The 72,089-nt window shown below is 42.5% G+C and overlaps 1 long non-coding RNA gene across 1 annotated transcript; it reads right to left on the bottom strand.

Annotated features, from left to right (window-relative positions):
* Positions 1-22,487: 22,487 nt before the first annotated feature.
* On the bottom strand, positions 22,488-54,740 carry LOC132575886 (uncharacterized). The gene is made up of 3 exons (XR_009555708.1): positions 54,659-54,740; positions 54,500-54,585; positions 22,488-22,745 (listed from the first exon to the last, which is right to left on the bottom strand). It is a non-coding gene; the product is annotated as an uncharacterized LOC132575886 (long non-coding RNA).
* Positions 54,741-72,089: the final 17,349 nt, after the last annotated feature.

Below are 72,089 nucleotides of genomic sequence, written 5' to 3'. Positions count from 1 at the left end.
AAAATAGTTGAGCTAAGGGCTAGGATTTCTACCTTTCTTCTTAAGAAGAAAGTTACGTTGTTGGAGTTGCAGCAGCTGGTTGGGCACCTCAACTTTGCTTGCAAGGTGGTTGCTCCTGGTAGGGCTTTTCTTAGAAGGCTGTGCAATGCTATGGCAGGATTACACTTGCCTCAGCATAGAACTAGGGTCACACACAGCATGAGGGATGATTTGGAGGTTTGGCAGGAATTTTTGGAGTCTTTTAATGGAGTCTCTTTTTGGAGGGACGATTTGAGGCTTGAAGCTGAGCTCCAGTTCATGTCTGATGCTGCGAGATCGTTAGGTTTTGGAGTCTACTTTCAGGGACATTGGTGCGCAGATAGTAGGCCTGACTCCTGGGCACTGATGGGTGTGAACCGAGATCTTACATTTCTTGAGTTCTTTCCCATTTTAGTCGTGGTTTGGCTGTGGGGGAAGGATATGGCCAATCACATGGTGCATTTTTGGTGTGATAATATGGCGGTTGTCCATGTCATTAATTCCCTTACATCCAAATCCGGGCGGGTTATGCAGTTGGTTAAGGCCTTCACTCTGCGCTGTTTGCGGCTTAACATTTTGTTTTTAGCCAGGCATGTTCCGGGTGTGAGTAATGGGGTGGCTGATGCTCTCTCTCGTAAACAGATGGAGAGGTTTCTTCAGCTGGCCCCAGAGGCCAACAGAGAGCTGGTTGCAATGCCCCAGGAGCTATGGCTGATTGGAGAGCCGAGGCGTGCAGCGCGATACGTCTAGCCATTGCGCCTAGCACTCAGAAGTCTTATGAACGGGCTGTGTGGCATTTTGAGGACTTTCGGGCAGAGGTAGGGTATTGCAGGGTTTGGCCCCTCCCAGTGGAGCATTTGCTCTATTACTGTGTGTCGCTGCGAGGTAAGGGGTTAGCGGTGCATTCTATTAGGGGGCGCCTATCGGCGCTGGCTTTCGCCAGCAAGGCGCTAAGTTATAGAGAGGATACAGCAGATTTTCGTATTTGAAAGATGCTGCAGGGTTGGTCTAGGGAGGCTGGGCCTAGGTTTGATACGCGGAATCCAGTGTCACCGTTGATTCTGCGTGGTTTGAAGAGGGTATGGGATGGGGTGTGTTCCTCATTATTCGAGGCATGTTTGTTTCATGCTGTATCCTTAGTGGCTTTCTTTGGGGCGCTTAGGGTGAGCAAGTTGGTGGCCCAATCCAGGAATGATGTTTCTGGTAGGGCGTTGTGGTTGAGGGATTTGTGGATGTCTGGGGGTAAGGCATTTATTACTGTCTGTCATTCTAAGATGGATCAGTTGCAGCGGGGTACAGTGTTGGAGCTGGGCAGTTGCTCTGAGCTTGATTTGTGTCCCGTGTCAGCTTTGGCTGCTTATGTGGCAGTCCGGGGTAGTCAGGATAGGTTTTTGTTTATTCATTCTGAGGGTGCCCCTTTGACGAAGCACCAGTTTTGGGCTGTGACGTCTCGGGCTTTGGGTGAGTTGGGGCTGTCAGGGGTGCGGTTTGGGACCCACTCCTTTAGAATTGGGGCAGCCTCAACTGCTGCTGCAATGGGGTATCCTTCCACCTCTATTCAGAGGTTGGGGCATTGGCGTTCATTGGCCTATAAGGCCTATGTGCGGTCTTTGCTTAGGCCATGAATGAGTTGGGTTTCGGGGAATGTTTTGTTCAGTTGGTGTTTAACTGTTTTTTCTTTTTAGATGCTGTTGTTCCTGGCCAGAAGAGCCGGAGCCGAGTTCTCATCTGTGGCCATAGCTATGTATTTTGGGCCGCTCTGCAAGCACGGAGAACTGTGGTGGGCTCTCAGCTGGGACTCAGCCAGCATGCTGTTATTGAGTGGCAGGGGCGCCGTGGCCTTCAGTGGTCGGGCCTGCTGCCTTTACTGTTTCATGATAGAGTGGGTCCTCCTCCTCAGGTCTTAATAGTTCACCTGGGAGGTAATGATCTGGGGTTACTGAAGGGCAAGGCCTTAATTTGGCAGGCCCATGATGATTTTTTGCACATTTGGGAGCGATGGCCGGGGACCATCATAGTGTGGTCAGCCATGCTGCCCCGCCTGGTATGGCGTTGTGCTTTGGACCCCGCAGCGGTAGAAAGGGCCAGGTACAAGGCTAATAAGGAGCTTAAAAAGCTGCTCGAGAAAGGGTTGGGCCACTATCTGTCCCATCCGGATATTCTGGTGAGATGTCTTGACCTCTACAGAGGGGATGGGGTCCATCTCTCGGGAAAGGGTAATATGCTTTTCCTGAGAGATTTGCAGCAAGGGTTGCAGGTGGCTTTGGGCCACCCAGTGGGCGCTAAGCCCTAAGTAGAGACTTGGCCTTAGTAGTGGCAGGTTTTGGGGGTTTAGGGCACTATGTGGCCAGGGGAGGACTGTGAAGCATCCCCCTTTTGGGGAATTTGGGGTCTGGCATGATCAACCCTGGGGTTTGAAGACCCGGGTGGAGATCGCAGACTGCTGGGAAACTTGGCTAGAGGATGCTTTCTGGTGAGATGTGCATCTGGGTTTGGGCCCTCTGGTGCAGGCCTCCCTGCTGGGCCTGCCCGGAGGGAGCTGAGGTGCTCAGCTCTGGCCGGGGGGCTGGGTCTCTTGCCCGTTATGGCAGGGGAGCAGTCGCAGTGACCCCTAGCCCTGGCCACTCTGCTGGTGGGGTACCCTTGCTGTTTATGAGGTTAATTAATAAAGTGGCCCAATTTTATTCCAATCACTTGATGTCTGTCTTGTTATTTCGTCCTTAGCGGGCAAAATGACATAGTCCCAATAGATTAGATTGTGGGTATGTGAAATGCTGCTGGCACTTAAGGACTGTGCTGTATAAATGACAAATTGTAGTATTTTCATGTTTACACTTGTTTACATGCAAATAACATTGCTTTCCTATCCATTCTGCTTGCCCCTTGTTTGTCAACAGAAGTGCATAAAATATTTAAAGCAAATAAAATGTGTGACAAAAATCAGCTTTCATGTTGAGAGTAGTTTGTGTTCCAGAAAGAGCTTGCTTGCGTACAAAACAAGAACATGAATGAAGATTAAACTGTTTTCATACAGAATGAACACAAAAAAATTGTGTGAAACGTCATTATTAATAGACTGCCAGTATGGTATAGTGGTTAGTTTGCTTGAGTAGAATATGGGAGAAACAGGATCAAATTCCCGTTCTGCTATGGGAGCTTGGGTCAACCATTCTTTCTTAGTCTAACCTCTCTCACAAAATTGTTGTCTTGCAGATAAAATGGGGAAATGTTAGCAGCCAGACCCCTCCTCATGTTCAGAGCATCCTAGGTCAAACACTACTAGGGCCTGGGCAGGCCAGGACACTGGTCAAACATGGATACCAATCACATAGCTCCACAGGGAAGTGAGAGAGATACACTTTGATTAAATGAGGAGGTGGGCAGAACAGATATCTTTCCCCCACTCTAAAGGAATGCATAACTTAAGCAAATGGATTGCTCAGGATTTATGTAAAACATCTCCTAGAATACTTCATTTGCAACTTAATTACTCTCAAACTCTCTTTTACATACTTCTTCATCTTCTCTATCTCCTGTGTCCAGCTTATCCTTTATATCAGTGTTATATATCCAGTCAAGTCTTCCTGAGTCATCAATAGGGCCATTCGCAGCCACCAAGCCATGACCTAAACCTTTGTTTTTCCCTGGTAAAGCAATCATCATGATGGTTCTCGTAATGTTCTCATTGGAAGGGATACACATGCTTTCCCACCACCTCAGGGCCCAATTTTCCTATAAAAAACAGACCCCTCCCCAAAAAAAACATGCTCTCTCTGTGTTGTGTGTTCTTCCACCCACAATTATGAACTTCTTTTTCTCTCCTTTTCAGAACTAAATGCTGGCTGTTTCTCTCTAGATCTTCTGCTTCCATTGAACTCTCCAGGACTGGTAAATATCATTTGATTCCTAAAACACTATTTCTCCACTTCTCCTTGTCTCTCCAGTTAGTTCTTGAATAGTGTATGTTTTGCTTAATGAACCTTTCATTCCCTCATTTTCTGTGTTAATAATAAATAATCTTTAATTTGAACAAATCACCTGTTCTCGCAGGGACATTTCTTGTAGACAGGACTTTTTTGTAGAAAAGCCCAGCGGGAACTCATTTGTCTATTAAGCCAGCTGGAACTGCATTTCTGTGTATTCCTGCTCAAAAAAAGTCCTGCTTGTAGATATTTGTGTTCAGATCCAAGAAATCAAGGGTAAATCTAAAGCACAATTAGGCTTGCTGAAAGATCAACATGGAAATACATTATTAACTGGATAAAATAAATAAAAGATGGGAACAATACACTGAAGAACTATACAGAAGAGATGGAAAGATGATAGATAACTTCAAAGAAGAATATTTTGAAGAACCTATGATTTTAGAAAGTAAAGTGAAATCTGCACTGAGAACAATTAGGGAAAACAAATCACTAGAAGTAGATGGGATATTGTTAGAAAGAATTCAAGCCACAGAAATGGAATTCATCGAAATCTTAACAAAAATATGCCAACAAATAACAGCATACAAACAATGGTCCACAGACTGGAAATGGTCAATTTACATTCCAATTCAGAAAAAGATCAGAAGACACAAAATGTAAAGCTGATTTGTCATTATGGAAACTTATTTAAACAAGATGCTGCTTTTTCTATTTGTTCAATGACACACAAAAACTCAATAAAAATGGCAAACCAGTTGCATTTAGCCCTGAGTAAGTTAGCTAAAATATAACATAGAACGGACAGTAAGTATGGATGTTGCAAAGCAGAAAATGCATTCACTTCTCATGCAAGTAAAGTAATGCTCAAAATTGTACAACAAGGATTGTTACTATGTATGAACAAGAAATGCTAGATGTTCAAGATGGATTCAGAAAAGGACTAGAGATTATATCACAAATTTATGTTGGTGACTGGAACATATGAGAGAATTGCAGAAGTAAGTCAGTTTATGTTTCATAGTTTACAGCAAAGCTTTTGACTTTGCTGAACATGAAAATATACTGTATGGTTGGTTTCAAAAGAAGTGAGTGTGGACCATTAAAAAGACAAATAAGTGGGTTCTAGATCAAATCCAGCCTGAACTCTTCCTAGAAACCAAAATGATCAAATGTAGGCTATTGTACTTCAGTCACATTATAAGAAGACAAGAGTCACTGGACAAGACAGTAATGTAAGGAAAAATTGGAGGGAGCAGGAAAAGAGGAAGATTCAACATGAGATAGAGTGATTTAACTTGAACAATAGGACATTTTGAGGCTCATAGATCCTCAAATTCATAGAGTCACCATAAATTGGAAGTTAATTGATGTCACTTAACACACACATACCAATTTTACTCTGTTTTTTGTTGAATCGGCTGTATCTCCTGCATTTGGGCAACAAAAAAAAGAGCTCAGCTGAGAGGGCAAACCTGCCTTACCCCTATTTCATTTTTTTCAGATAATATATGATGCATGCCCACTTTGCAGGTAAAGTCTAAATTCATTCTATGAACTGTTGACCAAAATGCATTCAACATTTAGATATGCTGACTTATTTCTACTCTATCAAATGCTTTTTCAACATTTAGAATGCTTCCTAGGTTCACTGTAATATGTCTCCCAGAAGCAAAACCAGATTATATATTAGATATATATTACTTTTTTCCAATGTGGTAGCAAGAATAGAATAAATTTTCTGTAGTCATAATGTAGCAGGCTAATGGGTCTATATTAGCTAATTGAAAGTTTGTCATCAAATTTTACAAATACAATTAATTTACTTTCTTCCCATGTTTGTGGTAAATTTGTATTGACTTTTTATTTCATCTATTTATTTATTTATTTTGCAGATTTATAGGCCACCTTTCCCATAATGGGCTCAGGGCGGCTTCCAACATAGTAAAACAATCAAACAGTTTAAAACAATTAAAGCAGTTAAAACAGTTCAAACAATTTAAAATTAAAGCGATTAAGCCACCGCGCACATTAAGGCATCATGGCGGTCTTTGTAACAGGGTTGGACTTTAAGATTTCAATAATATTCTGTAGGGAGACTACCTAATCCAAGAGTTTTGTTTTATTTTTCTTCAAGTTTTTAATAGTTGCAGTTTCTTCTGATAACTAAATTTGATAATCTTATTTTTTATGTCTTCTGCAGACAACTGGGGAGGTTTTATAAAAGCTAAAATTGCATTTGTTCTACAGAAGGCTTTTGAGATCTATATAAGTTCTTACAGAAAAGTTCAAATTCATGTCAAATGTCTTGATAAACATATTTTAAAATAGAAATTATATTTTCTTTTGCACATCTACTGTTTATTTTAGCGAATTGCTTAACCTGATTTACTTCCATATTCAAAATATTTTTTGTGGTGGACAAAATAAGGGGTTTTTTTGTGTCTTATCTTCTTCAAATTCTAATTTTTTTCCTTTTAATTCTTTTTTAATAGAATCAGGATAATATGAACTTACATTTGCAACACCAGAGTGTATGAAGTACCATTATTTCCTGTTTCTGACAATGACCTGTCATTTATCATAAATTCCCATTTCCAACCTTAGTGAACTGTTGTATTCTTATGTTTGCTGATCTGACAGGAAAGCTGCCTTATATGGTGTCAGATCACTGGCCGATATAAACCAGTACTATCTACTTCAGCTGTCAGCAGTTCTGTCTGCTTTTTGACTGTGGATGATACAAACTAAATTTGTAAGCTTCTCCCTGAATCACCATGCTCTGTTCTATCACTCCACAGGAAACAAAAGGCAGCTACTGCTTATATTTATTACCTGGTCTTTTAAAGGAAGGAAATATTATTTCCCCTAAACATTTTGTTTAAAATCAGTGCTTTAAAAGAATAGTTGTTAGATTCAAAGCAGCCATATTCAGTGCTTAGTGAAAAACTTAGTGTCTGCTTATAAAGTTCCAAAATAGCAAGGGTGTTCGATAGTCTTGGCTTTCTCCATGTGAGAGCGTCAAAATTGTGGTTTGCTGGCTTTCTTTGGACAAGCTTAATTTAGAATGGTACAGGAAAGAAGAAATTAGTTGTACATGACTTCAGACTACTTCACAGTGCTTAATCTTCCCCAGTGCATGATTTTCCCTCTAGTTTGAACATTACATGCCTGTCATAGCAAAAGCCTCTGATATTTCTTCTTCCACACCATAAACATTGCTGCTGCTTCTGAAACTATAAATGGTTCCTTTTAGATGTCATGTTTTTCCAAAGATTTCACTCAATTAGGAATAGAACTGAAATTAATTTATTCTCCAGAATTTTCCTCCCAAATGCCTTATGTCAGATATTGCCCAGTTGATATCTGAGATCTCTCTGGATATTAAGTATCTATATTTAACACTCTACATTTGATTTCAGTATGGTATATGACAATTGGCATTTCATTGTATATGGTAAAGGGCAAGCAATAGTATTTGGTGGTATGATGTGATGTATCACAGTGATTTTCAAACTTTCTACCTTCAGAAAGCACTTTCTGTGTAATTCAGTTATTGTCGTGAAGCATCTGTGCATCTGTCAAAGAAACCCCATCAATTGCAAGCATATTCTATAAACTCATTCACATAGGTACCAATTGGATTTCACAATGGACCACCATGAACTCTGTCCTAGAACATGCATCCATGGATGTATTATGCCAGAGAAGCAAATGTGTTCATCTGTTGCAGCAAAAACAAGCAGGTGTCTTGTGACGCTTCATAGATGAGCAAATTGTTATTCTAACATTCCAAGTCAAGGTTCCTTTGAGAGTTCAGCAGCACACTCATTCTCTAGTACCCAAATCTAAATTTTTACATAAGTGGCTTACATCTGCCTGGCAATCGGCCCTAGAAGAGCATCATTAGAAGTTTGGAAGAAATGGCAACCTATTGGTTAGGAAAAGTTTCTAGATGGGCACCCCTCGAAACTGTTAACGAGGAAGTGCAGGAAATTAAATAGTGGGAAATGCTAAATCTTAAGGGTTATCACAGAGTGGGAATATGTTTAGAAGTGGAATTCTTAAACCCTTACAGGAAGTAACGGAAGAGATAGGTAAACAATATTGGTTAAAAAAAGCAGGGCTATATAAGGCACTTAAAAAGATTAGCGAAAATGAAGAACTCTGGTTAGATGCAGCAATGGAAGTAATATACAAAAAAATGGCAAAGCAGAAAAAGGGACTGGTAGGGAAAATATATAGAAAGATGATAACAAATAAGGATAAAATAACAGAATACTTACAAAAGAGATGGAGCCATGAAGGTCAGATAACAGAGAGGATGGCAGATAAAATTATGAAAGGAATAGAGGATATCAAAGTAACCAAATTTAAAGAACTTGAATATAAATTCCTTACAAAATGGTATAAGACACCAGCACAGCTAGCTAACATGATTCCAGGACTGAGCCCGTTATGCTGGCACTGTAAACATTCTAAAGGTTGGTATGCACACATGTGGTGGGAATGTTCAGAAGTAAAGACCTTTTGGAAGAAAATTATCAAAATTATTAGAAAAGTATGCAATATAACACTAACTATAGATTTTAATGTAATGTTGCTAAGTACTGTAGGAGGCCCGATAATGGATAGGAGTATTCAAAGGCTATTTAGCTAAGGCTATGATATTGGCAGGAAAGGCGGTTATAGCTCTGGGCTGGAAAGATAAAAGTAAATGGACAGTAGAAATCTGGCACAACTATCTGTTTGAATTTATACAGTCAGACATGGTGGCATCAATCAACAAAGAGGCAACATGGGATGGGAAATCTAATGAAATGAAGACCAGATGGTAGACCTACCTAGATTGGATATTGAAAGAAGGAAGAAAAGACATTCAGTGGAAGATTAAGACTTTGTGCCCATGGCTGGGGTGAAAAGGCTATGAGTAAAGGGAGGGAGGGAGGGAAGAAGGAAGGGAGAGATTGAAATGTATATAGCTACGAATATTTGATGTAACAGACTAAGAAGAAGAAGAAGATATTGGATTTATATCCCGTCCTCCACTCCGAAGAGTCTCAGAGCGGCTCACAGTCTCCTCTACCTTCCTCCCCCACAAAAGACACCCTGTGAGGTGGGTGGGGCTGGAGAGGGCTCTCACAGCAGCTGCCCTTCAAGGACAACCTCTGCCAGAGCTATGGCTGACCCAAGGCCATTCCAGCAGCTGCAAGTGGAGGAGTGGAGAATCAAACCCAGTTCTCCCAGATAAGAGTGCCCACTCTTAACCACTACACCAAACTAAACAGAACAATAAAATAATAAATAGTATTTAAAACAAACAAACAAAAAATCTGCCTGGCAATCTTGCCACTATGCTGCATGCATTTATGGTATTTGTCATTGGAACAACCAAAGAGTTAAAGAAGAAAGATATTTTGCTCAATGGACTGACTTCTCCAGCTGCCATGAAGAATTTTTTGCTGTAACAATAATAATAATAACTTTAATTTATATCCCGCCCTCCCCGCCGAAGCAGGCTCAGGGTGGCTTGCATAGCATAAAATACAAATATTACAATGATATAATAATAAAATACCCCAATTACATCATAATTCTGTTTCTTAATTAAATATACTATTTCATTTCAAACCAACAGTTAAAACTAACAATTTAAAGCACAGATTAATTTGGTGCTACGATCTTGATATAACAGAGTTTTTATATGACGACAGTAACATTCCACATTAAAAAGCCAGCTGGAAGAGGATGGTCTTGCAGGCCCGGCGGAACTGGTTAAGGCTTCGCAAGGCTCGTACCTCTTCTGGTAACTGATTCCACCAGTGGGGAGCTGTAACCGAGAAGGTCTTCTCCCTTGTAACTTTCAACTTGGCCTCCTTCGGCCCAGGGATTGTCAGCAGATTTTGCAAGTCAGATCTCAGTACTCTCTGGGGAACGCATGGGGAAAGACGGTCCCTAAGGTAGGCAGGTCCTTGGCCATATAGGGCTTTAAAGGTAATAACCAGCACCTTGTAATGGATCCGGTACACAATTGGCAGCCAGTGCAGTTCCCGTAGCCTAGGCTGTATATGCTCCCACTTAGGGAGTCCCAACAATAATCTGGCTGCTGCATTCTGCACTAGCTGCCGTTTCCGGGTTTGGCACAGGGGCAGCCCTATGTAGAGGGCATTACAGTAGTCTAACCTCGAGGTGACTTGCATGGATCACTGTTGCCAGGTCATCACACTCCAGGAAGAAAGCCAGTTGCCTCGCCCACCTAAGATGAAAAAAGGTGGATTTAGCAGTGGCTGCTATCTGGGCCTCCATTGATAAAGAAGGCTCCAGTAGTACCCCCATCAAAAACCAGTAGGGGAATTTCCCTTCCTAGGCCACCACAGCTCGGGCAAAGAACCTCTGTCTTCACTGGATTCAACTTCGGCCAACTCAGCCTGAGCCAACCTGCCACGGCTTGTAATGCCAGGTCCAAATTTTCTGGGACATCATCAGGCCGGCCATCCATTGATAGATAGAATTGGGTGTCATCAGCATACTGGTGGTAATCCAGCCCATACCTCCAGGCAATCTGGGCAAGGGGGCACATGTAGATGTTAAACAACATAGGGGAGAGAACCGCCCCCTGAGGCACCCCACAATTAAATGGGACAGTTCTCCCCCAATCGCCACACTTTGTCCCCGACCCTCAAGGAAAGAGGAAAGCCATTGCTAGGCCAGCCCCTGAATCCCTGCATCAGCAAGGCTGTGGGTCAGTAGCTGGTGGTCAACCATATCGAACGCAGCCAATAGGTCTAACAGCAACAGCACCACCAAGCAACAGCACCGCCAAACTACCTCAATCCAGATGCCGCTGGAGATCATCCATCAAGGCAACCAGCACTGTCTCCGTCCCATGTCCCAGGCAGAAGCCAGTTTGGTGAGGATCTAGGACTGAAGCGTCATCCAGAAAACTCTGCAATTGTAGCGTCACTGCCCTCTCGATAAGTTTGCCCAAAAATGGCAAGTTTGAGACCAGCCAGTCAGGAGGGGGCGAACCACAGCCTCTTTAAGAGGCGTTGGAAAAAGATCCTCTGAGAGGGATCTATTTGTGATGTCCTGTATAGGACACCTAAGCTCCCTCTGGCAAGCTTTAATTTGCCAGGAGGGGCATGGGTCCAGATCACAAGTTGTTGGCGTACAGTAGAGAGAATTCTGTCAACTTCCTCCAAGCTAAGTGTGTCAAAGCGATCCAGGATTGAACCAGAAGACAGGCATGGGGCCTCGAGTTCACATACTGTATCCAATGTGGCGGGGAGGTCGTGGCAGAGCGACTTGACCTTGTCTGCAAAAAATTTCGCAAAAGCCTCACAACCTATCTCTAATTCCTTAGCATTTGGCTTGCCTTGCGGCAATGTTGTGAGATTCTGAATCATCCTAAACAATTGTGCTGGTAGCGAAATTGCAGATGCAATCTTAGCCACAAAGTAAGTCTTCTTTGTGGCTTTGACTGCCATCTCATAGGACCTCATAAACTCTCTATAAGATGTTCTAGTTGCTTCATCCCGAGTACGCCGCCATTGCCTCTCTAACCATCTGAATCCTCGTTTCAGCTGTCGCAGCTCCGGGGTATACCACAGAGCCAGCTTAACGCGGGGGTGCAGAGGACGTCGAGGTGCGATCTCTTCAATGACTCTGGAGAGCTGGCCATGCCAAGAATCAACCAGATCATCGAGAGAATTGCCAGGGGGGCAGGGATCCCGAAGAGCCATTTGGAACTGCTCAGGGTCCATCGGACTCCACGGGTGAGCTAAAATAAGCTCGCTGCCCAAACGGGTTTGGAGTGGAGCATCCACACGAGCCTTAAGGGCAAAGTGGTCCGACCATGGTACTGCCTCCGCAGTTATATTGTCCACCATAACCCCAGCCACAAAGATCAAGTCTAACATGTGCCCTGCCTGGTGAGTGGGTGATGTAACAAATTGGGAGAGTCCCAGTGTCACCATGGATGACACTAGGTCCATTGCCTGACTAGAGGCTGCATCATCAGCATGGACATTGAAGTCACCCAGCATCACAAGCCTCGGGTACTCCAATGCCCAGCCTGTCTCGATGAGGGATGGTAAGGTGCTGGCTGGTGCATTAGGCGGACAGTACACCAGCCAAATAGCCAACCCCTCTCCAACATCCCACACCAGACCGACACATTCAATATGGGGAAGTCTGATTTTATAACCATCTAAAAATAAGCTCTGATATCTGAATTTTCCAGCTGTGGAAGTGGCCTCAGTACAGGTTTGCCATTTTCTTGCCAATTGCTGAAAGATCATTTCTGCCCTTGGCTTGTGTTTTCCACTGCCACTGCTACGGCTGGCAGGAGAAAAATAAGGGGGAAAATGCCATTGGGTAATGGTATAGCATCACTTTGGGGGAAAACCTGGAAGTGATGTTAGTCTACTCCAGGAATCACTGGAAAGTGATATCATGCTGTTGCCCTATGGACCCCTCGTGGACCCACCATCCCTGCCTCCCACTGACCTGGGTACGTATCCTCCAGCTGTAGAATATGTTACATTTTCTGTGACTGATTGAATTGTAGGATTGGTAGGTTGTCAGTGTTTCTGTATGAATAGGACCAGTTGTTGAATAGGACCAATAACAACAGGGAACAGCAATAGTAGATTCTGGCAGGTTGTTCTTCTGCAGCAGAAATTAACAACACAAATGCATCAATGGTCAGTGAGGTCTGGTAGTAACAGGAAAACAAGAAGTTCTTGCTTAATTTATCTTATGAGAAGATCTCACTGTGTGGATTCTATTATTAAGATCCAGTTAAGGGACTATCCTACTCATGATAGAGGGTACCACTGCCTAATTTCCCTACTTCAATTAGGAAAATACGTTAGAGAAATTAGCAAATTACCCATTCAGGAATATTAGCAAAGAAATTGAAGAGTCATAGAGGAAACAGCTTTCTGTTTGAGTGCTTTATTGTAAAAGTCATAGAGTTTTGTTTTCTTAAAAATCATTAGCACTCTTTATACACCTGCAGAGAAGACAAGTTTAGCTCTTTTGTTTACCACCAGAATGATGATAACCTATATCATTTTCTTGTTTTGAGGGTTGCTTTCTGTACTATAATTACAGCCCTATCAAAGAGTGTCCTTTCTTTGAACACAGAGAGAAGAGCACAATGTTGTCTTATTATTTGGAAGCAACTGTGAAACAGATTTTGTTGTGGAACTCACTACAATGTGCAGGACTGATCAGGTGAGATGCTTTCATTGGGGAGATACTCCTTCCTAATCATAGTATCTAGCAAACTCTAGACCTTGCAAATTCCCCACACTGCAGGTAGGACCAGATTGGGTATACTGGGGCTGGAGAGCAGCAATAGGTAGAGCTGAAGAGAAGATTCCCTGTTCATTACACAACACCTGTGTATTCCTCATGGCTCACTTTGTGCCTGGACAAGGAAACCACTATGATAAGGGCTGCTAAACTATATAAAATAATATACATTTGATAGGTTTAATCACTAAGTTACATGTTCTAACAATCACCAAGCTACCACTTGTGCAAAAACTCAACCAAACAACAAAGGTGAATTTATAACTCTAATACAGTCCTGCTCATACCAAGCCTGGAAAATGAACAAAGTCCATTTTAAAGTAATCTGATATAGTTTCACCTTGTAGCACATGATGAGCAAGCAGACAAATAATGAGCACCTCAATTCCAACTCATTTTGTAAAGAATCTTCCTTAGAAGACGATCAACTCCAGAAAGATTATCAATACAGTTTCTCCCATGGAGTTGTCTAGAACTAGCCATAAATATAAATGTAACATAAACAGAATAAACACAAAGCTGCTGGGATTTAAATTTACAAAAAAAAAATCCTCTACAAAATGCTAGAGTTATAAATTCACTTCTGTTGTTTTATTGAGTTTTTGCACAAGCGGTAGCTTGGTGTTTATTAGAATGTCTAACATAGCAATTAAACCTATTAAATGTATATTATTTTATATATAGTTTAGTGGCCATTCATCATGGTGGATTCCTTGTCTGCATTCACTTTGTGTCCAGGCAGGGGTTTGTTTGCATAAATCAAATATGTAAATTTTTAAACCAATATTTTTGCTAATTAAATTGTGACTTTTGCAATTTTGTGACTTCTCTCATAAGAATATTCTTTTCACTTTCATGTGCCCCAATGTGACCAGTTGAATGTTTCCATACATACGATACCAACAGGGAACAAAAATACATAAAGAAACTCATTGACAGGATTAACTGATCATAAAAAATATAGTGTGTGCATTTTTCTCTAAGCACAGATGCTGAGAAAGAAAATAAAGAAAAATAAGGTTCTGGGGATGCTATTGTCAAGGTTTAATTGAAGGTCAGCCTTATTCATGACTTGGCTTTCAAGGCCTGGACACCCAACCATCTCTGTGTGTATTGATTGCAGGAAAAGCTGGTGGCAAAGCAGTCAAATGTTTCATCTGGCACGGTCTGAATGGCTTGTGGTACCACAGTGGAAATGCTGTGCCAAAAGATGAATCCTGCAGGAGGTAGTGGATGCACATGATTGCCTTATCTCCAACTGAAGCAGCTATGATCAACATAACCAGCTCTTGGCCATGAATCCTGCAATGTAACAGGAAGGGCAGACTGGTCTGAAGCATTTGGGATTAAGGGCTGGCAAGTGCAATCCTAAAAACAAGTGCAATCTTTCCAAGTGAATTGACTTCAGTGGGTTTAGGAGGTTATAACTTCATTTAGGATTTCATTGTGGCCTTTCTAAACAGAGTTTGCAACTTCAAATCAAGTGTAAGCATAGCATCTTTCATTTTACTAATGACATAGTAGATGTTGTAAAGATGCCAGATATTGTGTCTGTTCACTTTTGACAAAGAAATGACCACCAAGTTCAAATGTTTATGGAAAGTTTATATATTGGCAAGTTTTACTAGAATAGTAAAATATTAAAAACGTAAAGAATGGTCTGCTCTCAGTCTTGATGAGCTGATATATGTTGCTATGCTGAATGGTTTCCCTGGTTATATCAGAGGATGAAGCTGATCAAAATACACATTCCTTTGTAAAAATGGCATTCATTGAAAGAAATGGGCAGTTCCGTCACACAAAAGTTTTGTGTCTGTATAGCAGTTATTGCTATTGATGATTTCTTAGATTTTTGGGAAGCACTTAACTGGTAGGAAAAACCCCATGAAATTATTATTATGAGACAGGGGTATGTATTAAATTCATTTGAATATTCTTAAGCATTGTAGAACACATATATACAAAGTGCTGGAAATAGCTTGTACAACATTGTGTATCATTAATTAAATTACTAAGCATTCTTACATTTAAAATAAAATTCTTGGGAAAATGAATCTTAATTCCAAGCGAAGTAATGCAAGAGAATGCAGAACAATTTTAGCTGTAAGCAGTAAGTGTTACTGCAAAGGATCATAATCGTTTTAGAAAGGAAAAAAAAAACATACAGTCATTGATGAGCTCTGTTTCCAAACTACAGCAAATGGTAAATATTCCAGTCATCTATGCTAATTAAAATTTAAATTGAAACTGGATTCTAATGAAGAGAAGCTTAGTGTCAGTCTTTTGGGAGCATCCTCAAAGAGCAGGGGGGAGGAATGCGTCATGGTCAAAGACTTCAATTGTGCATATCATTATTGTATGAAGTTATTGTTTTATTCAACATTATGCAGCCCGTTCTCTTTTTTATGTTAAAGGAAATGAGTGGGTAGATAATGCTGTATTCTTTTGCAAACAAATAAAGAGCAATAGTTATATGGATTCAGACAACCTGTTTTGTCAAGTGTGGAGGTGGTCATATTTTGCAGGGGTTTAAACAGTTTAGCATGAACTGTTTCTATGGGGTCCAAAACCTCACTCTGGGTATCCTATCTGGGTTCATGTATGTGTTTGTCTGTCACTAGGCAGCTGGAGTCACCTCCATCTCTTTTTCTTTCCCTGTAATAGTGGTGGTCCCTTGACAGGCTGAGTCTTCTTTGCATGCCTTATTGGATCTCTTTATGCTTCTCAGGCTGCTTCACTGCACCATGCAGACAAATTCCAGAGGAGTAATTATTCTGCTAAATGCTATGTTAGTCTGAGGCAGCCAAAACAAATTTAAATGAGGTCCTGGTGTTACTCAAATGGCATATATATATATATATATATATATATATATATATATATATATATATATATATATATATACCTTGACCAAAGAAATTTGAGTTCTTTGGGGTGGGGGGGGAGGAAACAAAGTGGCCAGACCATGTGTCACTTGCGCAGACTGGCTGGGAGAAATTTCACCTGGCCAGCCTGCACAGGAAGTGTGCATCCCTGCTGCTTCTGGGGGGGGGGGGGGCAGTCAGAGTTTTTTGGGGGTGGGTGGGAGGGAGGAGAGCAGTAGGGGTGGATGGGTGGGGGAGGACTGTTTTGCTTGGGGGGGTGGAAGCCAAGAGCCCCCTGAGTGTGGTGGCCTGCAGTGGACCCGCTGGGCAACCAGTTCGTCCTGCAGAAGCTGCTGCAGACTGGAGGCTCATGCATAGAGTAGATGGGGGGAGGCCTCTTTCACGTTGGGGGATGGCCACCTCCTCCCTCCCTCTCTTTCCTTCTGTTTCTCTTTCTCTCTCTCCTTTCTCCCTTTTTCACTCTTTTCCTTTCCTTCTTTCTCCCCATCTATCTGCTTTCTTTGCACCTCTCCCCTCTCTCCCTTCCTTTCTTTTCTCCCCATCTATTTCCTTCCTTCCTTCCTTCCTTCCTTCCTTCCTTCCTTCCTTCCTTCCTTCCTTCCTTCCTTCCTTCCCTCCTTCCCTCCTTCCCTCCCTCCCTCCCTCCTTCATTCCTCCCCCTCCCAGTTCAGTTCTCTCCAGTTCTTTCTTTCCCTCAGTTCCTTCCTTCCTTAGCCCTGGTTTCTCCTCTGCACAGTGGTGTATGTGAATATTGTTTGTGGGGTGATGCATCTCTCCAAAAGGAACAAATTGTTGCCTTGGCTTGCCAGAGATCAAACAAAGGCTTTAAGGCAGTTTGTTTTCCAGTAGAGGTGTTTGAGGATGATTCATGGAGGACAGATCTATCAATAGCTACTAGCCTTGGTGACTAAAGGAAACCTCCATGTTCAGAGGCAGTCAGCCCAGTGCCAGGAGACAATATCAAGGGAAGGTCTTGGCCTCTATGCCCTGTTGTTGGCCCTCCAGTGGGTGGCCACTGTGTGAGATTTCTGCCACTTAAAAAGTGAGACCTTGTGTGTGACCTATTCAGAGGGAAATCACAGAGGTCGACCAGACTGCAGCTCTAATTCTGTGCTTTGAGTTGGTGGGAAAACTAGGATAGAGAGAAAAGTAACCATGCATGTACTTTTAAAAAGAAAGCCCTTTGCAGTCTTTTAATAGCTTTAAAGTTTGAATCCAGAGCCCTTTCTCTGCTTAGTTCTGTGTGTATTTGGGGTCTTATTCAGATAATCAGGGAAGGCATACCTCACCTATGATCAGGGCTTGATTTGTGGTAAGAGAGGACTTCTTCTGACTTCAAAGTAAAGACTTAAAGCTGGCATTTGCAATGTAGGTGACCTTTCAGAGACACTTTGGCCGTTTTCGCACTAGCGTTTACTCCGGCGTAGCACCCCATTTACCTCCGGATCTTTTCCTGGTTTTCCCACCTGTTGCTCCGGCGCTGCGGTTTGCTCCGGCGCTGCAGGGGTTTCACGCCGGAGTATCTAGATCCACCTCCTTCCGGAGTTTTTGAAAACCTCCGGATCCACTCCAGATCCACTCCGCGGAGTTTTCTGTGGGAAATCCATCCACGCCGGATCGACTGCTGTGTGGGCGGCACCCTCTCCCTTTCCGTCCTCCCACCCCATCCACCCCCTTGGCCAATCATCAGCCTTTCGCGGCGCTTCCCCAAAGTGCCGGCACGGCCATTTTTTTTTAAACTTCACAGTTTTGCGTAATAGCGATATTTTGAAATTACAAATAGAAAAAAAAACCCCTCCTGGAATAGCCTCAATTGCCACTTCAATTGGTTTCGTTAGAATTTTTTTTATTATTATTGACTTTAGTTGCGTTATTTCGCTGTTGCGTTATCTCGATAATGCGAAAACGACCATTGTTGGGGGGGGGGAATCTAGTGCCGGTGCGGGCCAAAGCGTTCATGTGTGTGTGTTTTAAAAAGGGAATGCCTCCCTCAGCTGTGCCACCAGGATTTCTGGACCTGCACAAAATCGCCATGTATAAAATGGGAAGTTGGAGTCCTGCATTCTTCTCCCTGGCTACATTCCGCTCGGTTAGAAAATAGACGCGAGCTCGCTCTTCACACGCGCCACAGAAGGGGAAGGAGAGAATGGGGCGGGGGGGGAGCTCTGGCAGCAGGAATCAGTCAGGTCCCCGTTGCAAGCGCCAGCCGGGGAGGGGAAAGAGAACGGAGGAAATTTGGGGGGGGGGGGGAATCTAGTGCTTCAGAATTTGTGGGGGGGGGGAATCTAGTGCTAGGATTCTCCACTGTGAATGCTTCTGTTAATACATAAAGGGCTGTGGAGGATTCTACAGCTGCAGCCAATCCATAAGCAGCAGCAGCACACGTGATGCGGTTTGTCCACGAAAAGAAGGGGAGGGAACAGCTCGATGTTACGTTAGTACGTTAGTACGTCATTACGCAACCAGACTTGCGCTTAAAAAAAAATGATTGACAGGGCATCGAACTCAAGTCGATGCCAGTGGGAAAACGATTTGAGCCGGGGCTTCAGGGAAGGCGACTCCGCAAAGAGTCACTAGTGGGAAAACGAGAAAAATGATCCGGACATAATTGCGCCGCGGAATAAGGGGAGCAAACGCTAAGTGCGAAAACGACCTTTGATTTTCCCTGCTAAGTGAAGAGTTTCTACAAATGAGGAATTATAATAATAATAATAATAATAATAATAATAATAATAATAATAATAATAATAATAATAATAATAATAATAATAAATTTTATTTGTACCCCGCCCTCCCCTGCCGAAGCAGGCTCAGGGCGGCTAACAATACGGAGCTAACAATACGAATTAGAGAGGGAGCTTCCAGAAAAGTTTTTACCACTTTTGTTTTTCTGTTTTTACCACCTGGGTTCTTTGGGGGTAGAGACAGGAGACTTTGGGGGTGGTGCCTAGCCTAACAAGGATGTGATAAGTATCTTGAATTTAATTGGCTCGCATATTTTTGTGCATGTTTTGGCCAGGCACTAGAGTAGATATCATTAGAAATACTTGTTTATCACTTTTGTTTTTCTGATTTTATCACCTGGGAACTTTGGGGATAGTGCCAAGCAAGGATGTGACATAACATTGTGGTGTCATGTCGTGTAATGCTACTTCCAGGTCAAAGTATAAAACTGTTGGTCTTAAAGGTGCAATCAATTCCTATTTTGTTCTACTACTTCAGACCAACACAGCTGCCTACTTGGATCTAAAGATCAGGTAATTTCATTTCCAGGTCAAAGGTCAGATGATGTCACTCCCTAAGCTCCACCTCTTCAGCTGATGTCACATCCATCACCAAATCCACACCCCTTGCTGTAATGTCACTTTCAGGCCACTCCCCCAAACCCACCTCTCACCCTTCCTCTCTCCAAGTTTAAAATTTTGATTAAGTTTAAATATAAAAAGGGTAGGAAATATGGGGTTACAGAACCAAAAAAGGAAAGGGGATATAAGATAGAAAAACATAAACAAAAATACAAAGAGAAGCAGCATATATACCTGTTACATTTCTACCTCAAGACAAAATACCAGATTCTTTCTACCTGAAAGCCAAGTTTTGCCCATTATAACCCTTTAATTTTACAGTCTTCTTATTTTGTTATATACTTTTAGCTATTCTGTAGCTTATAATGTAAATCTAAACTTTTCATCTTCAGTACATACAAATGAGAAAAGCAGAAGAACCAACCCTGAAACAGAGCTAACTGGTTAAATTTAACATCATTTAAAATAAAAGCTAACTAGTTGGTTTAACAATATTAGCAGTTAACATAAGCATAAAAGGTAAATATAGTTCCTTAATCTTTGATGTTAATTTATTTATTTATAGCAGAGAGAGAAAGCAAAACCAGAAAACACAGTAGTTTATCTGTTTCGTTATAGACAGTTTCTCTTGTCAGAAATATCAAGAGCAGATTTAAGATTACAAAATATTTGTGTAGCCTGTTTTATTACAAATTTTCCCAGATTGACTTTTTATCTACTTTAAACATATAGAATTTTTTAAAAATTTGGGAGACTGTAAATCCTATTTTCATAATGCTCTGAAAAACACAAGTTAATATGCAATAGTTACCTCATCTCCCACATTTGATTATTTTTAGGTAAATAAAAATCCATGCAATCTCCTTAGCCCACTCTTAATTGCATTATTCTATTTAACTTCCATAGATAATTATTACAAACTGAAGAAAGGCATCCCAATTCTTAAAGCCTCATTTGCCATTACAGAATCACTTATTAGCCCCTTTCATTGATTCAATATTAACCAGCTAAATGTAAAAAAAAAAAAGGCAGAGCAAAAAACCAGCAACCCAAAAATAGTTTAATATCTCTTCTTTTTGAATGCTTTCCAAAATTTGATCATCTTTCTGAAATTTGCCTTTTCTCCTCTTGATATCTCCCTTCGTTTTGCTGAAAGTGGTATGATCACCGCTTTATCACATCCTTCCATGCAGGCTATAGTCGATGCTGATGTCCATTTCAACTTTATAACTATGCAGTTATATGTCTCCATTTTGCTTTTCTTCCAGACAAATCTTTCCCAACAAATCTTTAGCTTTTTTCTCAGCTTGACAGACATCACTGGGGACTCTTTATTACCCTGCTCATGTAGATTTTTGTTTTCACTGCATTTCAAAATAGTCCCTGTATGTTGTTGCACCAACTCTGCTAAATGACCAAGTTCCTGCTTTAGGGAAGTTATGTTAATCATAATATCACATGGTTTGATTTGAGCTGCCATTTCCTCTCTCTCTATATATATAAAAAAACTCAGTCTGTTAATCAAAGTTAGAGAATAGTTCAAAGCCCCACCAGTTAACCTTTTTCCTTCAGCTTCAAATTATCTTCCTGCATTTCAATTATAACCATTTCAGTCCTAATTAAGCATCACATACATTTCTCTTCTAAGCATATCCTTTTTTTGTTCAGACCGTATTGTAACCAGAAGGTGATCTCATTGACGCTTGTTTATTTATAAACCAAATCAATTCAAATATCTTTGCTCAGTCCAGTTTAAATTGTTGAAAGTTTCCAGTTTGTTCTTTGCTTTCTGAAGCCTTCCTTGCAGAGGAAAAAAAGGGGGGGTGGATTTCCCTCCTCTTCACCTTTCTTTTGGAACAGTTCCAATTGTTGTTTTGTTAAAAGATCCATTAACCGGTATTGTTAGAAAGCTGACTTACTTTCATGGTAGAATTCTAGTGATTAAGGTAGAAGAATGATGCATCAGGAGCTTATTGAAAGAGAAGAGCAGTCCGGCAATCACCTTTTGCTGCCATCATGGTGATCTTGGCAGTGGGAGCACTGGAGCAAGACAGGAAAAACAGGGAACAACCGCTGTTGTTTCTCTGAATCCTATCAAGTTCCTTGCTAGCAGGGGGCCTCCTCCAACCACCTCCTAACTCGAGGCGCTGAAACCCAGGAAACTCACCCATACTCTGGTTTCTCTTCAGATCGCATAAATCTTTTGCCTTTCACCCTTCCACTAAAATTGTTGTCACACAGAGATTACTATGAATTTGCTTTCATAGTAATCTCTGTGTGACAACAATTTTAGTTCTAGGATATAACTGAATACTGTATATTCATGCACATACCATGGAAATGCTTAATTCCCTCCACTGGATTGTGCATGCCCATGCCCTGACTTAGTGAAGTCAGTCCTGTGTAAACTACAGCTATATAAGGACAGGGTTTCGTGGACAGGACGCAAGCATCATTCCTTTGACATAGTGCAAATCTGTAACATACTTCTGCCCAAATTCCATGACAAATGTACGCATAATCTTACATATCGTGAAAGTTATTTTTTTTAAACTGTTTTATTTCTGCAATGCCATAACTAAACTGTTATAATGATGTTATAATGAAGTATAAAAATAGCCTCGTTCTCCCCCTGTGTTGTGACACTAATTAGATATGCAGTGAATTTTGTACTGAACATATTTGACGATCAAGTGTGCCCATCAACTAGTCTAAGGCAAAATAATGGAAAACAGTGTAAACACATCTTTTTAAAAAGCTGCTTCCTCAGCTAATTCAGGTTACTCAAGTTTAAGTGATCTGTTAAAATCTGATTTAGTGTCAACACTTTCCAGCAAGGTTGCCTGTGTTTTGCAGAGAAAATAACAGCAGAAAATGGAGAAGGGTTTAAAAGAGCTACTGGATCATCTAAGGTCATAGAACAAGATAGAACCTGCTTCAGTATCTTGTACAGACATTTAATTATGCTTGTGCAATTGTGAAATGTTGTCAATTACAGTCCCACATCTGGACTGAGTGAGGGGAAAGGGAGAGTTCTCATTTATTGGAGCATCAATCTTTGCATATTTGCTAGGCAAAAAATCAAGTATTAGAGCACCTTATTTCCTGACTTCAGGCATTCTCTCAATGAAAGCAAACTCTAATCTTTTCAAGATGGCGAATGGCAAGTTGCATTCCCCAAAATGAGAGATCTTGCAGTTCATCTGTCATGAACAAAATGCTACATCTCTTCGCAATCCTCTCTGTCATTGCATTTGGAGGGCTGCATCTGAATATCTCTCCCACTGGATGTACTGTAGGAAAAAAATGGCAACACTTGAAAAGCTCCACAAGGACAGATTTAACAGGAGCTACCAGTTGAGTATGATTAAAACATGCTGCATTTTTATTTTTCTCCCCACTTAACTGTGAGTTTCAGTCAGCGTTGTTTAATGTCAGCACAGTTAATGAAGTTGTCAAGCTTGTAATTCTCATTGAATGCCAGCTTTGCCAAGATACTGGTACTACAATTACCTCCAGCTCTATATGATTAAATTCACCAAGGCTCCAGATTGTGCCAGACCTTTGAAGAATTTCCCTGTGGCTTTGTAGTCACTGCCACTCAGAACAGTTAAACAATGTTTTAATAAAGAAGAAGAAAAAAAGAAAAGAGCTTTAAGATATTGTTTTAACATAAAAATGCACAGAGAATGGGCAAACTTACTACTGCAGAGCTTAGAAGTCAGACTCTCCATCATTGCTTACTAAAACTGTCTTCATTCATAACCATTTTTCTTCATGAGTTCATTAGTGATTCTAAGGACTCAGCAGCTTCACTGATGCCATTGCTGGGGCCTGCCCCATATTACGCCTCTTAATGCTTGCAAACAATTTTAGATCTCAAGAGATGATGGAACTGCACAGTTTAGCTAAGATAAATGACTTAAAGCTGAATACTGGACCTCTCGGTAGCTTTCAAAACCATCAACCATGGTGTACTTCTGGAGAAGCTGGAAAAGGTAGAAATAGGGGTACTATGCTTTGGTGGTTCCACATTTATCTGACTGGCTGATTTCAGAAAGGGGTGCTTTGGGACTGCTGCTCAGCACCATGGCCTTTATGCTATATGGTTAAGAACATAAGAGAAGCCATGTTGGATCAGGCCAATGGCCCATCCAGTCCAACACTCTGTGTCACACAGTGGTCAAAAAACCCCAAACCCAAGTGCCATCAAGAGGTCCACCAGTGGGGCTAGAAGCCCTTTCACTGTGCCCCCACCCCCGCACCAGAATACAGAGCATCACTGCCTCAGAGAGTTCCATAGATAAGCTGTGGTTAATAGCCACTGATGGACCTCTGCTCCGTATGTTTATCCATTCCCCTCCTGAAGCTGTCTATGCTTGTAGCCGCCGCCACCTCCTATGGCAGTGAATTTTATTTCCCCCCCCCAATCGGAATAAAGAGGCAGACACATTATTTTGGGGTAATAAACAGGGCCACTTTATTGAACATAATTAACCGGCATGGGGCTTGAACTAAAACCGGACAAGCCTAGGGAAAGCTACCCTACCTTGTCCAGCATGAGGGCTCGAGCCTGGCCAGCTGGGTCATAGATGCCTTCCCTGCCAGGCCTCGCTTACCCAGAAGGAGCCTTTCAAGGGGAGGGCGTCAGGTGAGCGGGACCTCCAGCAGAGAGCCATAAAGCCCAGCTGCCAGCCAAGCCTACCACCAACCCCAAATAAGGGGTAGACCCTGGGTGCTCACCAAATATTAACTGCTCACCAAATACTAACCCCCTAACTCCTGCCACTGCCAGTGCCAAGCCTCAGCTTAGGCACTAGCGCCCACTGAGTGGCCAAGAGCCGCCCGAAGCCCCAGCCGCAGATCTTCTAGAAAGGCCCTGTTGCCCCCCAGCAACAGGTGGACACCGTCGGCTCTATGCAGGTCCGCCTGCTGCACTCATATACTGGGATGTGGCAGGAAGGTGCCAAGCCCCTCCTCCATGGCCTTCTGCAAGACCTGGTTGGCCTTTCGCCGAGCCCTCTCAACACCTGCCAGGTCCCCTACAGTCCTCCAGACCAGGTGAGGTAGGATGGCCAACCAAATGCCTGGCCACCTGTCGTGAACCACCTTTAGGTCATGGACATCCTGCAGTGAAAGGGCCTTCCCTATCATAAAGCCCAGGTTGTTTCCCCCAAGGTATATCTCTAATATATGAGGCGGAGGGCCGTCCCTCCCCTGAAATAGAAGCAGCAACCCGGTCCAGCGCAGGCCACGGTGACCTTGCCACTCCACTACTGCCAGCTCACTGAGCCCAAACTGCGACCCAATTGGGGTCAGCCGGGCCTAATGGGCAGCCCAGAAAAACATGCTGTGCCCAGTAATGAGGATGCGTGATCTCTCCCACCGAGTGACAGCACCTGAAAAGAGAAAAACAGTCAAAACTGGTAACCCAACAAGCCCAATGGGGCAACAATGCCAGGAAGGCAACAAAACTCAAGGGTCACCCAAAGGGCGCGTGTAGGACCTATAGGCTGAAGAGCACCACCACCCTACCCGCTGGATAGCCAGGCCTGGGGAGCCCATCACCACAGCCGTCGAAGCTGCACCAATACGGAAAGAGTGGGTGCCAAACTTGACCACACTTAGACCCAGCCTAAGGAGCGCCCTGGTGGTGACCGCCCAAAACTGATATTTGGTTAGGGGGGATCCGTCATTATGACAGAAAAATGCCCCGGGTGCGTCGCCCCACACTGCCAGGTATTGCCAGAGAGTGCTCACAGGGCATAACTCACCCTGCTCACAAGGGCCCAATGTGACCACAGTGCCTGGCCCCATCTGCTCAGTCTTAGACTGGTGGATACGCACTGTGACTTGCCTTCCCATGAACTTAATGTCGCTGGACTTAAGGCCCTGCCTGACTGGTCGTTCCGTGATTGAAAGACCAGCTCACTAACTCGCAGTGCACCGAAAAAGGCAGTCAGGGCCGCAGCATTGAATAAAAGGGCCTCACACGGCACACATGGTGCCACACATGATGAAGACCCTTTAAAATTACTGGGGAGATGGGTTGCCTGGCATCCACCCGGGGGCCCTGCTCTTGCTTCCACCCCTCCAACATCTTATGTAATAAAAAATCACCTGAATTATCGGGGAAACCCCAGGCCTTGCTGATAAACACAAGCATGGCCAACTGGCCTTGAATTGACTTTACCTGCAAGCTTGCAAATGCACCAAATATTGCATGAGCTGTGGAACAGGGATGGGCCAGGTCTCAGGCAACCGCTCCTTTTGAAGAAAACTATGAAACTGTGCGGCCTGCCGAGTGCTAGGGGCGAGAGCTAAGTGGATTGCCCTGTCAGCCTCGGCACGCCAAGCTGCCATAATTCTGGGGGCATTCTTACCGGCAGGTTGTCGGCCTCCGGGGTAAGTAGCTGGAACTTCCCCATCTGTTGATGAGATAGAGCATCCGCCACCCCATTACTTACCCCTGGAACATGCTTTGCCAGGAAAAGCATGTTTAAACGCATACATTGCAGTGTAAATGCCCTGACCAGGTGCATCACTGGCTCAGATTTGGAGGAAAGGGTATTGATCACACCAAAAATGTATGGCGTGAATGGACAGCTCCTCCCCCCATATATGTATTACCACTACTATGGGAAAGAACTCTAAAAAGGCCAAGTTCTGGCAAATACCGCTGTCCAACCATTCCTAGGGCCATTGCTCCACGCACCAGTGACCGCGAAAATTGACCCCGAAGCCCATTGCTCCAGCCACATCAGATGTGACCTGAAGGCTGGCCTCGATCTTCATATCCTCCCTCCAAAATGAGATCCCATTAAAGGATGCCAAAAATTGGCCCCACACCTCCAAATCACTGTGCATGCCCCTGGACATCCGAATTCTGTGATGGGGCAGCCTAAGGATTCCCATGGAGTCACATAGGCACCTAAGGAATGCCCTGCCCGGTGCCACCACTTTGCATGCAAAATTAAGGTGGCCCACGATCTGATGTAGCTCGAGCAAGGACACCTTCTGCCTGGCCTTCAATCTAGATAACGTGGCTCTAAGGTCCTGGACCTTCTGCATCGGCAGCCATGAAGCCTGCTGAACAGTATCTAACTCGATACCCAGAAAGGTGAGGATGGAGGTGGGACCCTCAGTCTTTTCGAGTGCTAATGGGACTCCAAGTTCTCCTGCCAAACGAACAAATGCCGCCAAAATGTTGGCACACTGTCCAGACCCTGCAGGGCCAGTGAATAGAAAGTCATCACGGTAATGAACTGTGTCCGCTGACCCCACTAGCCTTATGCTGCTCTCATGCTCCTCTTCTCTGTGAGGCTTTCACACTATCTGCCCCAGAGCTGCAGATAGCTTTGCCTTTTTTGTGTGGCAAACAGAAACAGGTTTTTAGAGGATCTTTTTTGCCATGCAAAAGAGCTAGTTGCAGCCCTGGGACAGATAGTGTGAAATCCGACAGAAGCCCTGCGGAGAAGAGGAGACTGAGAGCGGCATAAGGCTAGTGGGGAATTGGTCTGTTTTTTTCTTATATGTAAATTCCTAAATGACTTCAGATCAAGGAACTGGAGGATCAGCTACCCCCATACTGTCTAGCCTGCCTGCTAAGGTCATCCTCATATGCCTTGATCTCTATCAAATTGTACTCAGCACAGTCTGAGGCAAGGTTGGCCAAACTTACTTAACATAAGAGCAACATAGAATAAATGTCAGATGTTTGAGAGCTGGAAAGAAGGAAGGAAAATGATGGAATTCTATATACGGAAGTTGACAGAAGACGGAAGTTGATGGAAGATGGAAGTTGACGGAATGCTCTCTACTGTACATCCAACAATGGGGGGTGGGCTCCCTCTGGGTGTCCTGCCCCCCCAGGGAAAGTGCAGCGCAATACATCACCTCTCCTTTCCCGGTGTAGTGAACGCTGTGTGGTCACTGTCTGGCTATGCCTGGCAGATGGTCACTGCAATGGCCTCTCCTACATTACTGCATCCGTGGCAACACCTTCTCGCTGGTCCCCCCCATTTTCACAGAGTTTGCCACGTCATGGTGTGACCGAATGTCTGGCGGTATAACCAGATGGGCAGGCTAGGCTCACTAACCTTGCCAGCCAAGAGAAGGAAAACTCCAACATCAAGCCCAGGCAGACAGAGCTCGTTAATGTAACATCTACCACCTGGAGGACTCGCTGCCGGAGTCCCGGCTTACTGGGCCATGGCAGATGACCCCATGGTGAAAGGGTGGAGCCAGTACTGCGCATACTGTGCTTCACCTAAAAATTCCTCTGCGCAGGCCTGAAGGGTATCCACATCCACAACCCACAACATACCAAGTCCTGCAGCGATGGGCAAGGGGCGAAACGGCAGGTGGAAGATGCCACTGGAAGCCGCAGTCCCGATCCTGCATGTAGGTGGTTCAGGGTATTGGTCACCTGATGCTGACCCGGAGATGAAAGCATTTTTCGGCAGCACCCTGAACGACCAAGCAGCCTTATTTAGGGACAGCACTGCTTGCTCCGTATGGAGAGGGGCCTAGAAAAGGTGGCCTAAACAAAGCTCGTCTCCTCCCCCCCCCCCCCGTTGGCTAGCCGCGGTCAACGGGCATCCTTACTTGCGGTTGAAAAATAACAACAAAGAAAAGGCATGCACCTGCCTCACAAAGTGTGCAAAGACTAAAGCTTGCGTGTTGGAACATCAGAACCATGCTTGACACAGTAGACAGTGGTCACCCTGAACGACGCTCTGCTCTAGTTGCCCACGAACGTCTCAGGTTGAATATCAACATAGCAGCTCTCAGTGAGGTCCGCTTCCCTGAGGAAGGTAGTCTTCAAGAACACAGTGCTGGATATACCCTCTACCGGTCGGGTAAGTCAAAGGCTGAGAGCCACCTTTCTGGTGTTGGCTTCATGGTCAGGAACTCCATTGCCTCTAAACTCGAAAACCTGCCAACAGGTCACTCAGATCTCATTATGTCTATGTGTCTCCCACTTCAAAACAAGCAGCATGCAACACTCTTCAGTGTGCACACCCCAACCCTCCAAGCAGATCCTGCAGTCAGTCAGTCAGTCAGTCAGTTTAATACAGCTCTAGGCCAATCAACAACAACAACACAACACATCGATAACAGTACAACACAACACAACACCAAGCTAAAATATCACATAACAATATAATAACTATGTACAACCATCAAAGCAGATCCTGCAGAAAAGAACAAGTTCTATGCTGATCTACGTAACCTCGTATGGAAGACCCCTACAGAGGACAAGGTGATCATCCTTGGCGACTTCAATGCCAGAGTAGATAAAGACTCGGAAGCCTGCAAAGGAGTACTTGGCAAACACGGCATTGGCAACTGCAATGATAACAGGTGTCTCCTGCTAGAATTCTGCACGGAGCATCAGCTCACCATTACCAACACTATCTTCCAGCAGAAGAACAGTTTGAAGACAACCTGGATGCACCCACGGTCCTTCGAGATGTCTTACACACTTGAGTAATGCCCAGTGCAGAATGTCATACGGATCATCGTCTTGTACGCTGCAATCTCCGTCTTCACTTTAAATCTACACCCAGGAGAGGCGGTATCCCCCGGAGGAAGTTTCAGGTTGGCAGCCTTCAGTCAGCCGAAGTTAAAGCTGCCTTCCAGGCAAAACTCCAGACAAGAATTGAGGACCCCAGTTGCCTCACAGATCCTTCTCCAGAAGCACTCTGGGAACACCTAAAAACTACCATCCTGTTGACCTCTGAAGAAGTCCTTGGCTTCTCCACAAGGAAGAACAAGGACTGGTTCGACGAGAACAATCAAGAGATCCAAGAATTACTGGCGAAAAAGAGATCTGCCTACCAAGCACATCTTGCTCAGCCCTCCTGTCCCGGGAAAAAAGCAACCTTTCGCGCTGTATGTAGCAACCTCCAGCGCAAGCTTCGAGACATTCAGAACGAGTGGTGGACCAAGCTTGCAGAGAGAACCCAGCTGTGTGCAGACACTGGTAATTTAAGATTCTACGAAGCCCTGAAGGCAGTATATGGTTCATCATATCAGGCTCAGAGTCCCTTGCGTAGTGCAGACGGCCAAGTGCTCCTCACAGACAAGGCATCCATACTGAACTGGTCGTCGGAGGATTTTCAGGTTCTCTTCAGTGCCAATCACGTAGTTCAAGATTCAACAATCCACCTCACCCCCATTTCAACCAGTGAAAACAGAGTTGGATGAGATCCCCACCCTAGAAGAGACTGTTAAAGCCATCAAGCAGCTGAAAAGTGGCAAGGCAGCGGGAGTTGATGGAATCCCACCAGAGATCTGGAAGCATGGGGGCATAGTACTACATAGCACACTTTACAAAGTACTTGTCACCTGCTGGGAACAAGGCAAACTACCACAGGACTTTCGCGATGCAAGCATCATCACTCTACATAAGAACAAAGGGGAAAAGTCAGACTGCTCCAACTACCGGGGGATAACCCTGGTCTCCATCGCAGGCAAAATTCTTGCTAGAATACTCCTGAACAGACTGGTGCCCACCATTGCAGAAGAACTCCTCTCAGAGAGCCAGTGTGGCTTCAGAGCTAACAGGAGCACCACCAACATGGTATTTTTTCTCAGACAGCTCCAAGAGAAATGTAAGGAACAGAACAAGGGTCTATATGTGACTTTTGTCGACCTTACCAAAGCTTTCGATACTGTTAGCAGGAACGGCCTGTGGCAAATCTTGGAATATTTAGAATGTCCCCCAAGGTTCCTCAGTATGGTCATCCAGCTACATGAAGATCAGCGAGGCCAAGTCAGACACTGCAATGATCTCTCGGAGCCCTTCCCAATAGGCACAGGTGTAAAGCAAGGCTGTGTTCTCGCGCCAACTCTCTTTACGATCTTCTTTAGCATGATGCTTCAAAGAGCCACAGTAGATTTAGATGATGACGATGGTGTCTATGTCCACTATCGCACCGATGGCAGCCTGTTCAACCTGAGGTGACTAAAGGCGCACTCTAAGACAATGGAAAAACTTATCCGAGAGCTACTGTTTGCTGATGATGCTGCACTTGTCTCCCCCTCAGTATCAGCTCTGCAGCATATGACGTCCTGCTTTGCAGAGGCTGCCAAGCTATTCGGCCTAGAAGTTAGTCTGAAGAAGACAGAAGTTCTCCACCAGCCTGCACCCCAGGAAGATGATCACCCTCCTTGCATTACTGTGGGTGAATCAGTTTTGAAGACAGTCCAGCAGTTCAGCTACCTGGAGTGCATCATCTCCTCAGACTCCAAGATCGACAAGGAGATTGACAATAGACTGGCAAAGGCAAACGGTTCATTCGGCCGACTGCATAAAAGAGTGTGGAGCAACAAGCATCTGAAAAAAGGCACAAAGATCAATGTTTACAAAGCAGTTGTGATGACAACCCTCATCTATGGCTCCGAATCGTGGGTTTTATACCGTCATCACCTGCGACTCCTTGAGCGCTTTCATCAGTGCTGCCTTCGCACCATCCTCAATATCCACTGGAGTGACTTTGTGACCAACACTGAAGTCCTCATGCGGGCGGAGGTTACAAGCATCGAGGCATTGCTGTTGAAGACGCAGCTGCGCTGGGCAGGGCATATCTCCAGGATGGAAAACCACCGCCCTCCCAAGATTGCCCTGTATGGCGAACTTTCCACCGGCCATCGAAATAGAGGGGCACCAAAGAAGAGGTACAAGGACTCCTTGAAGAAATCCCTTGGTACCTGTTGCATTAACCATCACCAGTGGTCTGACCTGGCCTCAGATCGCAAAGCATGGAGGCACACCATCCACCAGGCTGTTTCTTCCTTTGAGAACGCACGTATAGCTGGTCTTGAGGACAAAAGGAGATGGAGGAAGAATCGTACTGCTACAGCACCAACCCCAAATCAGACTTTTACCTGCAGCCACCGTGGCCGGACCTGCCTGTCCCGCATTGGTCTTGTCAGCCACCAGCGAGCCTGCAGCAGACGTGGACTACTGCAGCTTTCTTAAATCTTCATTCGCGAAGTAAAGCCGAGACAGAGACATCCAACAACTTGTGATCTGGACCCATGCCCCTCTTGGCTGATTAAATCTTGCCAGAGTCTTATATGTCCTTTATGGGACATAGTAAATAGATCCCTCTCAGAGGGGCGATTTCCAACACCTCTGAAAGAGGCTATGGTTCGCCCTGTCTTGAAAAAGAGTACAGCAGACCCGGCCGAATTAGCAAACTATTGGCCGGTCTCAAATTTACCATTTTTAGGTAAAATTATCGAGAGGGCAGTAGCGCTACAGTTGCAGGGTTTTCTGGATGATGCTTTCATCTTAGATCCTTACCAGTCTGGCTTCCGCCCAGGCCATGAGACAGAGACAGTGCTGGTCGCCTTGTTGGATGATCTCCAGCAGCATCGGGATTGAGGCGGCGTGGCGGTGCTGATGTTGTTAGACTTGTCGGCTGCATTCGACATGGTCGACCATCAGTTACTGACCCATTGGCTCGCCGATGCAGGGATTAGGGTGTTGGCCTTACAGTGGCTTTCCTCCTTCCTTGATAGATGGGGACAAAGGGTGGCAATTGGGGGAGAGCTGTTCCAGAGGCACTCACTAGATTGTGGGGTGCCGCAGGGAGCAGTTCTTTCTCCAATGTTATTTAACATCTACATGCGCCCCCTTGCCCAGATTGCCTGGAGGTATGGGCTAGGGTGTCATCAATATGCGGATGACACCAAGCTCTATCTACTAATGGACAGCCGGCCTGACTGCATCCCAAAAAATCTGGACCTGGTGCTGCAAGCCGTGGCAGGTTGGCTCAGGCTGAGTGGGTTGAAGCTGAATCCAATGAAGACGGAGGTCCTTTGCTTGGGTCGTGGCGCTTTGGGATGGGAAATTCCTCTCCCAGTTTTTGATAGTATGTCGCTGAAAGTGGCACACCGGGTCAAGAGCTTAGGGGTTCAACTGGAGCCTTCATTGTCAATGGAGGCCCAGATAGTGGCCACTGCCAAGTCCGCATTTTTTCATCTTACATGGGCGAGGCAGTTGGCCCCCTTCCTTGAGCGCCAGGATGTAGCAGCAGTGATCCATGCAACGGTCACCTCAAGACTGGATTACTGTAATGCCCTTTACATGGAGCTGACTTTGTGCCGAATCTGGAAGCTGCAGCTGGTGCAGAACACAGAGGCTAGGCTATTGTTAGGGCTCCCGAAGTGGGAGCACATACAGCTGGGGCTGCGTGGGCTACACTGGCTGCCGGTTGCATACCGGGTTTGGTACAAAGTGCTGGTTATTAACTTTAAAGCCCTATATGGTCAAGGGCCTGCCTACCTGAGGGGCCGTCTCTCCCCATACGAACCCCAGAGAGCACTGAGGTCAGCGGGAAAGAATCAGCTGAATATCCCTGGGCCAAGGGAGGCCAAATTGAAGAACACAAGGGAACGGGCCTTATCGCAGCTCCACACCTGTGGAATCAACTTCCAGATGAAGTTCAGGCCCTGCAGAGTCTTGACTAATTCCACAGGGCCTGCAAGACTACTCTTTTTAAGATGGCCTTCGCTGAAAGCTGAGCAAATGATAGATTCGCTGCTGTTGTATTCCGCCATCAATTTATTAAAAACCTGTAATTTAGCACCATAACTGTTAATTTTAATTAGAATGTCGATTTAAATGATGATTTTATAATGTAGTATTTGTTGAATTATATGATTTTATTGTATTATATTGTATTGTATTGAACTAATATGTTGTGAGCCGCCCTGAGCCTGCTTCGGCAGGGAGGGCGGGATGTAAAAAAAGTATTACTATTATTATTATTATTATTAAGATGGAGGAGGGAGGGAGATGTGGAAAGAAAGCAACTTGAACTTTAACTGCATTCTCCAAGCCAGGACAGGACAGCAGGGACTTCAAGAGCCACACATTATGTGTGAAAGAGCCACATGTGGCTCCCAAGCCACAGTTTGGCCACCCGTGGTCTGAGGTATTATTGGTATAATATCAAAGGTTGATAAACACATGGAATTCACTGCCACAGGAGGTGGCAGCAGCTACAGACATAGCCAGCTTCAAGAGGGGATTAGATAAAGTATGGAGCAGCGGTCCATCAGTGGCTATCAGCTGCAGTGTATTGTTGGAACTCTCTGTCTGGGGCAAATGATGCTCTGTATTCTTGGTGCTCAGTATTCTTGGGGCAACAGTGTGAGGACTTCTAGTGTCCTGGCCCCACTGATGGACCTCCTGGTGGCACCTGGGTTTTTTGGCCACTGTGTGGCACAGAGTGTTGGACTGGATGGGCCATTATGTTCTTATGTTGTTATTGTACCTCATCTGTGGAATACCCTTCCTCTTAAGCATTGCCTGGAACCTACTCTGCTGTCTTTTTTCTTTTAATTAGCTTTTAAACTAAACAGTAAATTCCTAAAAATCATTTTAATAGTCTGTTTCTATCTTGGAAACTGCAACACTCATATTAAGTTGTTCAAGGGTGGGTTTTATGCCATGATGAGTTTTTAATGTTGGGTTTAATTCAGAACTGCTGTGGTATTTTATGTTTTTATGTCTTATTTTGTAAGTCATCTCAAACAGGTTTCCTGGGGAGACGGCATCAAAATTTTTCTAAATAAATAAATGAATAGTAAATGCTAGTCTTGAGCAGGGCTTTTTTTGTAACAGGAACTGCTTTGCATGTTAGGCCACACACCCTGATGTAGCCAGTCCTCCTGGAGTTTACAGTAGGCCCTGTACAAAGAGCCCTGTAAGTTCTTGGAGGATTGGCTACATCATGGGGTGTGGCCTAATATGTAAAGGAATTCCTACTATAAAAAAAAAGCCCTGGTCTTGAGTTACATTGGTTGGATGAGTCTGCAGCTAGTGTAAGTCATAATGTATGCCATTTTAACCTTAAACCATAGGATTGCCAATCCCCAGGTGGGGGCAGGGGATCCCCCAGTTTGGATGCCCTCTCCCGCTTCAGGGTCATCAGAAAGCATGGGGTGGGGTGGAGGGAAATGCCTGCTGGGCATTCCATTATTCCCTATGGAAACCGATTCCCATGGGGAATAATGGAGGATTAATCCTTAGGTATCTGGAGGGCTGTTTTTTGAGTTAGAGGTACCAAATTTTCAGCATAGCATCCGGTGCCTCTCCTCAAAACAGCTTACAAGTTTCAAAAGGGCTGGACCAGGAGCCCCAAAAGAAGGTGCCCCTGTCCTTCATGATTTCCAGTGGAGGGAAGATATTTAAAAGGTTTGCAGTCCCTTTAAATGTGATGTCCAGAACTCCCTTTGGAGTTAAATTATGCTTGTCACAACCTTGCTTCCGGCTCCACCCTCAAAGTCTCCTGGCTCTACCCATTACTATAACAGAAAAAGAAATGGGACAAATTTTAGGAAGAGATCAGAAGAATAACCTGATTAGGTTCAATCCTATCCCCTACTAGGACTATGTAGTGTGTTCCCTATAATATCTCCTTGAAGGATAAGAACCAGAAAACATGCACCAAGAGCTTTGACAGCATCTGCCTTGTTTCTGTTTTACTGAAGAGAAAAGTTAGGATTCACATAGCACACCATCATTTTCCCTGCATACTTCTCTTAACATGCCACAACAAGACTTTTAAAGGTTTTTGTGAAATGAGTAATTGCTATTGCAATACTGTAAACTAATGTTCCTATGATCTATTTCCATGACCTCTGCATCCCCAGCCTTTTTTAAAAGTAAGCATCCTGACCTTTTTGTTGCAGAGTTATAAAGCAAAAGCACAGGCAGCTAGGTTTTTTAAAAAATGAAATTTATTCACTGCCTTTCCAGAGACCTGCTCAATGGACTTCTGGGGGAGGAAAATGCTGAGCTGAGCTGCTTCTCATAACAGGAGCAGGCTGGAACTTCTGTTTGGGGTAGTGGAAGGCAAATTAATGCCTACTGCATACTTTTCTCAGTTAGAGATTTGTCCAAGATATGCACAGAAAACTTTGAGGAGATTTACCTTGGCTAAAAGGGAGTCCGGGGGGGGGGGGCTCCTTTGAGGCTTTGAGGAGTCTCTGGAGAAGAGTTGCATTTTCATCATCTGCAGAAGTTCTCAGAGTCATTTATTTGACATAAGCTTGACAAAATACTAACCTTAGAACATAAGAACATAAGAAAAGCCATGTTAGATCAGGCCAATGGCCCATCCAGTCCAACATTCTGTGTCACACAGCGGCCAAATATATATATATCTATACACACACACACACACTGTGGCTAATAGCCACTGATGGACCTCTGCTCCATATTTTTATCTAACCTACTCTTGAAGGTGGCTATGCCTGTGGCCGCCACCACCTCCTGTGGCAGTGAATTCCACATGTAATCACCCTTTGGGTGAAGAAGTACTTCCTTTTATCCGTTTTAACTTTTCTGCTCAGCAATTTCATGGAATGCCCACGAGTTCTTGTATTGTGAGAAAGGGAGAAAAGTATTTCTTTCTCTACTTTCTCCATCCCATGCATTATCTTGTAAACCTCTATCATGTCACCCCGCAGTCGACGTTTCTCCAAGCTAAAGAGCCCTAAGCGTTTCAACGTTTCTTCATAGGGAAAGTGTTCCAGCCCTTTAATCATTCTAGTTGCCCTTTTCTGGACTTTCTCCAATGCTATAATATCCTTTTTGAGGTGCGGCGACCAGAACTGCACACAGTACTCCAAATAAGACCGCACCATCGATTTATACAGGGGCATTATGATACTGGCTGATTTGTTTTCATGCTATGAAATGTTTTCATGTTTTCATGTTTTCAGTTCTATGCTGATCTACGCAACCTCGTATGGAAGACCCCTACAGAGGACAAGGTGATCATCCTTGGCGACTTCAATGCCAGAGTAGGTAAAGACTCGGAAGCCTGGAAAGGAGTACTTGGCAAACACGGCATTGGCAACTGCAATGACAACGGGCGCCTCCTGCTAGAATTCTGCATGGAGCACCAGCTCACCATCACCAACACTATCTTCCAGCAGAAGAACAGTCTGAAGACAACCTGGATGCACCCACGGTCCAAGCATTGGCACCTTATCGACTACATTCTGGTGCGCCAGAGAGACCTTCGAGATGTCTTACACACCCGAGTAATGCCCAGCGCAGAATGTCATACGGATCATCGTCTTGTACGCTGCAATCTCCGTCTTCACTTTAAACCCACACCCAGGAGAGGAGATATCCCTTGGAGGAAGTTTCAGGTTGGCAGCCTCCAGTCAGCCGAAGTTAAAGCTGCCTTCCAGGCAAAACTCCAGTCAAGAATTGAGGACCTCAGTTGCCCCACAGACCCTTCTCCAGAAGCACTCTGGGAACACCAGAAACTACCGTCCTGCAGATCTCTGAAGAAGTCCTCGGGTTCTCCACAAGGAAGAACAAGGACTGGTTTGATGAGAACAATCAAGAGATCCAAGAATTACTGGCAAAAAAGAGATCTGCCTACCAAGCACATCTTGCTCAGCCCTCCTGTCCTGGGAAAAAAGCAACCTTTCGCGCTGCATGTAGCAAACTCCAGCGCAAGCTTCGAGACATTCAGAACGAGTGGTGGACCAAGCTTGCAGAGAGAACCCAGCTGTGTGCAGACACTGGTGATTTAAGAGGGTTCTACGAAGCCCTGAAGGCAGTATATGGTCCATCATATCAGGCTCAGAGTCCCTTGCATAGTGCAGACGGCCAAGTGCTCCTCACAGACAAGGCATCCATACTGAACCGGTGGTCGGAGTATTTTCAGGTTCTCTTCAGCGCCAACCGCGTAGTTCAAGATTCAGCAATCCACCTCACCCCACTTCAACTGGTGAAAACAGAGTTGGATGAGATCCCCACCCTAGAAGAGACTGTTAAAGCCATCAAGCAACTGAAAAGTGGCAAGGCAGCAGGAGTTGATGGAATTCCAACAGAGATCTGGAAGCATGGGGGCACAGTACTACATAGCTCACTTCACAAAGTACTTGTCACCTGCTGGGAACAAGGCAAATTACCACAGGACTTTCGCGATACAATCATCATCACCCTATACAAGAACAAAGGGGAAAAGTCAGACTGCTCCAACTACCGGGGGATAACCCTTCTCTCCATCGCAGGCAAAATCCTTGCCAGAATACTCCTGAACAGACTGGTGCCCACCATTGCAGAAGAACTCCTCCCAGAGAGCCAGTGCGGCTTCAGAGCTAACAGGAGCACCACCGACATGGTATTTGTTCTCAGGCAGCTCCAAGAGAAATGCAGGGAACAGAACAAGGCTCTGTATGTGACTTTTGTCGACCTTACCAAAGCTTTCGATACCGTTAGCAGGAAAGGCCTGTGGCAAATCTTGGAACGTTTAGGATGTCCCCCAAGGTTCCTCAGCATGATCATCCAGCTACACGAAGACCAGCGAGGCCAAGTCAGACACTGCAACGACCTCTCGGAGCCCTTCCCAATAGGCACAGGTGTAAAGCAAGGCTGCGTTCTCGCGCCAACTCTCTTTACGATCTTCTTTAGCATGATGCTTCAAAGAGCCGCAGTAGATCTAGATGAGGACGATGGTGTCTACATCCGCTATCGCACTGATGGCAGCCTGTTCAACCTGAGGCGACTAAAGGCCCACTCCAAGACAATGGAAAAACTCATCCGAGAGCTACTGTTTGCTGATGATGCTGCACTCGTCTCCCACTCGGTATCAGCTCTGCAGCATATGACGTCCTGCTTTGCAGAGGCTGCCAAGCTATTCGGCCTAGAAGTTAGTCTGAAGAAGACAGAAGTTCTCCACCAGCCTGCACCCCAGGAAGATTATCACCCTCCCTGCATCACTGTGGGTGAATCAGTTCTGAAGACAGTCCAGCAGTTCAGCTACCTGGGGTGCATCATCTCCTCAGATGCCAAGATCGACAAGGAGATTGACAACAGGCTGGCAAAGGCAAACCGTGCATTTGGCCGACTGCACAAAAGAGTGTGGAGCAACAAGCATCTGAAAAAAGGCACAAAGATCAATGTTTACAAAGCGGTTGTGATGACAACCCTCATCTACGGCTCCGAATCGTGGGTTTTATACCGTCATCACCTGCGACTCCTTGAGCGCTTTCATCAGCGCTGCCTTCGCACCATCCTCAACATCCACTGGAGTGACTTTGTGACCAACACTGAAGTCCTCAAGCGGGCAGAGGTTACCAGCATCGAGGCACTGCTGTTGAAGACGCAGCTGCGCTGGGCAGGGCATATTTCTAGGATGGAAAACCACCGCCTTCCCAAGATTGCCCTGTATGGCGAACTCTCCACCGGCCATCGAAATAGAGGGGCACCAAAGAAGAGGTACAAGGACTCCTTGAAGAAATCCCTTAGCACCTGTCACATCAACCATCACCAGTGGTCTGACCTAGCCTCAGATCGCAAAGCATGGAGGCACACCATCCACCAGGCTGTCTCTTCCTTTGAGAACGCACGCATAGCTGGTCTTGAGGACAAAAGGAGATTGAGGAAGAATCGCACTGCTACAGGACCAACCCTAAATCAGACTTTTCCCTGCAGCTGCTGTGGCCGGACCTGCCTGTCCCACATTGGTCTTGTCAGCCACCAGCGAGCCTGCAGCAAACGTGGACTATTGCACCCTTCTTAAATCTTCGTTCGCGAAGCCAAGCCGAGATTTGTTTTCAATTCCTTTCCTAATAATTCCCAGCAAGGCGTTGGCCTTTTTTATTGCAAACGCACACTGTCTTGACATTTTCAGTGAATTATCTACCACGACCCCAAGATCTTTCTCATGGTCATTCTCTGCCAGTTCACATCCCATCAACTTGTATTTGTAGCTGGGATTCTTGGCCCCAATGTGCATTACTTTGCACTTGGCCACATTGAACTGCATCTGCCACGTTGACGCCCACTTACCCAGCCTCAACAGATCCCTTTGGAGTTCCTCACAATCCTCTCTGGTTCTCACCACTCTGAACAATTTTGTGTCATCCGCAAACTTGGCCACTTCACTGCTCACTCTCAACTCTAAATCATTTATGAAAAAGTTAAAGAGCATGGGACCCAGTACCGAGCCCTGCGGCACCCCACTGCTTACAGTCCTCCACTGCGAAGACTGCCCATTTATACTCACTCTCTGCTTCCTATTACTCAGCCAGTTTTTGATCCACAAGAGGACCTGTCCTTTTACTCCATGACTCTCAAGCTTTCTAAGGAGCCTTTGATGAGGAACTTTATCAAAAGCTTTCTGGAAGTCAAGGTAAACAACATCTATCGGGTCTCCTTTGTCCACATGTTTGTTCTTGGACATTGCTAAACATCTAAAGCTAAAGAAGACCGGTGTGGATCTGGATAATTGGCAGAAAAGGTACAGATTACTATCTTTCATTCTGGGACTATTTGCAGTTAAACAGAATAAATTCAGAAGGTGGGAAATGGAAATCTAGAAAGCTTAGAAGAAGAAAGGAGGAAGAGGTGAAATTTGGACTTTGTAAATTTAAAGGACAGAGCTAAAAAGTGGAAAGGAATTTATTGTTTGGTCTACTTGTGGTTTTGAAAAAAGAGCACCATCATCACAGAACTGCAGCATATACAATCAACACAGGAAGTATGTCAAGTATCGTGAGATCTCTTTACCAGTGAAAACGAGATTTGCTGGCAAGCAAAGTAGGAAGTAGCTGACAAAAATCCTACTCTAGGATTATAATACCATTGAGAAACATCGGTGGCCATTGCAAGGTGGTCAAAATTAAAATAATATTTTTAAAGTGTTTGGGACATTAAAAACTATTGGAAATAATTGAGATGATGATAACAGGATAAATACTATTGGACATATTGTTTATAATGGACTTTAGAAGCCTTTAAAAGAAAAAAAAATCTTTTAGAGAGAAGCAAAAAGTCACGACCACCATTTTGAAGGATTTAAAAACTTTAAAAATTAATATTTCGGTCTGGGAAGCTCTGAGGACAGCAAAATTAGGCTTGTTGTAAAAAGCAAGCTCTAATCTTTTGAACTTGGTAGTCAAATTTCAAATTGGTGAGATCAAAATTTTCGGTGTTTTTTAAATGTCAGAACACAAGCAAACCCGTACAAGGGCTACTTCATTGGAGAAAATGCAGGATCAATTAGAGGCAATGGAGGCCAGAATGATGAAAGGCATGAGAGAGATGATAACTGCATCAAAAAAAGAAATTATAGAAGAGATTAAAAAAGATATGGAAGATCTCAGAAATGAGACAGAGGAAACATCTAAAAAAGTGCAGGAGGTAGAAGGGAGAATGAAGGTACATGACTCCACCTTGTTGAAAATACAAGAAAGAGTGACAATCCATGACTGCAAACTGATGGAGACTCAGATACATCTGAGAGGAGTACCTGAAAAGGAAGATGGTGATTTGAAAGAATATATAATAAAAATAATTGCAGAATTTTTGGAGGAAGATCCTGAAGAAACTAAAAATATGTATGATTATATGTATAGAGTGAACTCATTCTATGCCAAGAAAAATAATTTACCAAGAGATGTTGTCATAAGATATATGACAAAAGAAATGGTGGGAAAGATCATGAACAAAAACTTTGAAAAGACATTGATAGTGGGAGGCAGCAGAGTAAGAATTATGAAGGAGTTGCCAAGGCAAGTGATAAATGATAGAAGAACATACAAAAAACTGACAGAAAAATTACGGGACAATGAAATGAGGTTTAGATGAATAATACCTGAAGGTTTGAGCTTTGAACTTAAGGGGAAAAGAATCACAATTACAAATGCACAGGAACTGCATAGATTTTATGAAGAACATAAAGAATTTGCACCATGATGGATTACAAATTATTGTCTTGGAATGTAAATGGACTAAATTCACCACAAAAAAGAAGGGCAACTTTTCATTGGATTAAAAAGCAAAATTGTAATATATGGTAGCTTGTTTACAAGAAGTGCATATTAAACAAAAGGATTACAAATTTTTATGGAATAAACAATTGGGGTTAGAATTTTTTCACTGGCTGAACAGAAGAAAAGGGGAGTGATTTTTTATATTAAACAAGAATTGGAGCCAAAATTAGTGTTTAAAGATAAAGATGGAAGATTTGTAGCAGTAGAAATAGTATTAAATGCAAAAATAACATTGTTATTGGGACTGATGCGCCGAATGGTGTAAAGGATGTTTTTTTTAAAGACATTATACAACAATTTGATGAACTGACTTATGACCAAGTTTTGATAATGGGAGACTTTAATGGAACAATTAATAATTCACTGGATAGGTGTCAAGTCGGCTGATTCAATAACGAGGCTTTGTTGATACAAAGTTTCTAGTTTAGTGATATCATTGTTCTCAACTTCAGGGAGATTGAAAGACTGAGGATCATACAGTAAAGTGTAATCATATAAGGTGTACTTCAAAGGAATTCTTTAGGGAGGGGGTACTATGCAGGGCACATTCACACATTGATGTTACAAATTCGTTCTCAGGCCTGGTGGCCTTGGGCGGATCCTCCCCCGGTGCCCAGCCTGAGAAGGCACCATAATCTCTTTCACATATTCCCATTTCAAAGCAAAGCTACATAACAAAGGAAGGGAGGGGGGAGAGGAGAGTTCACGCTAGCAGCATTGGTATACAGTGTGGCTTTTACCCAGAATGCTTCCCCCTGAACCAAAGCTGAAACACAGACTTGACCAGAGTTAAAGCAGACTTGACAATAGGTCTGGGTGAAAAAATAATAACAAAGAAGGAAAATTGCCAAAGTCTTTTTTTTTAATTGGACAAACAAGAAAATTTGGAGGACATATGGATGAAATTTAACCCTGAAGTGCGGGACTATACCTTCTTTTCAGCAAGTCATAAAACTTTTTCCAGAATTGACATGTCATGGGGCACTTGATTTAGGTCTTATAACAAGGAAAATAGAGATTTTACCCAAAATTGGGGCTGACCATAACCCAATAACGTGGATTACAAAATTGTCTAAATTGAAAAGATGGAGATTGAATGAAGATTTACTACAGAATAAAGAAATAGTGACGTACCTAGAAAATGAAACTAAAGCTTTCTTTCAAGTGAATGACAGAGGATATAGAATTTCAGACGGTCTGGGATGCCTATAAAGCAGTAATGAGAGGAATATTGATTACTTTGAATAATAAAGATAAGAGAGCAAAAGAAAAACAGTTGTTGGACATTCAAAATGAAATAAAGAAAAAAGAAGAGGAGTTGAGAAAAAGGCCAGGGAAAAAGAAAATTATAAGGAAATTACAATATTACAAACGCAAATGAGACATTTGTTAAATAAAGAATTGGAATGGAATTTGAAAAGACTGCAGCAGAAATCTTTTTAGGGAGCAAATAAACCTGGAAAGTATTTGGCTTGGCAATTGAAGAAAAAGAGAGAAAATAAAATTATTAATAAAATTGTGGTAGATGGAAGAGAGGTGGTTAGCCAAGAGGGAATAAAAAGAGAATTTTTTAAGTATTATGCCAAGTTGTTTAAAGGTGTTAAAACAGAGAAAGAAAAGATGGATGAGTACAAAAGATAAAAATAGCACCCTTAACAGAAAATATGCGAAAAGTTTTGAATGGTCCAATTGAAAAAATAGAAATTGAAGCAGCAATTAATGCAATGAAAAATGGAAAGGCACCTGGGCCAGATGGATATACAGCTAAATATTTCAAAACCTTTAAAGATGAGTTTACACCGAAATTGCAGAAGTTGATGAACATGATAAGAATGAAAGGGAAAATCCCAAACACATGGAAGTAAGCTGTTATTTTGTTGATACCAAAGGAAGATAGAGATGTCACGAATGTTAAAAATTACAGACCAATTTCGCTATTAAACAATGACTATAAAATATATACAAGAATCTTGGCAGAACGGCTTAAACAACATTTGATCAATTTTATAAAGGAAGATCAAGCGGGGTTTCTTCCCAAAAGGCAAATAAGAGGCAATATTAGAACAGTTGTAAATATTGTAGAATATTATGAAAGACATCCAGAAAAGGAAGTAGCATTATTCTTTGCGGATGCAGAGAAAGCATTTGACAATTTAAATTGGGACTTTACGTTTGCAGTAATGGAGAAAATGGAGCTGGGAGAAGCTTTATAAGAATGATAAAAGCAATATACACTGAACAACGTCCAAAGCTATGTATAAATGCAGATCTTACAGAAGATATGATAATTAGCAAAGGTACAAGACAAGGCTGTCCGCTTTCCCCATTGTTATTTATAATGACTCTTGAAATATTGCTGATGCAGATCCAAGAAGATAAAGAAATAGAAGGATTAAAAATAAAAGGATTTACTTACAAATACAGAGCATTTGCAGATGATATAATGTTTATAAATGAAAACCCCATACAAGTCACACCTTTGTTGTTAACTAAAATACAAGAATATGGGGAGTTGGCGGGACTTTGTATTAATAAAGAAAAATCAAAACTTCTATGTAAAAATATGCAAATAAATAAGTAACAAGAATTACAGATACTAACGGGCTGTGAAGTTACCTCCAAGGTAAAGTATTTGGGTGTGGAGATAACAATGAAGAATATTGATCTGTTTAAAAATAATTATGAGACCTATGGCGTAAAATGGATGAAGATATGTTAAAATGGAATAAACTTAATTTGTCATTGCTGGGTAGAATAGCTGCAATTAAAATGAATATTCTACTAAGAATAATGTATTTGTTTCAAACTATTCCCATTGTGAAAGATAGTAAACAATTTGATAAATGGCGAAGAAAAATTTCAGAATTTGTGTGGGCTGGGAAGAAACCAAGGATCAAAATGAAAATTTTGACAGATGCAAAAGAGATAGGTGGATTTCAACTACCAAATTTAAAATTATATCAGGAAGCAGTTTGTTTAGTGTGGATAAAAGAACGGATAACGCTGTTAAACAAAAAAACTCTTAGTGCTGGAAGGTCATGGAAATAAATTTGGCTGGCACGCGTATTTGTATTATGGAATAAAGAAGATGGACGTTTTTTTCTCTCACCATTATATAAGAAATAATTTGTTAAAAACATGGATGAAATATAAGAAATATGGAGATGAGAGAAGACCGTTATGGATAGTGCCGGCTGAAGTAATAAAAATAACGGCTGAGAAAAGTGGTTGTCATATAATCAATTATTAAAAATACAAAGTGGCAAAATAGAATTGAAAACTGCTGAAGAGCTGAATAATAAATATAATTGGTTCCAAATGCAACAAATAAAGAGCTTGGTGGAAAATGATATTAAAACTGAAGGAATAAGAAAAGAGCAAACAGAAATGGAAAAAGTTCTGCTTGGAGACAATGAAAAATTAATTTCAAAAATATATAAATTACTGTTAAAATGGTCTACGGAGGATGAAGTAGTGAAATCTCAAATGATTAAATGGGCAATTAATGTAAATAAGGAAATACAGATGGAAACTTGGGAATACTTGTGGAGGAATTCTATGAAGCTTTCGACGTATCATAGTATTAAAGAGAACTGTTTTAAAATTATGTATATATGGTATATGACTCCTAAAAAATCAGCAAAGATGTACAATAAAATGCCAGATGCTGGAAATGTAGAAAACATGAAGGTTCTTTCTACCATATGTGGTGGACTTGTGAAAGAGCAAAAAAGTATTGGCAGATGATTCAGCAAGACATTTCTAAGATCTTGGGATATGAATTTAAGAAAGTTGCAGAGACTTTTCTGTTGGGATTACAAATGGAAAAATTTCCAAAAGAAGATAGAACTGTAATTTGGTACTTGCTTTCAGCTGCTAGGACATTATATGCGCAGTTGTGGAAGCAAGAAAAAATACCAGAGAAATGGGATTGGATTATAAAAGTTATGACATGGAGTGAAATGGACAAATTAACAAGAATATTAAGAGACTCTGATTTAGAAGTTTTTAAGATGGAGTGGGAAAAGTTTAGAAGATATGTAGAAAAAGAGTGGAAAATAAAAGGACATTGAACAATTTTTGATAATGATTAAGTTTTAGAAAGAAGAATAATATAAATTTTTATTTTAATAGTTAAGGGTAGCTTTAAATATTAGCATTTTAAGTAAATAACGCTGGCGAGGGTCAAGTAACAGGGGGAGGGCTGGGTAGAAAGTAATATATGGGATAGATAAAAGAAGTTATTAAAGATGTAAGATAATAATAATAATAATAATAATAATAATAATAATAATAATAATAATAATAATAATAATAATAATAATAATAATAATAATAATAATAATAATAATAATAATAATAATAATAATAACAACAACTTTTAATTTCTATCCCGCCCTCCCCGCCAAAGCAGGCTCAGGGCGGCTTACAACATAAAATACATTATACATCAGATTACATAAATTGCAAATAAAATCCAAATAGATTTATTACCATATGTTACCAATAAAAAATTGTTTTAACCAGAGACCTGCTCAATGCAGTTTGCCAGCAAAAACAATGCTATATCATTTTTTTTAAAAAAAACCATACATTTATTTTTATATTGAAAACAATCCATTAAAAACAAGCCAGGGGCACAAGAACTGCATAAAATGATCGTTGTGCACCTTAAAAAACAGACCTCAAACCAGAAGCAGAATGTAAAACAGTTTAAAAAATTAAAAGAAATATTTTGGCCTGGTGCCTGAAAGACAGCATGTTTCTTGCTGAAATACAGTCTGCCCAAGATGAAAATGAACCTTCCCCTTACAAAACAGTCATAGCCAATAATGGAATATCTATAATGGGGAGAGAACTTCCATGTCAAATTGTGATTTCCAGAAAGCCAAACAACACTTTTAAGGTTAGAAACCAGGCATTATATATTGGGTTGGGTGAGGTAGGTAAGTATGCCAGCCTCCAGGTGAGACCTGGAGATCTTCCAGAATTACAGCTCATCTCCACACCACAGATATCTGTTCCCCTGGGGGGAAAATGGATGATATGGAGGGTGGACTGAGGTCTCTATCCTCCACAGGCTCCATCCCCATATCTCCAGGAGTTTTCCTGGATCTGGTTACCCTATCACCCCCATCCCCAGCTGGTGGCCAGGGAGCACCTACCAACCCTAGGAAGAGGGGACATATCTATCCAACTCTGAGAGTTCACCGATGATAGATAGATAGATAGATAGATAGATAGATAGATAGATAGATAGATAGATAGATAGATAGATAGATAGATAGATAGATAGATAGATAGATAGATAGATGATAGATAGATAGATAGAATAAGGAGTCAATGGATAGCAAAAGAAGAAACAGCCAAACATAAAAATGCCTTGGATAATATAAAATGTGTGGGTTTTTTTACATACTCCATGATGTATAATGTCATACCACTGTTTTCCAGCAAAGTATGTTTGTATGAATAGACTACATTTGTACAATAAATGTACATCCACCCTGCAATTTTTCTCCCCCTACTGACACTCTGTTTAGCATCTGCAGTAGGAAGCAAAAAAACCCCTCAAAAACCTTCAACTTATCCCCAGCTCTGAGTACAGGCAAATCTCCTACATGGTCCTTTGAGCTGTTGAAAAATGGTACTAAGTCCACTGACTCACATATTTGTAATTAAGTGCTCACAGGGAACCCACATCTTTAATTTGTTTTTCACCTCCTGTGGAGTGTAAATCATGATTCTCCCCCCCCTCCCCTCCCCCTTTGCTTTAGGTGGCTTTTGGCACATTTTTCTTTTCTGTTTCTTTTGGTCCTTCAGATCCTATGCTAAGGTTTTACTGAAAGGTTCCCACTAGACCCCTTAAGGAAGAAAGATTTCCAGGGTGAAGATAGTATATTAATAAATGAAACCCAACCTTTTAAAAATTAAATTGTCAGAAAAACCCATTAGGCTGTAAAAGAGTTGAAGTAAACATTAGATTTTAATACCTACTCCAGCTTAGATATTTCTGAACAGGAAAAATCCCCAGTGAGCACTTAAAACTTCATTACTACAGCAAAAGGTTGTGAAAGGCTATTTAAAGGTTTTCAATTTTGCTGAAGTCTAGAGGTTATTACAGTGAGAAAGAATACAAACCTTAATATTACATGGAATGAAAGGGATCAAATTTATGTTCTCATCTCCCCTGCAGTTTAATCCATTTCTATTAGGTTCATTGGAAAAAATTAGACCAAATGGAAACTTTCTATAGGGCTGATGAAAAATAATATTTCATTGTAGTAAGAAAGCATTTCTATCCATTACCTGCATTTTTTAAAAAGTCTCCCTCTTTCCCACTCAACAGATATAAATTATGCTGTGTTTAAAATTCTTTCAGCTGATGATGTGGTCAGGGGACAGCATGGTATAGCCTGATCTCATCAGATCTTGGAAGCTAAGCCGAGTCAGTACTTAGAAAGAAGACCACCAAGGAAGACTCTGCAGGGAAAGACAAGAGGAAGCATCTCTACTTCTCACTTGTCTTGAAAACCCCTTGCTTGGATCACCATAACTAGGCTGTGACTTGATGGCATTTTATAAACACACACAAATGACTGGAGGTAGACCTATGCAAAATATGTCCAGAGAACAGGAACAATTTTTTTTAGCTTCAAACTTATCTAGATTTCACATTCACAGCCTCTTTTGAATGGACAGTTTGGACTACAGCAAAGGAAACTGCAAACTAGTCATGTCTATGTAACAGGTTGTAGAGCCTATAATGAGGGGGAAAGCTTCAGCTGAAGCAAAGAGGTTCTCATTTTTATATATATTTACTTTTTTCCCCTTTGTGCCTTGACCTGAATTCACACTTCTTTTGGTGAGTCTAGTGTCAACATTTGTGACGGACATCAGCTATAACCTAGCTTATCACAGCAGTTTAGAATAGGTGACCCTCTCTGAATAACCAAGGAACAGTCATTTCATTCATTTTCACATTTGTTTCACGTTTCACACTTTTTCCCCCCGCTTTGTTTCACTTTTCTGCAGCCCCATTTTATTTGAATTATATCCCGCCCTACCCCACCGAGGCGGGCTCAGGGTGGCTCACAACACAATAATTCTAACAATAGGGTTTAAAAAAATTAAAATACAATAATAATTTACATAATTAAAAACAGCCAGTATCTCAATGTATCAGTCAATGTCAGTTGCTATCTTATTGTCTTCCTTCAGAATATTTCAATGCCGGTCAGTTGTAAGCCAACTGGAAGAGGACTATCTTACAGCCCCTGTGGAACTGTCCAAAGTTCCGCAGGGCCCTGACCTCTTCCGGTAGCTGGTTCCACCAGCAAGGGGCTGTGATTGAGAAGGCCCTGTCCCTAGTTGACTTCAACCGGACCTCCTTTGGCCTGGGGATTACAAGCAGATTTCGAGAGCCGGATCTCAGCACTCTCTGGGGAGCATATGGGAAGAGACGGTCCCTAAGGTAGGCAGGTCCTAGGCCATATAGGGCTTTAAAGGTAATAACCAGCACCTTTAAAGGTAATAACCAGTAAATGTTTCTCCATTGTTAGGTATGAAGTAACGCCAGTGGCTCTGGGGAGATTACATTTATGTCAGCAGCCATATCCTTCCTGACACAAGATTGCTGCACCAATCCCAAAACAAAAACAAGGAAAATGCCTAACAAGGTTTAATTCTCAAAAGCAAGCAGTCATATTTTGAGTCACAAAACTCTCTCAGAAGTACTTTCTTTTATCATGGCAAAGATTTAACAGGAAATATAGCCTTTTTTTCTCTGCTTATTTGTTTTTTCTACACACTAGGTTAAGTTAGGCTGAATGGTGGGTTCATGTTAACCCAGTAGAACTGGTTTGGTGTTGTGGTTAAGGGCGTGAACTCTTATCTGGGACAACTGGGTTTGATTCCCCACTCCTCCACTTGCAGCTGCTGGAATGGCCTTGGGTCAGCCATAGCTCTTGCAAGAGTTGTCCTTGAAAAGGCAGCTTCTGTGAGAGCTCTATCAGCCCCACCTACCTCACAGGGTGTTGTGGGGAAAGAAGATAAAGAAGATTGTAAGCCGCTCTGAGACTTGATTCAGAGAGAAGGGTGGGGTATAAGATAAGATAAGATAAGTTTATTTTTATATCCCGCCCTCCCCCGCCGATGGCGGGCTCAGGGCGGCTCACAGACACGGAACACCGTGATATAAATAAAATACAATATAAAACAAACAATTTTAAAATACAATTCAGTTACAATTCAGTTACATAGTTAATTAGATAGATAAAACGGTGCTATAAAGTGCTGTAGATCACAATCATGCACAAGATGGCTGGATGGCTACAGATCCGTTTAACCAGGTTCTGTCCCAAAGGCAAGCTGAAACAGAGAGGTTTTGCAAGCCCTGCGGAACTGGTTCAGGTCCCGCAGGGCTCGCACCATCTCTGGAAGTTGATTCTATTCTATGATTCTAAATCTATGGTCTTCTTTTTCTTTAGTAAACTACATGTCTGAGCAGCAGACCAACTGGGTCAGTTTCCCTGGGCCCCATGCTGGGGAGGGTGACTGCTCATGACCCCATCCTGTTGGGTTGCTAGCTTGGTACCAGTGGGCTGCTTGTGCTCACGTCTGGGGCTTAAGCAGCCAACTTGGCAGCAGCAATGGCTCACAGCTCCCCTATCTGAGGCCAGGTTCTGGTAGCAGCAGTGGCTACTGCCTGCCTCACATGGGATGAAGGCTGCCCTGTGTTCGGAGCCTAGTTGAAGGGGGTAGGAATGGCAGGGGTTCCGATGCTGGAGTTATGTCTGTAGTATGCCCAGAAGGAGTCTTGGAATTGCCACGCTCCTGACCACTCTGCTGAATGGGTTTGAATCATATCCTTTTGATAGGTTGACAGAAAGGCAGCACAGCAATCCAACGGTATCACCCTGACACCTCTCCTTTTCACAGAAAAGGTCATGACTCTCCCACATATTCCCAGGGTGGAAGACTGCTCCAAGAAGCTTTTTGTAAGGCCAGGGAGATGTAGGTAGTTGGGTAGTAAAAAGTGAACATGTAATAGAACATTCACTGAGAAGAGATCTCTGTCATCTCTATAACAGCAGACTAGGAAAAGCCCTGTTATAGGTAACGCTGTAAACATGACCATCATTACACACAAGGTTCATAACACAACAAAATGATATTAGGATGGTTACCTTAAATTTAAAGTTGTATATTTATAACTTGATCTTACCTGGCCACACTACTCACTAACCTGAGTATCCAATTATTTATTGAGACAAGGAGCCTTCAGGGATTCTTAGGCTGTGATCAGATGCATTATTTGACCCAGTTTTATTGCCTCTCTCTTACAAATTAAAAATGATCAAAGATTTCAGGTTTTCACGGCTGGTAACATCATTAGGGTTTGTAGAATCTTTCAGGATCAAGTGCCGTGTTCTACTGGAGAAAGTTTTCCTTCCAGACGTTTCGTTTTCAGCTGCGAAGAATATCCTCAGTGGCGTTGCAGCCGGAGCAGGCGCTCAGACCTGTGCACAGCAGCCAAGAAGGTCTGAGTGCCTGCTCCGGCTGCAACGCCACTGAGGATGTTCTCCACAGCTGAGAACAAAACGTCTGGAAGGAAAACTTTCTCCAGTAGAACACGGCACTTGATCCCGAAAGATTCTACAAATCCTAATAAAAATGATCATTTGGACAGTGACATTTGTCTCCTATTCTGCAGTTGGTGGCCTGTACTCACTTTCTGGATGCCAGAAAAAAAAACAGATCTTTGTGAATTGAATTGGTCTTGCCATGCAATTTCTACATCTCCCTGGAGTTCTCTTGCAAAATCAAGTCATTTGAAAAACTAGAGGGCACATTTTTGTTGGCACCATTTTTTAAAAAATTATGTAGCAGTGTGTGCTTAAGCAGATCTTTGCCTCATGTATTTCTCTTTTAAAAATCTTTTTAAAACTTTCAAAGAAAGGCACCTATTTGTTTCATCTGTTTTCTGCCTACAACTTTCTAGCACATGTGGCTGGGAAAGGGGTTAACTGAAAATATGAGATTTTTTTTTCAGAGAGGGAGTGCGGAAGGAGGTGGTCTGAGAATGATGTCAAGACTCTAAGCTTCACTCCAAGCTTGTAAATAAAAACATCAGCACACAGGACACAGGATGAGGCTTCTTTCCCCTCAGCTTTGCAACTTTTGAAAAAAATAATTTTTAAAAAACACAGCCACACTACAAATCCCAGCAGTCTCCTCCAGCAATTCCATTGGTCGCCAGGTGTTTGAAACAATACTTCCCATAAGTACTTATGCACAATGCTCAAGTGACAAATAATAAAGAAAAGCTCCTACTCTGTGGCTGCTGTCTGATTGGTACTCCATGGGCTGTGTGTGAGGTGAAGCAGGTTAAGGATGGGATGTCTGATCAGATTTCTCTGTTACACAAAAGTTCAGAAAGTAGAGATGGGCCAGACTGTGCTAACCCTGCCATGTGACCACAGCCTTAGACTTCCAAGTCTAAGGCTGTAGTCATAAGGCTGCACACATACCTGGGAGTATGGACATAATTGGGAATTACTTCTAAGTAGACCTGCCCCTGATTGCACAGTTAATATTCAAATTATTATGGCATTACATCTGAATGGAGGGAGGTGTCCAGTGGGGTACCACAGGACTCAGATTTTGGCCCTGTACTTTTCAATATTTTTATTAATGATCTTGATGAGGGTGTGAATTACACCAAATTGGGAGGAGCAGAAAATACACCGGAATATAGAGTTAGAATTCAACAAGGTATGAATATGATGAAAAAGTGGGTGGAAGTGAACAAGAAGCAATTTAACAAGGATAAGTGCCACGTTCTACATCTCAGAAACAAAAATGAGAAACACACATACTGGATTGGGGATACACTTCCGGGTAGCAGTGTGTGTGAACAAGATGTTCAGGTATGAGCGGACCATAAGTTAAATATGAGCAGCCAGCAGTTGGGGGCCTGGAGACCAAGCCCTGTGAGGAAATGCTAAGGGACTTGGGAATGTTCAGTCTGGAAAAGAGGAGGTTGAGGGGAGATATGATTGCTTGCTATACATGTGAAGGGTTGTCACTTAGAGGAGGGCAGGGAGCTGTTCCAGTTGGTAGCAGAGGAGAGGACTTATAATAATGGGTTTAAATTAGAAGAAGAAGAAGAAGACATTGGATTTATATTCCGCCCTCCACTCAAGAGTCTCAGAGTGGCTCACAATCTCCTTTATCTCCCTCCCCTACAACAAACACCCTGTGAGGTGGGTGGGGCTGAGAGAGCTCTCCCAGAAGCTGCCCTATTCAAGGACAAGCTCTGTGATAACTATGGGTGACCCAAGGCCATTCCAGCAGCTGCAAGTGGAGGAGTGGGGAATCAAACCCGGTTCTCTTAGATAAGAGTCCGCACACTTAAACATACACCAAACTGGCTCTCAAAAAGGGTGAGAAGGTATCAACTGGATATTAGGAAAAACCTTTTTACAGTAAGAGTTGTTCAACAGTGGAATCATCTACTGAGGGAGGTGGTGAGCTCCCCCTCACAAGCAATCTTTAAGCAGTGGCTGGATGAAAACTGGTCAGGAATGCTCTAGGCTGATCCTGCATTGAGCAGGGGGTTGGACTAGAAGCCCCTTCCAACTCTATGATTCTATGATTTTTAATATTTTTAATTTTTATATTAACAAACATAAAAACAATACACAGAGAAGAAAAATGGAATAGAAATGCTATATTACTACAATTATATATAGACAATCATATTTGGTAGATGAAAGCATAAATATTAATAAAAGAGAAAGACCATCACTTAAATCATTAATATTGTCTATTAAATTGTAACTAACCACATTTTTAATCTAGTAAATTGTTGATCAGATCTTACATAGAGATTACATATACTTTTGTTTTGGTATGTATTTTTTTTCATTCCAAACATTTCTAACATTTGGTCTTTATAAACATATATTGCTTAATAATTCTGGACTTTATCATTTAATTAGTATTTTAATCTTTAAAGCTTTCCACCCTGATTTTGAGCTATATATTCAAAAAGGCATTCAATTGTTCTTGGAATTCTGAATCTGGTCTGTTATAGAAGTAAAATGTTAGCTTTGCCATTGTTGCATACTCAGTTTATTTTTCCAGGCAGTCAATTCTGGGCATATTTCAGTTTTCGATATGGATGCAAATGCCACTCTTGCTGCTGTTAACATATATTTAAATAGTTCACTGTGAGTTTTTTATATATTTAATGGTAATATATTTAAGTACCCAGCTTGCTGGGGGGAAAGTGGTGAAGACTGGGGAAGGCAATGCCAAACCACCCCGTAAAAGGTCTGCCGTGAAAACGTGAAAGCAACGTCACCCCAGAGTCGGAAACAACTGATGCTTGCACAGGGGACTACCTTTACCTTTTTAAAATATATTTAATGGCATTTTTTTTTGATCCATTGGAAAATTAACTTTAATATCTTTTGTATTTCTTCATGGATCTTTGCCCAATTTTTTTTTTTTTTTTGCTTTATCACAAGACCACCATATATGATAGAATGTTGAATCTGTACTTTTGCATTTCCAACATCTGGCATTGAAGCTCTTAGCTTTTGCAATATTCAAATTATTGAACTGCAGAACCATACATAGATCTTAGACTAAAGTATTTTTTTTTTAAAAAAAACAATATTACTGAATATATCATATTCCATGTGAGAATATATTGCTATGTATTAAGAAACTCCTAGCATTCAGTGAAACAGCAAATTAAGAACTCTAGAGACCATGGTTTGTTTTATTACTGAGAGGTTGGTTTGGTTTGTGTACCCTGTTGGAATGAGGTAATCACCACAGTGTAATGTACCTTGTTTACTGTTTACATGCAAAGCCCAGAGGGCATGCACACAGGTGGGAAAAGCATTGCTATACACTGTGTTCAATTAGATATGATGTGAATTACTGCCCACAAGATGTCTGTTTTCAGCATCCAAATGCATTTCCCTTCTGGAAAAAACCTAACACAATTTTAATGTGAAGAGTAAAACAATAAGCCAATTTACCTTAGAAAATGTAAAAGAAGTTTCAGTTTGACTATATGGTGGATACACTTCAATAAAGGAAAAGAACCTCAGGCTTCTAATATATTTGCATTCGTCTATGCATGTATAACCAACAAAATGGATAACCAGTCATTTTCTCTCCACAGAACTTGTTTATCTCTTACCTTTGCTTCCAGATAGCCAGAACATAATTTCTTAAATGTTGGCATGTGTGCAGTCCCCACCATTCCCTTAAAGGTCACTGAATACGCTGTGAAAAAAAGAAAGAAGTAAATAAATGCTCGTTCACCCAGGAAGACAGGTGATATTTGAATCATTCTTACCAGGCAATTTTCATCCTACTTCAAATTTATTCATTGTGTCAGCAACAACAAATCAATCACAAGCTTCTTGTTCAAATGGATACTCTGGTTTAGCAAGTGGAGAAAAGAATACATTCTAGAACTAGCATAAAATGAAGGATCTTCAGCTGAAATGCCTACCATTGCTCACTGTTTAATTTCTAAAGAGCGGAGTTCTGGGCTCATGCCAACCTGGGAGCTATTATCCTCTGACTTGGCTTCCTAATCCCCATCTTTAGGAACAACCTGACCATTTAGTAATAAGGAAAAGTCTGGCTATATATGAGACCTTCTCTTGGGACTGCCCTAAAGGCAATTTAGAAACTTCAGCTGGCGCAAAATACAGCAGTACAGCTTGGTTTCTAGCTGCAGCTGGCTATTTGGCACTCATTATGAGTGTTCTGAGAACTCTGCAGTGATTACTGTATTTTTGTTCAAGGTAATTCAAGGTGCTGGATGGAACCTTTGAAGCACTTTATGGCCTAGAACCCACAAATATGCAGGTCCCATTACCAGCAACTCTACTCTTCTTTTCCATCCTGTAGGGTTGTTAGGTTGGCCATTCCTTCCTAAAACTGTTAACAAATATTGCAAAAATTCTATAAGCTATAGTTATTGAGGAAACCCTTTGATACTCTTCTACCTACTTATTTTTGATGATTTTTTAGTTTTTATCCATTTTTAATTGTATATTGTTTTTATTATCATTGTAACTTGGCTTGAGTCTGGTTTCAGAAAACTGTCATTCATCTCCAAAAGATTTAGATCTTCTAAGAGGCAAGTTAAAAGTAGCTGCATTTCATATGTCCAGTGTGATGGCCTGGAGAGGCACACAGATCTCCTGGGTCACATTTATTATGAGTCTCAGCAGTTTGGGGTTTTTTTGTAGCAGGAACTCCTTCCCACACTAGGCCATACACACACACTGATGTAGCCAGTCCTCCAAGAACTTACAGGGCCTGCTGTAATCTCCAGGAGGATTGGCTACATCAGACAGTGTGGCCTATTATGCAAAAGAATTCTTGCTACAGAAAAAGCCCTGAGTCTCAGGAAGGTCAGCACAATAGTTTAATACCCCCTTTCACAAAGAGAGTGTTTATCAATATATCTAATTCTCAACATAGCCCAATCTGTGGATACTTAAATCTGGAGACTGGGGCCACAAACATGGAATCATAGAGTTGGAAGGGACCCCAGGGTCATCTAGTCCAATCCCTGCACAATGAAGGAAATTTACAACACCTCCCTCTAAATTCACAGGATCAGCATTGCTGTCAGATGGACATCTAGCCTCTGTTTAAAAACCTCCAAGGAAGATCTTTCTACAAACCAGAGAAAAGCCCTGATATGCAGAAAAATCAGTCAAGATGATAATGATGATGAAGAAGAAGAAGAAACAGTCAACCACATTGTCAAAGTGACTATAAAGAACGTCAAAATAAAGTTGTAGCTATGTTGCAGGAATCTCTGTAGGATGTATGACTTACCATCAGCCAGAAATTCATGGAAGCACAAACTAGACAAGATCATGGAGAATGATGAAACAAAGATGACAGATAAAAACTGGAGCATAAAATCCGTCACACTTATAGGAAAAAAATGAGGAATAGGGTTTGGATAATTGACACTGCAATCCCAGGAGACAACAGAATAGAAAAGAAATAACAGGAGACAATCACGAAATACCAAGAGTGCCTCTGGGAGAAGAAGGAGACCATCATACCAGTTGTCATTGGAGCCCTTGGAGCAATGCCTAGAAGTCTCAAGAAACAGCTGGACATTCTGGGCATTAAGAAAATAAACCAGCCCAGCTCCAGAAGACATTGGCATTATTAAGCTGCACCTTGCCGGAGGCTGAGCACATTTCGGAGAGCTCTGAGACAAAGCAGAGAAGAAGTGCTATAAGGGTGAGGTTTGGCTTTCTAAACAGCTGGGGAAGTTGCTGAGAATTTCTGAGTTTGTGTGACTGTGTGATTGCTGAAGATTCTGAGTTTGTGGTTGCTGAGGATTTGGTTTGAGGGTCTGCTTTTGGCACGAGCCGAAGGGCAAGAGCTAAAGGTCTCTTGACCTGTGGCTCTTAGCCTGGGGCTCTGTAAGGACCAGGAAACCAGATCCCTATTTTCCTTGTGCTCCCAATAAGGTAAGTTGACCCTCCAGAAGGGGAGCCACATAAACAAACAGGATTTGAAAGGGGACTGTATATTTTTGAAAAAGCTATCATGAAGGTAGAATGCCAGCAGGGGGGTGGGGACTTTCCAGTGTTTTGCACTGAGTGTCACATGTATGACTATCTGCCCACAGGACAGAAGTCTTGTGTGTGCTCGATGCAAGGAGCTCCTGGTCCTCCGGGAACGAGTTTGTACCCTTGAGGCCAAGGTGACTGACCTGGAGAAGCAGAGACAGTCAGTTAGGCACTCAGAGAAGGCTCTTGGGGACGTATTAGATGAGCCCCGCTCTGAACGTGGCAGCCCCGTTGCTGCCAGGGAGCATGAGGGTTGAGAGGGAACAGGGCACCATGCTGAGGATAAGGGGAATGCGCCCTCAGAAGGGACCTCTTCATCAGTTGGTGAGCAGGTATTGGGCAGGGAGAGAGGGGGGGTCTTGGTAGTTGGTGATTCGATCCTTAGGCAAGTAGACAGCTGGGTGGCAAAACCACGTACTGACCGTATGGTGACTTGCCTGCCTAGTGCGAAGGTAGCGGACATTATGCATGTTGTAGATACGTTGATAGACAGTGCTGGGGAGGAGCCTGTGGTCGTGGTGCATGTTGGCACCAACGATGTGGGGAAATGCAGTCATGAGGTCCTGGAGGAAAAACTTAGGCTGCTAGGCGGGAGACTTAAGGCCAGGACCTCCAAGGCAGCCTTCTCAGAAGTGCTACCTGTTCCACGTGCAGGGCTGGAGAGACAGGCTCAAATTAGAAGTCTCAATGTGTGGATGAGACGATGGTGTAAGGAGGAAGGGTTTAAGTTTGTTAGGCACTGGGATGTTTTCTGGAACAAGCAGGAGCTGTACAAAAAAGATGGTCTCCCCAGATGGAACTAGGCTGCTGGCACTTAAAATCAAAAAGGTGGCAGAGCAGTTTTTAAACTAAATCTTGGGGGAAAGCTGACAGGAGATGAAACATCACTGGTTCGGGAGGATTCATCTCAAAGAGATGAAGGGTTAGCTGTTACTTTTCTACCTGGTAAGGGATCAGAGTTGTCCACTGAGATGGTGACAAACAGTATGGACTATCTGCCAAAGCCTCGAGGCGGCAGGAGGAAGGATGTGGGCCTAGCTTGCATGGGAAATTATAGATGTTTGTATACAAACACTAAAAGTGTTCGAGGTAAAATTGGTGAGTTGGAATGTTTAGTGTTGGGAGAAAACATAGACATTGTGAGAATTTCAGAAACTTGGTGGAATGAGGAGAATCAGTAGGACACGGTGGTTCCTGGATATACGTTATATCGGAAGGATAGGGAGGGAAGGGTTGGAGGTGGGATGGCTCTGTATGTCAGAGAGGGTATACAGTCTAGTAAGACTGAGGTCAGAGAATTAGATTCCCTTCTAGAAATGCTTTGTGTCGAAATAGTGGGCCCAAAAGAAAATTTAACTATGGGAGTTTGTTATCGCCCACCAAATCAAAAGATAGAGGACGATTATAATATGATGGAAGGATTAAAGATAGCAGCTAAATGTAAAAACTGTGTCGTAATAGGTGATTTTAACTACCCGCAGATTGATTGGGTGAATATGTGTTCAGGTCAAGAGAAAGAGATTGCATTTCTAGACGCTCTCAATGACTGTGCTATGGAGCAGATGGTCACAGAACCTACAAGGGGTGGGGCGATCCTGGATTTGGTCCTAAGTAATGCCCAAGATGTAAAAGTGATCGCACCGCTTGGGAGCAGTGACCATAATGTTATTGATTTCACCATTTGTATAAATAGAGTTACCCCAAAAGACAAGCACAATCATGTTTAACTTTAAAAGGGGTAAATTCTCTGAGATGAGGAGGCATGTGAAGAGGAAACTGAAAGGAAAGGTAAATACAGTCCAAACCCTTGGGGAAGCTAGGAGGCTATTTAAAACTACAATCCTAGAAGCTCAGATAAAATATATACCACAAGTTAGGAAAGGCACAAACAGGTATAAGAAAAGGCCTGCATGGTTAACAAACAAAGTAATGGAAGCTGTAAAAGGTAAGAAGGACTCCTTTAAGCGGTGGAAATCTAGTCCAAGTGAGATTAATAAAAGGGAACACAGGCAGTGGCAAATCAAATGCAAGACTGTGATCAGGCAAGCAAAAAGGGACTATGAGGAGCATATTGCAAAACACATAAAGACCAACAATAAAATTCAAATATATTAGAAGCAGGAAACCAGCCAGGGAGGCAGTGGGGCCCTTGGATGACCAAGGGGTAAAAGGATTACTGAAGGAGGATAGGGAAATGGCTGAGAAGCTGAATACATTTTTTGCTTCCACATAGCCAGCTTCAAGAGGGGGTTAGATAAAAATATGGAGCAGAGGTCCATCAGTGGCTATTAGCCACAGTGTGTATATATATATATATGTGTATATATATATATATGTATGTGTGTGTGTATAATTTTTTTGGCCACTGTGCAACACAGAGTGTTGGACTGGATGGGCCATTTGCCTGATCCAACATGGCTTCTCTTATGTTCTTATGACAGTGCTGCTCAGAACAGCAAGAATTCTACAATTGTAATTCCCAAGAACTTGGCTAGATCTCAAATTGCAGAATACCATCTACTATTCCAGTGGCTCCCAGCCTTTTTGGCACCAGGGACTGGTTTTGTGGAAAACAATTTTTCCATGGACTGGTGTGGGGGAGGGTGCTGAGGTTTTTGCCACCCCACCCATGCTTTGTCCCTGCCCCCCATGGGGATCTTTAAATGGGGAGGAGACTGGAGCTGTTTCTGCCACCTCCCCACTAAGTGGCTAGGTGGCAGAAAGCCAATTTGCCTCTCCCTCCCATTTAAAGACCTCTCTGCCTCGAAGCAAGGCCACACTGCCTCTTTCGTCCACCCGGGTCCCAAGCGGGCAGGGGCGGTGCGACACCTTTGCCTTACTTTGCGGCCCAGTTGCTAGCAGGTCACAGACCGGTACTGGTTCACAGCCCAGTGGTTGGGGACCCCTTTACTAGTCTAATATCTGTCTGTGACACTTCTTCTTCTTCATTATCATCATCATCAACATCATAAGCATCATCCTACATTGGGGAGTTAAAAATACCAAAACAAAAGAACCAGCATATGTACCTTAACAAACGAATACCCTCTCATTGGCTGAGAAATTAATACCTTCTTAGGGGGTCAGGCAAGGAAAAGGGAGAGGAAGTTGCTGCCACCCCTCTCTGCTGCTGAGGCATTGACACTGAAGACAGGCAGTGGAAGAGGATCAGCAGCTACTGCCCCCTGCTTCTTGAACTAGGCAGATGGGGAGGTGGATCTGCCACAGCCCTCTCCCTCTGCCTCAGCCAGGTCATGGGAGTGGCAGTGCAGTTGAGGAGTCTGGCTGGCAACTGGCAGCCTGCTTGGGGGGGGGGGGGAGTGAGGATGGGATTTTGGCAGGTGGGGAAATGAAGGAAAGAGCTGGAGTTGCCATAATAGCTACATTTGAAAGGCAGGAAGCAGCTCTGTAGGGGAGACAAGAGGCTGGCACAGCAGGGAGGATAAACAAAAAGAATAGGATCCCTCTCAATGAATCTCATGGGTCCCCGTTTCTCTAATATACTACTTAACAAAAAAAAAAAGCAACCTACAAAGGTGGTGTAAGTGCATATTTTTGTAAACAGCTGATTCAATAACAGAACTCCTCCAAAACAGAATTGTCATTGCAAAGAAAAAACAGGAACTAATTGGGGGGGTTGCATGTTCAGATCCAGCACTGAAACTGCCATCATGAAACTGATATGTAAAAATAATACTGCCATTCTTATAGATGGTCTATTCATACAGTGAAAATTTTAAAAAGTATTTCAGGTCTTGCATACCCAGTTCACATTAACTCAATTGCAGGGACTACAACTTATTTTTGTGTTTTCCACTCGAAAGCAAGTTTGCCATCCACCAAAAATTATGATGTACATATCTTGTGAAATTGTTTTAGAGATCTAGCACTGAACATTTGCGCAAAAGCAAAATGAGGTACTGACCTGGATACTCAGGCTAGCCTAATCTCATCAGATCTTGAAAGCTAAGCAGGGTCAACCCTGGCTAGTATTGTGATGGGAGATCTCCAAGGAATACCAGGGTTGTGGCACAGAGGCAGACCCCCTCTGAATGTCTCTTGCTTTGAAAACCCTATGGGGTTGTCAAAAGTCTGTGACTTGATGGCACTTTCCACCACCAAAAGAAGGTGGTGATGTTCATGACACACTGGCATTGGGAAGAAAGCAGATCACTAATCCCTTCTACTCTCTACCATTCATCTGCTGTATACTTTGCTATGCTGTTTTCCCAATGTGGCCAAAATATATTTGCCATTTCCTGAAGGTAAAATACAAATGGAACTGATGTGTTTTATTTGACCACCTTTTGTCAGGCAGATTAAATGACCTATTTGACTGTAAAGGTTAAAGGCATAAAGTTATAAAATTCAGCTGCTATAATGTTCTTTCCAAAAGGAAATGGGTCATTTTCATGACCATTTCATCGTACTGTTGCTGATTTATTTAATTCACAAAAATCAATGGGATGATGCAGAAAGTCCATATCTATTAAAGTGCGACAGATGGTGTGTGTGAGTTATAATGAAATGAATGGCATGGGCAAAAGCCTTTTGGTGATCAATAAATAAGAAAACAGCTGGTACAATCTTGTTGATAGAACAGACTTCTTTCAGGTTTTGTGATTAAGAAAACATCTTTTATGCCTCTGTTTTTACCTAAACTGGCTTACATGTTAGCAAATTTGTACAGGCATTTAGGCAACTAAGCAATTTACAGAATCATATAAAATCAGTAACTGATGAAGTAGGCGCTGGTTTATGGTAGCTTATGCCACCATAAATTTGTCCATCTAATGTGTTACAAGAATCTTGGTTATTGTATCAACTATCTACCTGAGCCAATGGTATTCCACATAAAGACTCTGAATTTATTCAGTGATTTTTTTTTTTTCATCCATTGTGAAAAGACAATAATTACATGGAGCTGGATCCACTGGAAGAGTTCATGTAATTATTTGGAAGAGTGGATTTTTCCTAACCTTCCTTTTCCTAATGCTGCCCGCTGTTTGTCCAGACATCCATTTGAAGATTAGGAGACCCTCACAGGACAGAAGGTTGTAGCAACAATGGGGCATCAGGTGAAATCTCCTTTTTCCTGCTTAATTGATACAAGCCGTACGCACAGGGAGGAAGAGGCAGTTTTTAGTGTGTGCAATTCAAATGTAAAGTTCTGCATTTAGGCTGAAAAAAATCAAATGCATAATTATAGGATGAGCCCTACTAGTTTAAAGGGCCAGTATGCTGCAGACCAGCTGGAGTCCAGGATGAGTCTTTTCTCCTTGTATCTCTCTTTCCTCCAGCTGCCTCCCCAAAACAATGGCCTATTCTGATATTATCATGAGAAGAAATATCAGAATTAGGAATCATTGGAGGGGGGCTTTCACAAAATCAGAGATTGCTGATCCAATCTGATACTGGAAATACTGGGCAATTTATCACACTGGCAATATCCAATTGTATACCCCTAGCAATTTTACTTGATTTGTTCTTGTTGATTCAGCATGCTGTGCTGTGGTATATTTTGCCTGTGAGGCTCTTTTGATTTGGTGTAATCTGCAAACTTTGCTACTTCACTGTTCACCCACAGTCATTTATGAATAAATTAAATATAAACCCCTGTGCTCAGCTTTCTCCACTGTGAAAACTGTCCCTGTATTCCAAGTCTCTGCTGTTTCATTTTTAAACCAGTTACCAATCCATGAAAGGATTAAGTAGATTATTGTCATAATGTTAAGATGTGTCACCAGTTCCTCCCCACCACAAAGACCCATAAAACTCTAGACCTCAGGGATGTAGATATAAATAAAAATAATCATGCAGAGCTTCCAGTTAAAGAGGAAGCAGGAGGACAGGTTCTTTTCTTTTCTTGGTGTAACAGTGTTTCTCAAAGAAAAAATATTGTTTTCAGCCAAACCAATCTTGTGACCCTTGGTGCCATGGAAAATGCATTGAAATTGCAATTATCATCAAAATTCAGTATATTTCTTCAATCCCTTTCTAAAGAAAAAAAAGTTTACTTAATGAAAAAACAACTGGAAGTCTGAAAAGGCAGCATCATTATTTCCTTATTAAGATAATCTGAAAAAGAAAGGGCATAAGGTAGGCTGATAACATTTTTCAAAGAGTCTATTTAATAATTAATTTTAACTCCTGCATGGAAAACTCATATTTATTTGTAAATGTTAAGACAATATTATACACAAAGTACTAGCATTTTAAGGAAGTTGCTCTTTATTTTTTTAAACACAGCAGGGGGGGTTAATTCTTGCTTTTGTGTATAAAACTCAATAGTGACTCTGGTGCTTTTATATAGGCAATTGGAATATTTCATACACTTAAGCAAAAAAAGTTAAGAGTCATATAAAATGGATGATACAGTATTCACTGGCTGGTGAGGACCACACATTCCTTTTGGAAATGCTAGTCAGTGCTTGCCAAGATAACATAAACAGAGGCATGCTTATGAGAAGGGAGGAGATCCTTCCACATCCACCTTGCAACCCCCCCTCCACCTAACACACATTTTGTTATTTTACTTTATTTTATCCTGCCCCTCCTGCAAAGTGAGTTCAGGGCGAGTTCAATCAGAAAGATAAACAATTTAAAAACAAGAGTAAAATTACAATATAAAACAGCTAAAATACAGACAAAAAAATCTGCCTCAACAGTTCTGACCAATCAGTCCAGAGCGCCATCAAATCTCAAGATTGCCAGGTGGGGGTGGGGAGGCCTAATAAAGGGCAACATCCACCTCCTCAACTGAAGGTTTGGTAGAAGAACCCTGCTTTGCAGCCCTTGCAGAAGTGCAGGGCTTTGATCTCCAAGGGAAGCTCATTCCACCAGGCAAGGGCCCTAGTCAAGGCAAGTCGGATGTCTTGTTACTGAGAGACGCTGCCTGATAGAAATGGAGAACCCTAGTGCAAATAAAGAGGGAGGGTCTCCTACTTCTATTAAACAAAATAGAGTCTGACCAAAGACAGGCCAAGAAAACACTCCATCTAAACAGGTGGAGCGGACCCAGTAGAGAGCTTGTTTTGGTTGGCGCCTGAATTCTGTCTCTCAGCATAGTTTCACCCATTCCCCCCTCCAATGCCTCTGCCCAAACGGGATGCATAATAACACGAGAACTGCGGTTAAGTACAACTCTCATGCTAATCTTCTGCTACTTGCCAATTGTCCCTTCCTCCAGTCTATCAGCTCTACATTGCTAACTTCAATCAAATGCATAATTTGATTGATTTGACCCTTAAAGGTCTTTGATCCCTTTCCAAGTGTCAGCCAAAAACCGGTAACAAATTATTCAATTGGTCTGAGCTTGTCATCCTAGCAAAATCTGCAAAGCTTCCCAACATAGCGATTCAAGATAGCCATCAATGGAACATCAAAGCCCCTTGGTAACTTACAACTATATAGTGTGGGTCAAACGCCCACCTCAGAGTGCATTCTGTGGGGTGCCATTTGCAGTCTGTACCACCCGTTACTCCTGCAATTAGGTTTATAGGGCACATTACGCTGGTCATTTGCATTCTGTGTACTTCCCACTGAACGGACGTCTCCTCTTCTGGATCAGGTGAATATTACCTGCTTCAACAACCCTTGAATTCCTCTATCGATAACCTCTATTTTCTTAGTCTCTTGATTGCTTGTACAAGATCTCTCTGTGTGTGTAAATCCTTTTGCTACATATCCCAAGAAAACACTATAAAAATACAATTGCTTGGACTGTTCTTGGCTAAAAACCCGAACTCTGTATTATTAAAAGAAAAGATCTTCGCTCCTAAATTTGCTCTACCAAAACTCTTAGCTAATTTCCCCATCAAAATTAAGAGACTTAAAGCATTGCCTGTAACAGTCTCTGGTTCCAGATCGCACCAGGAGATGTTGAATTGCTGATCTTAAAGACCTATAGGACTCATATGGGGAGAGGCAGTCCCAAAGGTATGCTGGCCCTAGGGTTGCCAGGTTTTACCTGGCTCTTGACAGGGGAATTTTCTTTGCACGCACAAGGTGTGTGTGGCATGATGACAGCACCTGGAAGTGATGTTATTGTGCCAGGCATGTTGCAAGGGGACACTGTAGCATTTGGGAAAAACTCTATGATTGTCATAGAGTTTCCCCCCAAATACTAGAGCATTTCCCCTGCAATGTGCTCAGCACAATAATGTCACTTTCAGATGCTATCATCACACTGAGCATGTTGTGGTGTTCTGGTGCTCTTTGGGGGCAGGACCATATAGGGCTTTGAAGGTAAGTACCAGCACCTTGAATTGGATCCAGTACTCAATGGGCAGCCAGTGCAGTTTGCGCAGCACAGGATGGATCCATGCCCATATAGGCGGCAAAGTCAACATCTGCGTAGCTACGTTCTGCACCAGCTGAAGTTTCTGGTCAGAGTCAAGGACAGCCCCATGTAAAGAGAGTTACAATAATCCAGCCTGGAATTGACCATCACATGGGTCACTGTAGCCAGGTCACATCTGATCTGGTCCCAGAAATTCTTACGTCTGGTTATGAACTGACATGGGGGAAATGTTTTGGAAATATTCTGGCGCCAATTGAAGGGGTAAACTGGAATGTACAGGGAAGGGTTAAGCCCCCCCCTTGTAGAATTAAGAAACACAACCCATGATAGAACACTAACTTTAAAACAAAGATCTGTGTGTACTGGGGTCATTTTTGGGTCAAGCTTGCAGTTGAATTAATGTGAATGTGTGGCAAACAGTCTTTCAGCCAAACCTACTTTGTAGTGTTACTGTGAAGATGAAATGGGAAAGGAGGAACACTGTACACCACCCTGAACTTTCTGGGGGAAGGGCAGCATTAAAATGCACTAGATAGATAGGGAAATGGGTGGGGGCTAACCTCTCGTCATTCAAGCACTAGAATGGTGCAGGTTGATAAATTATGAATGGAGTGGGGAAAGTGGACAGAGATTTTTTTCCTCTTTTCATTTCACCAGAATTCATGTTCACATAGTGAAACTGATTCACAGTAGGTTCAGAACAGACAAAAAAAAAGTAATACTTCATGCAGCATTTAATTAAATTCTGATTCACATTGCCTCGATGTAACATGTTTTATTGTTTTTTTAAAAAAGCAAACGGACTGCTTTTTTAAAAAGCATTTGAGAAATTTATGGATAGTAAGTCCATCAACAGATATGAACCAGGTGTGTTCAGACACGGCATGCCACTGACTACCAGATATTGGGAACAACAAGTGGGGAAGTATAGCTGCTGGCCTTTGTTGAAAACTATAATATTAGAGGAGAGAGAGTATATATATACTCTATCAGTATATAGATTCTCTATTAGGGGTGTGCATTCATATATTCCAGGTCTGAGACAAAATTCCCTGTTTCATTTTGAATTATGAATATTCCAAAACAAAGCTAGGCACTCCTCATATTCAGGTTTGTTTCAAATTATTTAATCTCTGTTGTCAATAGATTTCATATTCATTTGGATATGAAATGTCTTCCTGTTGGAGTATAAACAGTATTTGGGCTATAAACCAAATTTGTCACCATTTTTGTACAGTATTACTATGCCACTGAATTCCAGCCTAAGGGCACTAAGAACTTTTGCATGCACTTGATCATATATAAAAATACTCAGCAGCATTACTGAGTCAGAACCCTCTCCAGGATTACAGGAAGTACTGATACTCCAGATGCTCCACTGTGGAGATGTCAAGAGCTGAACCTGTGCTTGGCAAGTAGATCAGCATTGCACTGAATTGGGCCACAAGTAGCCTTTTAGGTTCATATGCATATACTCCCATGCCAGTATGTTGTACATATCATGGTTTTCCAGCCAGAGGAGGAGGTTGGATTTATACCACGCCCTTCACTTAGAGTCTCAGAGTGCCTTACAATCTCCTTTCTCTTCCCCTCCCCACAACAGACAGTGAAATAGGTGGGACTGAGAGAGCTCTCTGAGACTGCTCTTGAGAAGAACAGCAAGTGAAAGTGCAGGTGAAGAAGTGGGGAATCAAACCCGGTTCTCCTAGATAAAAGTCCATGCCCTTAATCACTACAACAAACCAGCTCTAAATAAACTGGCTTTTGATAAATCTAAAAGATAAAACAATGAAAATTTGAAGCTTAAACATATATGATTACAAGACTTCTTAACACCCAAATCTAATACAATCTGTTTGATCAATGATGTCTTTCATTATGCAGTTATAATGAAATGTTTTTTAAAAGTTTTCAATTTAAAGTTTTTAAATCTTACTTGCACATTTTGCTAGGCTTTCAAGGTCCCAAGTGCTCATTATGAATCTACTCAGAAAGTGTAAACTAGAAGTGACACAATTATAGTGTTACTTTAAGACATATATGGCAATGGAAATGAAAATTAGTTATGAAAACTAAAAAGTTGAGTTAATATTAACATGTGAGTAATTTCATTTATTTATTAAACAAAGACAAGTGCATTGTACTCTATATTTGTTTGCATAATGGATTGTATTCCAAAATAAAAATGGGATATAAATTAGTTTGTGACTGATTTATGCTTCATGATTTTCTGTAAGCCACATCCCAAGAAGAGGAAGTTTTGTTTCATTCCACAGGATAAGGTGTTTTTGTTTGTTTTTTTCACAGAAGACAAATCTAGAAATTTAGAGTATCATTAAAACAATACATGTATTCACAAGTTAGCAGGTCATGTTTGTTGAAAAAAGCAATGTCTGGGGTACAAAGAGACAAAGTTAGAGTCCAATAGCACCTTTAAGACTAATAACAGTTTTATTCAGGATGTGAGCTTTTGTGTGCATGCACACTTTGTCAAACGGGATGGAATCAGAGTATCAGACTTGCCTGTCCATATATATATAAAATGCAGAGGTTGAACAGCAAATTAGTATACAAGCATACAATATACTGAAATGTTTTAGCATATGCAAACAAAAATAACAAGCTAAGTTCAAAGTTCAGATTCAATTCCTGGAGAAAACAGGCAAATAAATGTCTCAGAGTTTTAAGAATGTTAAGAGTGATTATATGACCCTGTTGTCAGTCTCCTCTCAAAGGTGAAGGTAAATGATAGTATCTTTTTCTCAGCAGAGGAGTGCATTCCAAAATTCCACTCTAATTCATCGCACTACAATTACAATTGCTATTCTGCTATTTCTAATAAGAAATACACTAAAATAAAGAGGATGTATAGCCCTGCTCTCTGCTCACTACCTGAGTTCGATCCCGGTGGAAGCTGCGTTCAGGTAGCCATCTCAAGCTTGACTCAGCCTTCCATCCTTCTGAGGTCGGTAAAATGAGTACCCAGCTTGCTGGGGAATAAGGTGTAGATGACTGAGGAAGGCAATGGCAAACCACCCCATAAAAAGTCTGCCATGAAAATGTCGTGATGTGACGTCACCCCAGAGTTGGAAATGACTGGTGCTTGCACAGGGGACTACCTTTACCTTTATAGCCCTGCTTGGTGAGAGTACAGATGTAAGTACTGAATGAGTTTAGCATATGTAGTGAGATAAAAAACCAATATCCCTGTTAAGTCCTGGAGAGGTGTTTGTTCTAAGTGTTGTAATAATTTGTAATTCAGCAATTTCTCTTCCCATTCTGTTCTTGAAGTTCCTTTGCAGTAATTTGAGGTCACCCATTGAATCTCTTGGAAAGATGAAGTGTTCACTTACAGGTTTCTCAGTTTTGTGATTCATGATGTGTGATTCGTGTCCATTTATCCTTTGGTGTAGGGTTTGACTATTTGTCCTATGTAGAGAACAGAAGGTCATTGTTGGCACTTAATGGCATATACAATGTTAGAAGATGAGCAAGTGATGGAGCCTGAGATGTTGTAGTTGATGTTGTTAGATCCAGTGATTGTGTTGTCTGGGTGTATATGGCAACAAAGTTGGCATTTGGGTTTACTGAAAGCTTTGGTACCAGTGCCTGTGTTCAAAACAAATATTGCCTTATTGTGGGTGAGGGATTGTTTGAGACTGAGGGGTTGTCTGTGTGCAAGAAAAATTTTGCCCCCCAGTACTTGTGAAAGAGAACTGTCATTGTCTAGTAGAGGTTGTAAGTCATTGATGATGCATTGAACTGTTGTGAGTTGAGAGTTGTATGTAACTACTAGTGGTATTCTATTGTTGTCTCTTTGGGGCCTGTCCTGTAACAGGTTTTCTCTGGGTACTATTCTGGTTTTGTTAATCTGTTTCCTGACTTCATCAGGTGGGTACTTCAGTTCCAAAAAGGCTTGTTGTAGATCCCTACAAAGAAAAAGAGAACACCTGCAGGGGACAGCAAGAAAACAATTAGGATAGTGAGGTCAGCACTTTCTCTCATTTTAAGTGTCATTCCTTCTGTCTACAGCAGAGGTTCCCAAACTTATTTAGCCTAATGCCCCCTTTTCAGAAAACAAGTTACACAGTGCCTGCCTGGAAATCCACCTTCAAAAAGTGGACTAAAAGATGCAACGACATATTTGCACACAGATTAAACAAAGATGTAAAGAAGACACTTTGAAGCTTGAAATTCTAAAATTATTTTATAAAATCAACCATAGTAACATTCCCATACACAGAAAATTTTTGAAATTTCTTTATAATTATTATCCACCCTCCCCTTGTCAGCTCCAACTAACGCAATGGAAAGGTGCCACCGCCCAGCCGCTTTCAACCTGAAAGCAGCAGGCAGCAGTAAAATGGGGCACTCTTTGGAAGCTTCCTTGGGAGCCTATGACAAGCGCAGGCAATGTTTGCCCTGCAAAGAAAAGCGGCAGTGTGGCAGCACTGCCTGGGGCTCTTGGCTTGCCTGCTGGCTGCCACAATCATGCCACAAGGGAAGGGGGAGTAAGGGGCAGCACCCCCTGGCAGGGTGGCACCCTAGATGGTCGCTTACTCACATACTCCCATGTGCTGGCCCTGCAGAAGCAGGGCTGCCACTTTCTGGAAAGTCAGGGAAATGGAAATTGGTCAGGGAAAGTCATGGAAATTGTGAGTAAAATATATTCAAGCAGTGGATTTTTTACCTGCTGCTGCAAGAGCATGATCTGTTCTTGTGGCAACTGGAATAGAGAACTAGCAGAATACACGTAAAACTTAATGATGCCCTTTCCCAGTTCCACATTTTTCTCAGCTCCACCCCCAGCAACCAGCCTAATGTGTTTGTTGAGCTCTGTCCCTGTATGATTTCCAAAGTCTGCCTGTAGCATTGGCAAAGCAAGGCTAGTTTAAACGTTTAGCAATATACAAACTTTAAACATCTGTTTTCATCCCTACCTGCTAGTACTGCATTTCAGTGGCGTAGGGAGGGGGGGCGGGGGGGGCGGGTCGCCCCAGGTCTGGGGGGTCTGGGGGGCCCCCGCAATTGCCAAGGGGGGTCCCGAACAATGGCCGTGTCCCAGCTCAGTGCTCCGGCCGCTAAGCAAGCAAGCAAGCGCTGCGTCTTCGAGTGCCCTTGGGAAAGCTGCCTGCTGCCGCCCCCGGCCGGTAACTAGCGAGAGCTCTCCCGCTTCCTCTTTCCGCCCTCCCAACGCAACCTTGCCAGCCAGCGCGGCGCCTCCTGGCCAGCGTTGCAGGTGAATCCCGCCCCTCCTTGCCTGCAGGGCGGGCTGCCTTCCTCGCCCAGCATTCAGGGTTGCGGTTTGGGGGGTTTTTTGTGGGGGGGGAGGAGAGGGAAGCAGTTGCCACGCCAGGTCGGCCTTCGCATCCAAAGATGCGGGGCTTTCTAGCCCGTGGTTGGTTAAGGGAGGGGAGGGGGGAAGGAGCGGCCGCTGTTGCAGGAACTCTTTCCTTTACACGTTTCTATAGACGCGTGAGGCTGCATTCTTTTGTACTTCCAAGTTACATCCCGGGCAAACCAAACTACTTTGTCATTGACTTGGTTGTGAAGAAGGTACAATGACAATCCCACATCACGCTAGGGTTGCCAGGTCCGACTCAGGAAATATCTGGGGACTTTGCAGGTGGAGCAAGATTGTGACAAGCAGGACTGGACTCTGAAGGGAGTTCTGGTAATCATTTTTAAAGTGACCCGCGCTTTTCTGCTGAAACTTAAGGCAGATTGCTAGATTTTGGCCAGGGGGGGGGTGGTGGGGGTGGAATTGATTAGACATCAAGAATGCCAGTTAGCAGTGCAGTAGGTTTAGATACATCTATGGCAGTTTTCTTTGTATTGAGATTTTAATTTAAAACTGAAAACCTTCAATCTTGGGAGGCCTTCAGAGCCAGAGGAATTTGTCACAGGCAGGTTTTCAACCTGAGCTGCTGTTTGGGTAGAACTAGACTTGAGGCTTTTTTCCCTCTTGGGCAACCCTGGGATTAATTTTTGTTTTGTTATTTGATTTGACAACACAGGGATGATCAGATTCAGGCTGGGACATTTGGGCTCACTTCGACTGTAAGCCCCGTTGAACACATTCAGATTTATGGCTGGTTAGCCCAGGTAAACTCAGTCTCATCAGATCTTGGAAGCTAAGCAGGGTCAACTGTGGTTAGTACTTGGATGGGATACTTCCTTGAAATACCCATTCTGGAGGAGAGGGGCAGGCTTATTCAGCCACCTCCCTGAATATCTTTCAGGCCTCCAGTAGAGGTGGGTCACCAGAGGTCATCATTACTTCCAAGTGTGGACACACACACATGAAAATACAAAAATATCCCACACACAAAAAACTGTAGGGCTGAGCATTGGGTGTACTCAAACTATATAGGAGCCCCTCCTTCCCCCAATTTGTGCCAGCATTGGCCTTTGCATGCCTTATGGGGAAAGATTATTTGAATTCACAGGTAAAGATATGGAGGAACCAGAGCTGGATTTATGTCCAAACTAAGCCAACTTGAGTTTAAGGACTCAGATCATGAGGGGCCTCTAAATATAAACAGATTATTAAAGATTACACATGTAGTTTTTATAATGGGTCATTTTTAATCTTAACTGAAAATGAGAAAAAGGGGGTGAGGAGAATAAATTTAACCCAATCCAAACCGAAGTAAGTACAAGAAGGTTAAGAAAATATAAATGTATAGGCCCAATAATAATGTTAATTAAATTAAAAAATTAAAAATATAAACAAATGTGCAAAAATATACAGGAATTGGTCCCCACATTAGCCTAATTACCATTGATAATATAAAATGTCATCTATAAGTGAGAAATATTGACCCTTGCTCAGTAGTCAAACTAATAATGCTAAACATGGCTCCTGA

Source organism: Heteronotia binoei, chromosome 8 (assembly GCF_032191835.1).
Source record: "Heteronotia binoei isolate CCM8104 ecotype False Entrance Well chromosome 8, APGP_CSIRO_Hbin_v1, whole genome shotgun sequence".
Classification (NCBI taxonomy): domain Eukaryota; kingdom Metazoa; phylum Chordata; class Lepidosauria; order Squamata; family Gekkonidae; genus Heteronotia; species Heteronotia binoei.
This window is presented reverse-complemented; position numbering and strand designations above follow the sequence as displayed.